Source organism: Heterodontus francisci, unplaced genomic scaffold (assembly GCF_036365525.1).
Source record: "Heterodontus francisci isolate sHetFra1 unplaced genomic scaffold, sHetFra1.hap1 HAP1_SCAFFOLD_124, whole genome shotgun sequence".
Lineage (NCBI taxonomy): Eukaryota > Metazoa > Chordata > Chondrichthyes > Heterodontiformes > Heterodontidae > Heterodontus > Heterodontus francisci.
The window spans coordinates 4,703,323-4,775,411 of record NW_027140322.1 but is presented as its reverse complement, the minus strand read 5'-3'; the positions used below and the strand labels follow the sequence as shown (position 1 = coordinate 4,775,411).

Genomic DNA, 72,089 nt, shown 5'->3' with positions numbered 1-72,089 from the left:
CTTGTCAGCGACCATCTCAAACAAGAGGTAATCTAACCATTTCCCCTTGATGCTCACTGGTATTAGAAAGGTTGATCCCCCACTATAAATACCCAGTGGGTAAACGTTGACCAGAAACTGAACGGGACCAGCCAGGTAAACGCTGTGGCTACAGACACAAGTCAGCTGTTAAGGAATTCTGCCACAAGTAACTCATATCCTGTCTCCCCAGTGCCTGTCCACCATCTGCAAGGCACATGTCAGGAGTATGATGGAATACTCTCCCCTTGCCTGGATGGGTGCTGTTCCAACAACACTCAAGAAGCTCGACACCATCCAGGAAAGCAGTCCGCTTGATTGGCACCCTATTCACAACTTCCAACATTCACTCCCTCCACCACCGACACACAGTGGAAGCAGCGTGTATCAAGAACAAGGTGCACTGCGGCAACACACCAAGCACATACCAAAGCCGCTACCCATATGACCGAGAAGAACAAGGGCAGCAGATGCATATGAACACCACCACCTTAATATTCCCCTCCAAGCCATTCACCATCCTGACTAAGAAAAAGACCGTCGTTCCTTCACTGTCGCTGGATTAAAGTTCTTGCACTCCCTTCCTTACAGCACTGTTGGGTGTACCTACACCCCAAGGACTGCAGCAATTAAAGAAGGCAATTCACACCATCGCAAAGGCAATCGAGTATGGTCAATAAATGCTGGTCTCGCCAGGGACGCCCACTCCCCATGAATGAATAGTCACAACAAAAAATCTCTCCTGCCCTCCATCCTATCATACATCTAAATGTTATTTCTTCTTGCCGCCTTCTTTTCACTTTGTGAAAAAAACAGTTACATTTCTAACCTTTTCCAGTTCTGATGAAAGGTCACAGACCTGAAATGCTAACTCTGTTTCCACAGATGCTGTCAGATCTGCTGAGTATTTCTAGCACTTTCTGATTTGAGATCAGTGTTTATTTGGTTGCCTGCGTGTCACATTATTAACAGGGACCCCAGAAAATGACAGTATTGGCAGAGAGATCCTCAGATCTCGACTTTCATACTGCATTCTCTTAAGTATTTGAAAAAGTCTGAGGAGATCTTGCATGTATAACATAATTTATCTAGGTTCTTTGCTGAGTATCAGTGTTTACTGCAAGTTCCTTGGTTAGTGCTACCATTTCTCAGTATGTTCATGTGTAAGTGCCACTGTTTACAGGATTGATCAGCTCCTCACAGATACAAGAGATTGACCCAAATATCTTCAATCCCCACCATTCTGTGCGTGTGTTTCAAGTTTCTCTGACAACCCTTGGCTCATAATGAAATTGTCAGTCTGTGATTTCTGCAAAACACACCTCAGGGGGACAAGTCCATAATATTGGGAAAGTACCGGACATATCCTCAGAAACAAAAGAGTGTGTGGCAGTGTTATGGGGGATTTACCTTGTTTCAACTCATTTTTGTCTAGATTGACAATGCGGTTTGTGGAATTCCTTTATTAAATGTCCATTTCTGGGGAGTTTTTGTTTCATTCTATGTGAGATCCGGAGGAATTAATCATTTGAACATTTTCTACCTGTGATAACTTTACAGTGGCTGCTCAGCTGTGTTCATTTATTGATCTGTTTTAGTTCTTCAGACTCTTTTCACTACCCAGGTCTACTTTCGCTCCCAGAGAAATCAGGCTGACATTAAATGTTATTTATTGGGGCACAGTGGATAGTTTATTGAAACCACTGTCTACCTTCAGATCCCCTCTTTGAATTGAATCACGGCAAGTTAACTACTGACATTGACACAGGCTGCATTTCCAGTGATCGGACCACAGCGAGTTAACACTTTACATTAACACAGGCTCAATCCTCCTGATTGTATTTGATTGTTAACAGTATTCCTGCTTCATTAACCTATACAGGCAACAGCTTCAACATCTCATGGGTTCTTCTATTTTAAATTAAAACCACAGCGAGAATTGATGCATTGGTGTATCTGACTTTGCTGATTGATTTGGACTCAGAGTGATTTGTCATGGCCCGTTGATATTGTGTGTTATACATTTGGAAATTGTACACAGATTACATATATTCTGTGCTGTGATTCAGTTTTTGTGATGAATTACGTTTATTTGCAGACACTAAGCTGTCAAATATTTCCAATGAATTAATGATATTGCCCAGAAATGCTTCCCCCGATACTTTGGCCTTCTGGATTTTAAACAACGTAATTTCAAATTCCGAGTTTTAATATGCTGCTTCAGTTTCTTGACATTGCAGAGCAGCAGGCAAGAAAAACGGAAGCAGAGAAATCACCACAACGCCAGGTGCTTCCTCTCATTTCAACAGAACAGAAAAACACGCAGTGGCTGTTCTGAGGCTCTGCAGACTGTGAGCTGCTTTTCTCATATTTCGGCAATGGAAAGCCGTTCCTGATTCCAAGTGATAACCTTCCAGAAAACAGATTCCTTTGTTTTAGAGGAAACACATCACATCCCTCCCTGTATAGTTCAACGATGGTGAACATTCACAACTTATGATGACCACTCAGTGTCTCAGTGTGTTCTGCATCTCTCGACAGTCTCAATTAGAGATCACATTTCCTCAAATATTTGGCAGTTTTCCCAATAAAGCTGCACAGTCCTTATATGGAGTGCAGCAGTTTTGAGAGGAATGTCTCAGATACACTCTGCTGTTCCACAGTGGGCAAATACAGCAAAACTGAGCAGAAAAACAGTGATTGCTGTATTGCTGGTAATGGTGGTCATGGCAATCGAGGTGACTACCCTGGGCAACAAGTCAACATTTGACCAAGTGTGTGCCGAAGAAGATTACTTTCCTGATCCCATCATATTCCCATGTGCCACTCTCTCCGAAGTTATTTATCTATTGTGTGTATGTATTTACATTCAATTGCAACCTCACCACATTTTTCGATGACATCAACTTCTTTAAAAAGTCAAAATACTGCAGATGCTGGAAATCTAAATCATGAACTGAAAATGTTGGAAATACTTAGTAGGCGAGGCAGCATTTTGAGAAAGAGAATTTTCTTCAGAACAGGAAAAGTTTGTGCTGGAACAGTGTTTCAGTAAGGACAGAGGCAGGGAAAATGGGAACAGAGGAAGGAGATAAAGAGAGAAACTGTGATGGGGTGGAAGGCAGTAGTGATTAAATGAAGAACAGAATCATTACCAGAACCTGCTGTCAAAAACAAATGGTGGCAGTAGTTCCCACGTGTTTATTTTTGAAGTTGATGCTGAGTCAGAAAAATTGGAACAATGTAGGAGGCTGAGTACAGAGAGGTCAGCTGTGAGTGGGACAGCGAATTATAATGGCATGTGAATGGAAGCTAAGGGACTTAAAGGAAGTACTCAGCAAAGTAATTGCAGAAGGTATGCTTCATCTCCATGGTGTGGAGGACAATTGTTAAGAATTAATACATTGATTAAACAAAGACAAAAATGCAAATAAATCACTGTTTGTGGTCCTGACAGTTGAAGGAGAGAAGGTAAAAGGGCAGGTCATGCATCACCAACACTTGCATGGGAAGGTAACATTGGAAGAGTAGTGGGTGTTTTGAGTGAAGGAACAGTGGGTCAAGCTGTACCTTCAGAATGCTGAAAATGGAGTAGAGGATGTCTGGTGGGAGCATTGTGGTGAAGTTGGCAGAAGTGATGGAGGACATTTCATTGAATGTAGAGTCTGGTGGAGTGAAAGTTGAGGGTAAGGGCAACTTCATTATGGTTAAGGAAGGATGGAAGGAATAATAGTGGAACTGGAATGGAGAGGTTCAAAGGCCCTTTCAGCCACGGTGGCATAGAGCTAAATACACTTCATTCTAAAGCACACTTCTAACTGGAGAAGAGTAAAGGAGAAGGTGGAAAACAAGATCAACAACTTCTTATTTATGAGGTGTCCTTACATAGTTAAAATTTCCAAGTCATATTATCAAACACAATTTGATAGCGAGCAGCGTTAACAGATATTATGTCAGATGACCAAATGCTTCATCAAGGTGGTAAGTTTTAAGCAGCATCTTAAAGGAGGAAAAATATGTAGAGAGGCAGAGGTTTATGGTGGGAATTCCAGAATTTCGGATCTTGGCAGATGAAAATAAGACCACCAGCGGTGGAGCGATTAAATTTGGGAATGCTCAGGTATCCAGAATTGAAGGAGGACAAATATCTTATAGGGCTAAAAGAGATTACAGAGACTGGGAGAGAAGAGCTCATGGGGAGATTATAAAATAACCGTGGGAATTTCAATATTGTTAAGGTGCATGACCAGAAGCTAATGCGATTGCAGAGGTGATGGATGAACGTCTCCTGGCGAGAGTTGTATATAGGCAGCAGAGGTTTGGATGTCCTCAGGATGACTGAGGATGCAAACAGGGAGGTTGGCCAGGAATGCCTTGGAATACTCAAGTCGAGAGGTGAAGATGGGGAATGAAATGCTGCACTCTCTGGATGAAAAATGAATTGTCAGTTAAAGGAAAAGAGAAAGGAGGGATTCATTACAAATTCCAATTCAAGAATATAATCTCAAACCAAATAGAAAGCAGAGTGTACAGGGAGAATTGGAAAAGAATACAAGAAGGACAAAGGGAAAGCATAGAAAAGATTAACAGCTGACAGTAAAGGGGATCAGAAATCTTGTAAAACATATACAAGTAAAAATAAAGGAATGGTGCAGCCGATTATGGAGAAGCAAATAAATATTCCTGTCGAGGCAGAGCTCGTGACTGAGGTACAGAATGAGTAATTTGCAACTGGCTTCAAAAAAGAAGAGGCTGAAATTAATGTCCCAATCGAGGAGAGGGATGTAGATATCCTGCATAGGATAAAATAGATGGGAACGTGTTGCTAAAACAGTTTGTCACTAAATGTCGACAACACCCCTGGTCCAGATGGGAAGCATTCTGGGAGATAAAGGAAGCTGGGTAGAGATAAGATCAGGTCTGACCACAATGTTTCAATCCTCCTTGTATATCGCATTGGGGCCAAAGGACTGGAATTTGGCAAACGTTAGACTCCTTTTCAAAACGAGAGGAGAGGGTAAACCATGTGACTACACGCTAATCTGTCTAACCACAGTGAAAGTTGAGAGATCATTTTCCCGGCGGAGAAGCAGGAGAAGGTAGCGACTCTTCGGTGGGTAAGTGAAGGCAACAGGAGCTGTGTTTTAAAAGTTGTTTTAAAAGTTGTACTTACTGTTTTCCTTGTGTTCAAGTTACTTTTGGCGCGGGAGGAACCGGAAGCTGGACGGCAGCAAGGACTCCTGGGTAGGTATTTTCTTTAAAGGTGCGGAGCAGAGTTAACCCGAGAAACTACACATGTAGTGTCTCCCAGCCATCCTCCTCCTCTAACCTAATAATAAGACCCTTTTTACCCTCCTCCTCTAGCCAAAAAGGACTGAACAGGTAAGCTATTTCACTGTTTTTGTTAATATCTATATTTGTACTTAATTAAGGGGTAATTGAGTAAAAGAAATGGCAGCCAGGGGAGTGCAGTGCTCCTCCTGCAGTATGTTCGAGGTGAGGGGAACCTCCGGTGACCCTGCCGACTTCACCTGCTGGAAGTGCATCCGTCTCCAGCTCCTATCAGACCGTGTTAGGGAACTGGAGCTGGAGCTGGATGAACTGAGGATCATTCGGGAAGCTGAGGGGGTGATAGATAGAAGCTACAGGGATGTCGTTACTCCACAAAACAAAGGCAGCAGGGTAACAGTTAGAGGTGGGAAGAGGTCAGTGCAGGGATCTCCTGTGGTCGTTCCCCTCAGCAACAAGTATACAGTTTTAGATACTGTTGGGGGGGACGGCCTATCGGGGGCAGGCTGCAGTGAACGGGCCTCTGGCACGGGGTCCTGCACTGTGGCTCAGAAGGGAAGGAGGGAGAATGGGAGAGCACTAGTCATCGGGGACTCGATGGTGAGGAGTACCGACAGGCGGTTCTGTGGGCGCAAGCGAGACGCACGGATGGTTTGTTGCCTACCTGGTGCCAGGGTCCGTGATGTTTGTGATCGCGTCTTCAGGATCCTTAAAGGGGAGGGGGAGCAGCCAGAGGTCGTGGTGCACATTGGCACCAACGACGTAGGAAGGAAGGGTGGCACAGATGTTAGAAGTGAGTTTAGGGAGTTAGGCTGGAAGCTGAAAGCTCGGACGGACAGAGTTGTTATCTCTGGTTTGTTGCCGGCGCCACGTGATAGTGAGGCTAGGAATAGGGAGAGAGCACAGCTGAACACGTGGCTGCAGGAATGGTGTAGAAGAGAGGGCTTCCAGTTCTTGGATAATTGGACTGCATTCTGGGGAAGATGGGACCTGTTCAAACAGGACGGGCTGCATCTGAACCAGAGGGGCACCAATATCCTGGGAGGGAGGTTTGCTAGTACTGTTCGGGAGGGTTTAAACTAGTTTGGGAGGGGGATGGGAACCGGACTTGTAGTCCAGGGGCCAGTGGGTCCACTCAGAAAGACAAAGAGTGTAGTGAGGTATTGGGGAAGGTAGCACTGTCGCAGAGGACAGATGGGCACGGAGAAGGGTTAAAGTGCGTATACTTCAACGCAAGAAGCATCAGGAATAAGGTGAGTGAATTGAAGGCGTGGATGGGCACTTGGGACTACGATGTTGTGGCCATCACTGAAACGTGGATAGGTGAGGGGGAGGAATGGTTCTTGGAGGTACCTGGTTATAGATGTTTTCATAAGATTAGGAATGGTGGTAAAAGAGGTGGGGGGGGTGGCATTGTTAGTTAGAAATAGTGTAACAACTGCTGAAAGAATTTTCGAGGAGGATCTGCCGACTGAGGCACTGTGGGTTGAGGTCAGGAACAGGAAAGGAGCAGTCACCTTGATGGGAGTTTTCTATCGGCCCCCCAATAGCAGCAGGGAGGTGGAAGAGCAGATTGGGAAACAGATTTTGGAAAGGAGCAGAAGTCACAGGGTAGTAATTATGGGGGATTTCAACTTCCCAAATATTGATTGGCAACTCTTTAGATCGAATAGTTTGGATGGGGTAGTGTTTGTGCAGTATGTCCAGGAAGCTTTTCTGACTCAGTATGTAGACTGCCCGACCAGAGGGGAGGCAATATTGGATTTGGTACTAGGTAATGAACCAGGGCAAGTGATAGAGCTGTTGGTGGGCGAGCACTTTGGAGATAGTGATCACAATTCTGTAGCATTCACTGTGGTAATGGAGAGGGATAGGTATGTGCAACAGGGCAAGGTTTACAATTGGGGGAAGGGTAGATATGATGCTGTCAGGCAGGAACTGAGGAGCATAAGTTGGGAGCATATGCTGGCAGGGAAGGGCACGGTCGAAATGTGGAACTTTTTCAAGGAGCAGATAGTAGGGGCCATTGATAAGCATGTCCCTGTCAGACAGGGAAGGGATGGTCATGTGAGGGAACCGTGGTTGACAAGAGAGGTTGAGAGTCTTGTTAGGAAGAAGAAGGATGCGTATATAAGGTTGAGGAAAAAGGGCACAGGCATAGCTCTGGAGGGATACAAGATGGCCAGGAAGGATCTGAAGAAAGGGATTAGGAGAGCGAAGAGAGGGCATGAAAAATGCTTGGCGGGTAGGATAAAAGAAAACCCCAAGGCCTTTTACGCGTATGTCAGAAATATGAGGATGACTAGGGGGACCGTAGGTCCGGTCAAGGACAATAGCGGAAGACTGTGTGTTGAGCCGGAAGAGATAAGTGAGGTTTTGAATGAGTACTTCTCTTCGGTATTTACGAATGAGAAGGGGTGTATTACTGAAGAGGACGGTGTGAAACAGACTGGTAAGCTCGAGGAAGTGCTCGTTAGGAGGGAAGATGTGTTGGGGTTTTTAAATAACTTGAAGATAGACAAGTCTCCCGGGCCTGACGGGGTATATCCAAGGATGTTATGGGAAGCAAGGGATGAAATTGCAGAGCCGCTGGCAATGATCTTTTCATCTTCTCTGTTGACGGGGGTGGTACCAGGTGATTGGAGGGTGGCAAATGTTGTGCCCCTGTTCAAGAAAGGGAATAGGAACAACCCTGGGAATTACAGGCCAGTTAGTCTTACTTCGGTGGTAGGCAAGTTGATGGAAAAGGTGCTGAGGGATAGGATTTCTGAGCATCTGGAAAGACACTGCTTGATTCGGGACAGTCAGCACGGTTTTGTGAGGGGTAGGTCTTGCCTCACAAGCCTGATTGAATTCTTTGAGCAGGTGACCAAGCAAGTGGATGAGGGTAAACCAGTGGATGTGGTGTACATGGATTTTAGTAAGGCATTTGATAAGGTCCCCCATGGTAGACTTATGGAGAAAGTCAGGAGGCATGGGATAGTGGGGAATGTGGCCAGTTGGATTAAGAATTGGCTAACTGATAGAAGGCAGAGAGTGGTCTTAGATGGTAAATACTCAGCCTGGAGCCCAGTTACCAGTGGCGTGCCACAGGGATCAGTTCTGGGTCCTCTCCTGTTTGTGATTTTTATTAACGACTTGGATGAGGAAGTCGAAGGGTGGGTCAGTAAATTTGCAGATGATACAAAGGTTGGTGGAGTTGTGGATACCGAGGAGGGCTATTGTCGTCTGCAAAGGGACTTGGATAGGTTGCAGTGCTGGGCTGAAAAGTGGCAGATGGAGTTTAACCCTGAAAAGTGTGAGGTCGTCCATTTTGGAAGGACAAACAAGAATGCAAAATACTGGGTTAACGGTAGGGTTCTTGGGCATGTGGAGGAGCAGAGAGACCTTGGGGTCTATGTGCATAGATCGTTGAAAGTTGCAACTCAAGTGGATAGGGCTGTGAAGAAGGCATATGGGGTGTTAGCGTTCATTAGCAGAGGGATTGAATTTAAGAGCCGTGAGGTGATGATGCAGCTGTACAGGACCTTGGTAAGGCCTCATTTGGAGTACTGTGTGCAGTTCTGGTCGCCTCATTTTAGGAAGGATGTGGAAGCCTTGGAGAGGGTGCAGAGGAGATTTACCAGGATGTTGCCTGGAATGGAGAATAAGTCTTACGAGGAAAGGCTGAACATTCTAGGCCTCTTCTCATTAGAACGGAGAAGGATGAGGGGTGACATGATAGAGGTTTATAAGATGATCAGGGGAATAGATAGGGTAGACAGTCAGAAACTTTTTCCCCGGGTGGAGCAAAGCGTTACAAGGGGTCATAAATTTAAAGTGAAGGGTGGGAGATATAAGGGGGATGTCAGGGGAAGGTTCTTTACCCAGAGAGTGGTCGGGGCATGGAATGCCTTGCCTGGGGAAGTTGTTGAGTCAGAAACTTTAGGGACTTTCAAACGGCTTTTAGATAGGTATATGGATAAAGGAGAATGATGGGGTATAGATTAAATTGTCCTTGACAGAGGACAAAGGATCGGCACAGCATCGTGGGCCGAAGGGCCTGTTCTGTGCTGTATTTTTCTATGTTCTATGTTCTACTAGAGGCCTTCATCAAGGACAAAATTAATTCTCACTTGCAGAAGCATGAGGTAAGATGAGAAAAACATCTCGGATTTATAAAAGGCCAATCGTGTGTAACTTAACTGATTGAGTTCTTTAATCAAGTAAGAGACTGAAGTAGGCCTTGTGTATTTGGGCATCCAATGCTGACGAAGTACCTCATAACAGACTTATTCAGAAAATGAGAATGCATATTATTAAAGGGACGATGTCAGCTCGAGCAGTCGATTGGGTAAGAGATAGGAGGTAGAGAACAGTGGTGAATGGATGTTCTTCTGACAGGCGAGAGTGGCTGTTGCCCGGGGGTTGGTTTTAAGACTACTGTTTTTTCCTTCGACATGCAAATTACATAGACTTGGGTTTAGAATGTATAATTTTTACATTTGTGGATGGTGAAAAACATGGCTCTGCATTAAATCGTGAATATTATAATAGCAGACTTCAGGGTAGACAGTCTGCTGAAAATGGCAAATCAACGGTAGATGCAACTTATTGTGGTCAAGTCAGAAGTGATGTTCATTGTGAAAACATCATGTCAATATAACATAAATAGTACCATTTTCAGGAGGTGCAAGAACAGAGGGACAGGGGAATGCATGTTCATGAATCTTTAAGGATTACAGGGCAAGTAGAGAAGCTGATTGAGAAAATGTACGAGATATTTGCTTTGAAAATGGGGTTATTGGATTCAAACATAACGGGCATCAAGCTACTACTTGATTGATCAATTGTTATGACTCAGCTGGCGTCCTATGTACAATTCCGGGCATGAATACCTTGGAAGAATTTCAAGGCCCTGCAAAACGTACAAATGAGGATTATCAAGAAGGCACCACGGGTGAGGGAATTCATTTACATGGAGAGAATTCAGGAGCTTGGATTTTTCATATTGGAGCAGGGAAGGTTCAGTGGGATAGAAACATAGAAAATAGGAGCAGGAGTAGGCCAATTGGCCCTTCGAACCTGCTCCGCCATTCATTATGATCATGGATGATCATCCAACTCTGTAACCTGTTCCCGCTTTCGCCCCATACCCTTTGAACCCTTTAGACCCAAGAGCTGTATCTCACTCCTTCTTGAAAATCATACAATGTTTTGGCCTCAACTGCTTTCAGTGGTAACGAGTTCCACAGGCTCACCACTCTCTGGGTGAAGAAATTTCTCCTTAACTCTGTCCTGAAAGGCTTACCTGTATCCTTAGACTGTGACCCCTGGTTCTGGACTCCCCCAACATCGGGAACATCCTTCTTGCATCTACCCTGTCAAGTCCTGTTAGAATTTTGTACGCTTCAATGAGATCCCTCCTCACTCTTCTGAACTCCAGCAAATATAATCCTAACCGACTCAATCTCTCCTCATACGTCAGTCCCGCCATCTCAGATCTAACAGAGTTCAAAATAATGAGGGGTTATGGTAGAGTAAGAATGAGGAAATTATTTCCTCTCATGAATACGTTTGTCATCAGAGATCATGGCCATGATTTTACTGGCCCCCAGAGGCGTGATTGGAAGCGGGGAGGGGTGGAGAGGGGGCACGGAGAAATGTGGTATGTGACAAGGGATTTGGCAGGATGGAGATCCCATCGCCTCACCGTCTTCCAGTGATCCTGGAGGCAGGATAGGCCTACAACAGCCTTCTCCCCCAATGGCAGATTGAGGATCTTCAGTGGCCAATTAAGGGACAATTATGGGATCATTCCACCCCCGCTGGGATCTTACCAGCAGCGATGTCCTCCACCATATGGAGAGGACACCTTGTACAACTAAGCATTCTCCCTGTGGCCTTGTGGGTGGGGTGGGGCGTTGCCTCCTTCATGGCCAATGTGTGACGCACAGAGCACCCCCACCAGGAACCAGTTCATTCCCCGGGTCCGCCCTCCTCCTGCACCACAAGAAAACCACCCAGGCCCTCTCACCGGGGCCTTGCGTACTTGCTCTGGTGACCCTGCCTCAGCTACCTCTTCTCTGCAGTTCCAGAGATGGGCAAGGGTCCGACACCTTCTGTAGAACCGGCAGAATAACTAGAAAGGCAGTGAAGAGACATTTCTTCACACTGAGGCTTGTTTAGATCTGGAAAGCAAGACCCGAAAGAGTGATGAATTCAGATTCCAGAGGAATTTATGAAGGCAATTAAACAAGTGCTTGCAATGGAATAATTTGCAGGGTTACGAGAAAAAGCTACATTTGTGACAACAAATTAGATAGCTGTTTCAAAGGGACGACTCTGACTAAAGTAGCCGAATGGCCTTTCCTGTGCATCTATGAATCTATGATCTGGACGCCAGATCAGTGATTCATTTACTTTTCACACTGTCACACGTCATTATCCTCGCAGGATAGGCTGGTAGTTGGAACCTGGGTTCATTTTATCCATTAATGGTCACATTTCGTCTCATTGGTGTATTTTACCAGCTTGTAATTCACGGTTCATACAAGTCAAAATCTATTGGTTATTTGGAAGGAAACATTGGTTTCTGCAGAAACTTCTCTCAAAGAATTAATTTCCACAACAGCCAAAGTTTCAGAAGCTGCTGTAAGGAGCTCTTCGTGTCTGAGAACTGCGTTCGGGTAATGTTCTGTTCTCATCGCTGTAGCCAGCGCCAGAACCATGATGCAAACCTTCCTGACCCTGTCTCTACTGCAGCTTTTGAACTGTAAGTTACAGATTTTTGAATGCATTATGTTATTTACTGATACACTGATTATTATTACAAGATGTATATTATTAATCTAATTATCATCTTTAATACAGAACCCATTCAGGAGATGTGGAAAGTAAATAATGCTTTATACATTTTAATTTTCTTGTGTAGAGTTTAATGAAATATTGGCACTTGTTTATTGCCTTCTACCAGCCGCTCGTACAGAGCAGACTGGCGTTGAAAATCTCATGGGTCGATTTAAGCAGGGTCTGTTGGAAAAAGAGACACTTCGCTGTTAGAATAGAATATGTCAGTGTCTGAGATCAATTTACGTAAAACGGATCTATTTTATTTTCAGTTGTCATTCATTGGGATGGTATGAAATGGATACTGTGCAATATAATTTGTAGTAGTTTCATTTACTACAAATTTTGGATTGAATGTTTCAATTTTAAGTTCTTTCAACTACAAATAGGAATAAACCTCCATTTATATAAAAATGCCTTGCGCTCATATAGCGCATTTTACGACGTCAGGACGTCCCAAAGGGCTTTGCTGTCAATTCGATATTGTTTTGTAGTGTTGTCCATACTGTAATATAGGAAACGTGGCTGCTAATTTACACACAGCAAGCGCCGACAAACAGCAATGTGATAATGACCAGAATACTTTTTTTGTGTGTGTGATGTTGATTGAGGGATCAACATTCGCCAGAGCACTAGGGATAATTCCCCTGCCCTTCCTCCAAATAGTGTACCTGAAAGGGCTGACGGAGCCTCGGTTTAACTTCTCCTCCGATGGAAAGCACTTGGGCAGTGCAGCACACCCTCAGTATTGCATTGGAGTGGCAGCCCAGATTTTGTGCTCAAGTCTCTGGAATTAGACTTGAACCCACCATCTCCTTACTCAGAGGCCAGAGTGCTGGCAATTGAGCTACTGCTGACAGTAATATTGTTTTGGTTACATGAAACGAGTTTGGAATATTTTACATCGAATTAACGGGTATTTTGAATTCCCAGTTGAATTTGTATCGAACACAAAGACTGCGGGAGTTTGTTTTATATTTCCCCCTGTGTTTCTTATACTGACACAGCCAGCTGGAATAGAAATTCTAATCTGAGTATTTAAAGCGCGTCTGATAGAAGTAGAGCGCCGTCTTTGTTTGAATAGAGTGTTTCGAGGTCTGTGTGTAAGTTATTTCACTGAGTGTTGAACATCAGTCAAAACTACATCAACTGCCCACATGAACTGCCACACACATTCCTGTCACAGATATTTCTCAATACAAGTGCTGTCTGCTGTCCTAGTGATACAGTTCATGAAACTAAATGTTTTAAAGTAATTTGTTCAGTGTTGAAGTGTTATATTCATTCTATAATAACCACTCAACTGGAGATGGAACCAATATTTTTCAATTCGTTTTTATTGTTAGTATAATTTTCACGAGCATTCTGCAAAAAATGATGTTACTGAAAGTTCCTAAATCGTTGGGGAATTTGCTCTGTATTATTGACCAGTTAGTGATGATCTTCAAGATCAATATCTTTTATATTAAATTAATTCTACTATTTCCTCATTTTTGTACAGTGCCTAAAGATAGTTCAATTTTCCCAATCACATATTTTTACACAGTGCCATGTAGTGTGTAATGAGTTAGCGATATTGTTCTTTATTATTGTTCCAACGGCTCGATGTTTGTTGTGTTATTCCATTGATGATTCCATCCTGTTTCTCACTATTTCCCGTGTGTGTTTGGTTCCATTTATTAATCTCTGTCTATAAAAATACTTTATTGGTTTACTGACAGGACAACGTAGTCCCAGTGTTATCAGATACTTTCTGTATTTAACGAATTATATTTCCATGAATATGCAATAATTGGAGAGTAAAATCCTGTTTTGTGGATTATTTAAAGAAAACTTTATTCAAACCACAGAAACTATAAACATTTAAGCAAGTATGAATCCCTGTAGCCTTTTCCCCAATCGTTAGTTGCTCAGAATCATTTTTAAAAGCAGGCATGCTTTATGACAAAAAACAATGTTATTCTTTGCTATCATATGAAGAGAATATTGAAATAGTTTATCACATTTGTAGAATTCACATTGAATACGGAGCTTGAGCTGATGGTTTGATTTTACATTCCGTCAGTCTTAAATAGGGAACAATTATTCATTCTTTTGCTATCAGAAAACATTGTTTTTATAATAGCTTGCATCTGATTAACACGTCGTCTAAATCCCCAGGAGGGACATATGTAAAACTTTGATTTAAATCCAAAATTGAAAACAAATACCGTGGCAATTTGTTTTATTTGGTCCTCTGATGCTCTTGTACCGACACAACTGACTGGTGTTGAAATTCTCAGCAGATGATTTAAACACAGCAATCTAGCAGTAGAACGTGATCACTGAGAGAGTAGAAGGTCTCGCGGTTTGGGGTGTGGGGTTCGATGGTAATGCAGGGATTATAGAACAGCAGTCAAAGCTAAATCTACTGCCGAATGAACCCACATGGGCATTTCTGTCCCAGGTATTTCACAGTAGAAGTGTTGTCTGACCCTGTGCGACATACTGAATGGAACTGAAATAATTTAAATAGTTTGTTCCACGTTAGAGTGTTGTACATGATCTTATCATATTGCATAATATTAACTGGAGGCAGAACCAATATTGTTTCAATTAGCATTAGTTATTACTGTAATTGTGACGTGCCTCTCCAAAAGATAATGTTACTGAACATTCCAAAATCTCCGGAGGATTTTCCATTTATTATTGTTTTCTTAATGATGACCTTGCAACTGTAGAACTTTGCATTGTAAATTCTCAACTTATTTCACATATTCATATGTACAGTGTCAAGTAATAATAATTGTGGCAAAGTATCCTTCCACATGCTCCTTTTATGTAAAACACCGCGAATTGTTTAATGAGATATCTTGAATAGTCTCCTTCCACCTGCTCGATATTTTTGCAGAGTTTTTCAGTGGATGATTCGATTCAGTTTCTCATTGTTTCCAGTGCGGGTTTGGTTACATTTGTCAATGTCTATCGACAACAAATGCTGGTTCACGACAGGAAAACTCTCCCTAAATGTTATTGCATACCTCCATGATGAATTGTCTTTTGTTTTTGTAAAATGGATTGTATTCTAAAATCCTGAATTTGAAGGTCATTTAAGAGTATTTTCTGCAAGCCAAAGAACAAAGAGAAAGTATGAAATCTATCTGACTCCCTGAATCTTTTTTTTTTAGCAATTGGCCCCAGATCAAAATCAATTTATACGAAATGTGCATATTTATTTTAATTTGTCATTTATTGAGATCGTATAAAGTGAATATTGAAACAGTTTCCTTAATTTATAAATTTGTCATTAAATACATTTTGTCCTGTTTGATTTTAAGTTCATCAAATTCAAATAGGCAACTGTTATCCACTTTTGTCGCTGACAGCAAAAGCGGATCTAATATTTGTCATCTGATTAACATTTAATTGTATTTCCAGAGGAGAATTGAGTTAAATTCAGTTTTAGTACCAAAATTGAACATAAATGCCGCAAGAGTTGGTTTTATATTGTTTCCTATGGCTGTCGTACAGACGCTGAAGACTGGAGTTAAGATTCTAATGAGGCGTTTAAAACGAGAGTCCTGGAAGTAGAAATTGCTCAGTGTTAAAATCGAGTGTATGGGAGTCAGAACGGCAGTATACTGCGATCTGCATCTAGCCGGCTCATCCCACATTGAGATATCTGTCCCCAGAATTTCTCAGTGAAGTGCCGTGTGATACAGAGAATTAGATTAAATAGTTCTTACAGAATTTGGAACGTTCAGAAAGGACAATGAATATTGTATAATATATTAACAGGAGGTGCAATCAATATTGCTACATTTGTACTGATTATTATTAGAGTTATCAATTACACCCTCCAGAAATGATGCTACTGTTTTCAGGGGATTTGACGTATGAACAGTTTTATTTAGTCACCGACAATCTTCAAAACAAAGCCTTTTCACATTAAATCATGCTTTCTATTTCATACATTTAGGTGCACGGTGTTGTGTAATAATTAGTGTTTCTCAGTCTCTTTCTATATGATTCATACATTTGATGTAATATTTAATATCCAGACGCGTTTCTGAATCTCTTTCCACATGCCCCATACTTTTTATATGGTGCGATGCAGTGTTTAATGAAAGATCTGGAGTTGTTTCCCAGTCTCTGGGTAAAGGTGGGAAAGTAGATCTGGGGCAGGAGATCAGCCATGATTTTACTGAATGACGGAGTAGGCTGCATAGGCAGTCTGGCCTAATCCTACTCCTATTAAATTCTTTAATGTCCTTCCACATGTCCCATACTCTGATCACCTGTGGAAGAAACCCTGAATTCGTTTGCATATTTCAATTCAATAGACAGGGCCCAGAACAAATTGTCTCGGTACTGTAAATTTTTGATGCGTGTTTGGTTATTTCTAACCGTGGCAACGTTTCTTCAGACACTAGCTGATGTGTTATGGATAGTGATTGCTAAAACGTACAGATAATGCTATTGACGCACAGATTCCGGATTGTTTGATATGAGTTTCTTCTGTCCAGTGCTTTGCTTGTGAGTGTAAGCTACAATAACTGTAATTCTATCAATTAATTTGCTTCTGAAATCTACAAGAGCTCACCTAATTGTGGAAGTAGTTCAAATTGGAACTAAAATAGTTTGATTAAATATAATTATTTTGATTCTTGACCCACCTAATAATCTGCCGTGACAAGCATGTACTTATAAACTCTTTGTACTGACTGTATTTTGTAATCCCTAAACCACTCCATCCCTGGTTTTGTGACACATTCAAGAGTTTAAATTCTGGTCTTTGTATATCCCACGTTTATCCCGTTTCAGTTCACCTCCTTTGAGTTGATTGTTATTTATAATTAATATTTCCATGTTACTGTTTGTAGTAATACGGTACAATAGCAAGTTGACATAAGTATAAAATGTTAAAATAACTTAACAGTTTTGCACCAAACCCATTAGTCTAAACATCAGGAAGGTAATGGTGCGACCGCCGAAATCTGAGGTGTGGGAATCGGGAGTTACCACTTGTCGGTGAGAGCTGGGGAAACGGGTGAGCGGGACTGTCCGAGCCAGGATAACAGCAGCAGAGTTTTAGATCAGTTGAAGTTTACCTCGGGATGGAGACCGACCAGAAGAGTTTGGGAATAATGGGTATATTCCCTGTATGTGGAGGTGATTTGGAAAACGGTACACAAAGAAATGCATTCAAACATTTTCAAGAAAAATAATGAGAGCGGTTACAAATTGTGAGGAAGGATAAGAGAGCCAAATGGTGGAGTCAGCAGATATGAGTAGTGCAGATAAATGGAAATATAGTAATGATTGAGAAAGGGGAACGACTGAACATTTATCTGAGATGGTAAGAAATAAACTGGTCGAATAGACAAATATGGGAATCTCGGTTATAGATTGTTTAGATTCATTTTCGGGATATGAGCTCGCTGGCTAGCCAGAATTTCCAGAACAACCCTACTTAGCCAGATGGGATGGCGGGTTGTTTTCTTGAAGCACTATCGTCATGTTGGCGATATTGTTCTGCACCCATGTGTTGTCTATCCCTAGTTTCCCTAAGAAGGTACTCGTGGGTTTTCTCCTTGAACCACTGGATTATCTGGGAAAAAAAGTCCAGTGTTACATGGGTGGTTACAGGCTGAAATGATAAATGCATGAAGAGTAGGTGAAATGACTGAATGGATTGAAGAAGATTCACAGACTCTACAGAAACACTGAGATTGGAACCGTTTATCAGTAAATACTGAAAGATTATTCCCCCTCGTCTGTCATTGGGTCACTGGAAAAGGGGATGTATGGGAACTGACTATTATCACGGAAAGTTGGTAGGAATGCTAAGGTTCCTACTGGGAGGAAGTCACACACTATTTACATAATCGAATTAGGAGCATAAAGAGACCAATGAGATAATAGTTGGGAAAATGTAACACATTCAAGATTCCTCAGAAGGCACAGCTGAGGACAGGAATTGGTGTCCCGTTGGCAATAATATATCACCAGAGTATACAAAGAGACAACAAAACATGGGAGATATATTTTCACCAGGGAGTTGGGGAGCAGGTCAACACACTGTCTGCAGTATATAACGTTGTGAATAGAAAAACACCCGGAGAGCTGTGAGACAAATTGTGATCAGGGGGATTGGTACAGATGAACACACCGTCTATAGTAGATAATGTTGAGAATCGTAAAAACACCTGGAGATCTGTGAGACACATTGTGATCAGGGGGATTGGGAGCAGGTCAACACACCCTCTATAGTATGTAATGTTGAGAATTAAAAAAAGACCGAGAGATCTGTGAGACACATTGCGATCAGCGAGATGGGGAGCAGCTCAATACACCCTCCATCGTATATAATGTGTTAATAGAAAAACACCTGGAGATCTGTGAGACAAATTGTCATCAGGGGGATTGGGAGAGTCAACCGACAGACTGCATTTTTAAAAAGCATGAACACTTAACCAGTAAACGGGAGGACCATTGATCGAACATCATTAACGGGTAAAAGAATATGGCACGTCGGCGAGGCAGGTGACAAGAGAATCGGAACAGCAGCAACTTAGTAAGACACAGTCAGCAGGCAGTTAGGAGACTGACAGATCCTTCATCTTGTTTTGTTTTGTTTGAGGAAGCTATATATTTTATTGAACAGCAGAAATGCCCAATTAAACCTTTATAGAAACTTTGAAAGTTACAGGTGGAAGACTTTGCAGTAAATTAAAAGGCATCGGAATCTACCACAGGATCGGAAAATCTTTAATAGAATTTAAATGTTCCCATTCCTTCTCGAACTTTAGATCAGAATACTGAATTCACTGAGCGTGCCATCACCAGTGAGTTGAAAAGCAGATCCATCACCACTCTCTTCTCAGGGCACCTACACAGGTCATCAATGGTCAGAGCACCATCAGCACACATTTACAGGGCGATGGGGAAAGGGAGTGGGACTAATTAGACTGCACTGACAAAGAGACAACATAGGCACCAAGGGCCGAATGGCATCCCTCTGTGCTGTTTCATTGTAAAATTCTATAAGGGAGAGGATCATCACCACCTCCTTCTCAGGCACCTTCACACTGGTAATACATAAGGTCCACCCACCGCCACAAGGGAAGAGTGTATCCGGGTGTCAGTGTGTGTATATGTGAAAACAATTCTGGATACATTTAGGCCCATTACCAATATTAATTTGATGCAGAAACTGTATTTTCTGTTTTAAGGAATGAAATCACATATCCCTTATAATTTCTTCCGCAAAGTGTTGGGAATAATGACCCTGCAGTTAGTTGCATTTGTGTCTTTTCTTTCTGACAGTTTCATTCATTTCTTTTCCCAGTGAACTCTAATTGTTAACTTCTCATTTCAGGCAGACCTGGGAACAGTAAGGCTGGCCCGTCAGGTAATCGCCTTTTTTTTCACACTATCTGCTATCTCTCTGCTCCAACCCATCCCATTAAATATTAAGCTTGGGCGACAGTCTCAGCACCTTTTTGATCATGTTGCCCTGTTGCTACTCAGAAAGGGAGTGTGTCGCTCATTGTGATAGTAAAGATCTTTAATTCTAGCTGACAGATGGCTGCTGCCTTCATGTGGAGAGACAGTAACTGAGGGTCTCTGCAGAGCAGAGTGAGAATAATCAGCTCCACTCACACTGTTACCTAGCTAAGAGATGACTGCTGTCTTCATGTGGTGGGACAATAATTAAGGGTCTCTGAAGAGCAGAGTGTGAAGAATCACCTCCACTGACATTGTTGCCGGTCCAAAGGTCCACCTCACCAATCTGTGCTGACATCCTGATCACATCATCATCCAGCCCTATCTTTATTGGCTGTGTTGGGTGAGGGGGCAATTTCCCCTGCTCTTTCGTGGTGCTGGGATCTCACTGTGTTCGCCCAATCAGTACTGAGCACTTAAATATGAGATCATTACAGCCACGCCCATCTCCCCACTTCTGCCGGTTCAATCGACTCTGAGCCTGTCGCCACCTCGTTCCCATTGGAGCAGTTGTGTTGGTGGGAATATCCGGCTGTCTCCTGGTTCCCTGCTCGTTTGCACCGTTTATTAGTATTTCAGTTTCCTTTTTCTTTTATGTGTAATATTTACTTCGGGTTTTATTAGGGTTCTGAGTGCAGACTGATGTTCCTATCTATTCATGCCTGGCGAATGGGGAGGGTTCGTACGCTGGGAACCTGTGGGTTTAACACACTCTAACCGCCTGCTGATATTTTTGATATTTTACAGAGATGGTGAAGCTGAGACTGGTGAATGGGGGCAGTCGGTGCGCTGGGAACTTGTGGGTTTAACACACTATAAGCGCTTGATGATATTTCTGATGTTTTACAGAGATGGTGAAGCTGAGACTGGCGAATGGGGGCAGTCGGTGCGCTGGGAGAGTGGAGATACACTACAGGGGACAGTGGGGGACTGTGTATGGCTCGTACTGGGACCTGCAGGACGCCGCTGTTGTGTGTCGGGAGCTGGGCTGTGGAACTGCGGTCTCTGCACCAAGCTTGGCTCACTTTGGGGAAGGGTCCGGACCCATTGTGACGTTGAGTGTAAAGTGCAGCGGGACCGAGGCCGCTCTGCGGGACTGTGAGTCAGCTCAATGGGATCACTATTCCTACTCACACTCCTATGATGCCGGTGCCATCTGCTCAGGTAAAAATCTTTCTCAGTCTCCCGTCTCCCACCGCGGCTGATAGAATCTGGGAAGAAGCAAAAGTAAAACAATCCGGGATGGTCGGTACCTGGAAAGTCAGATGTTAATAATTCCAGTAATCTCCGGTTAGAATTAATGTTAATGTTCGGATCACTGTTTAAAATTATATCATTAGCACCATATTAAATAAAGATTCTCCACCGGCAGCAGCAAATACCTGATACTCAGCACATTTACAATACAGACAGTGCAGTTTCCATTGAGATTTTCCCTTGATCCGCAGTGAATTATCTGAACGGCTGGAAATGTCACAACCTCAATCCAACTCTCCATTCATCAACCCAGCAGCCGCTACCTGGCATGCACTGTCAGACCGGCTGTCCGCCTGCAATCATCGCTTGGCCTCAGATCTGATGTATTACACAGATTGTGAAGCTGAGACTGGGGAGCAGGGGAGGGAGGGAGGCAGGTTTCTCAGCCTCGGGGAGCTGAAGTAATGGGTCCGCAGTTATTGTGGGTATCACAAGAGGAAAGTGCGCATTAAGATCCCACCGCTGCCTGCGCATTGCCTTTTAAATTATAGGAAATATTGAGAAAGTAAAATGCACAGAATATTAAACAAAGGAGCTAAGATAGTTCAGGAAGTAGCTGCAACGATTAAACTCAACACAGTTGAACTAATGGAAGAAAAGAGGCGAGTTTGCCTGAAAACATGGCCAGTAAGGAGGATAGCAATAGTCTTCAAGAGGATAAAGCGAGGCTGGTGAAATGGGCGGACAGGTTGCAGATGTAATTTGATGCAGAGAAGTGTGAACTGATACATTCTGGTTGGAACACGGAGGAGAGGCAATATCACAGAATCACTGAACTGTTAAAGTGCAGAAGGAGACTATTCGGCCCATCATGACTGCATGGGCTCTCTGAAAGAGAAATTCACTCAGTTCCATTTCCCTGCCTTCACTCCATAACTCTGCACATTCTTCCTTTTCATATAACTGTCTAGTTCCATTTTTAATGCTGCAATGGAACCAGCTTGCACCACGTTCTCAGACAAACATTCCAGATCTTTAACACTCGCTGCATGAAAAACTTTTTCCGCATGTCACTTTAGCTTATTTGACCAAATGCATTAAATCGGTGCCATTTCCTTCTCGATCCTTTCACCAGTGGAAACAATTTCTCTCTCCCTACTCTGTGCAGAATCCTCATTATTTTGAATATCGCTGTCTATTCACCTCTCAGCCTTCTCTTCTCCAAGGAAAACAATCCAAACTTCTCCAATTTATCTTCATAACTGAAATTCCTCATCCCTGGAACCATTCTCATGAAACGTCTCTGTATTCTCACCAATGCCCTCACATCTTTCCTCACGTGCGGCGCCCAGAACTGGATGCAATGCTCCAGCTGAGGACGAACTAGTGTCTCATACAAGTTCAGCATAACTTCCTTGCTCTTGCACTCTATGCACCTATTAATAAAGCCCAGGGCCGTGTATGCTGTATTTAACGCTCTCTCAACCTCGCCTGCCACCGTCAATGAATTATGCACTATTAAACCAAGGTCCCTCTGCTCCTGTATCCCCTTTAGAACTGAACTGTTCATTTTATATTTTATCTTCATGTCAGTCCGACCAAAATGAATCACTTCACATTTCCCTGCATTGAACTTCATCTGCCAACTGCCTGCCCAGTCCACCAACTTGCCAATGTCCGTTTGAAGATCTGCACTATCCTCCTCACAGTTCACAATACTTCCAAGTTTTGTATCATCTGCAAACTTTGAAATTGTGCCCTGTACACCAAAGTTTAGTTCATTTATATATATAGACAGGGACCTGAAGATTGAAGGATACATGGAATTTAGGAAGGGCAAGAAGCTAGGAATAGGTGGAGGGGTAGCTCTGTTAATTAATGATGGTATGAGCGCAATGGTGAGGGATGACCTAAGTTCAGGAGACCAGGATGTAGAAGCTGTTCGGGTCGAGATGAAAAATCATTAAGGCAAGAATTTGCTTGTCAGAAGTGGTGTACAGACCACCTGACATTAACCACACTGTGGGCAGGTTATAAATGAATAAAAAATGGCAGCCTGTCAGAAAGGTACAGTGATAATTAGGGGCGGATTTTCGCCTAAATTTAGACTGGAAAAGTCAGATGGGCAGAGATAGCCTCGATGAGGACTGCATAGAATATTCTCGGGATAATTTCTTGGAACAATACCTTGTGGAGCCAACCGGAAAGTAGGATATACTAGACCTGGTATTGTGCAAAGAGGTAGGAATAATTAATGACCTCACAGTTAAGGCACCCCTAGGTAGCAGCGATCATGATATGATTGAATTTTACATTCAGTTTGAGGGAGAGTAGAGTGGGTCCAAGACTAATATTTTAAACTTAAATAAGGGCAATTATGAGGACATGAATGCAGAGCTAGCTAAAGTAAATTGGCAAATCAGGTTACGGGATAGGTCAATCGAGTTTCAGTGGCAGACATTTAAGGGAATATTTCAGAATACACAATTTCTCACATTTGAACGAGAAAGAAACATTCCAAGAGTGGGTCCCACCATCCGTGGTTAAGGAAAACAGCCAAAGGTCGTATCAAACTTAAAGAAAAAGCCTGTAATTGCGCAAAGATGGGAGGCAGGTCAAAAGATTGGACAGAATATTTTTTAAAAAACAAAGGATGACTAAAAGATTGATAAGGCACGTAACATTAGAGGACGAGATAAGGCTAGATAGATATATAAGGACAGATAGTAAGAGTTTACATATATACATATATTTTTAAAAATAAAGAAAAGAGGTAATAAAGTGAGCGTTGAACTTATAAAATGTGAGTCTGGGGAGTTAATAATGGAAAATAAGGAGATGACAGATGAATTGAACAGATATTTGGCATGGGTCTTCACTATTGAGTACAAAAGTAACATCCCAGTTTTAGCTGCAAGTCGGGAAATGGAAGGGACGGAGGAACTCTGGAAAATTGCATACACCAGGGAAAAGGTACTGAGCAAATAGGTGGAGCTGCAGGCTGACAAGTCCCCGGGACCCGATGGACTTCATCCTCGGGTGTTAAAAGAAGTGGCAAGTGAGGTAGTTGATGCGTTAATTTTAATTTTCCAACATTCCCTAAATTCGGGGAAGGTTAATTTAGATTGGAAAATAGCGAATGCAACTCCTTTAGACAGAAAGGGAGGGAAACAGCAAGCAAGAAACTATAGGCCAATTAGTTTAACACCTGCCTTAGGGAAAATGTTACAAGCTATTATTAAAGATGTTATCGCAGGGAATTTAGAAACATTCAAGGTAATCAGGCATAGTCAACATGGATTTGTGAAAGGCAGGTCATGTGTAACCAATTGATTGGAGTTCTTTGAGGGAGTTACATGTGCTGTTGGTAAAGGGGAACTGGTCGATGTATTGTACTTAGATTTCCAGAAGGCATTTGAGAAGGTGCCACATCAAAGGCTATTGCATAAAATAAAAGTTCATGGTGTAGGGGGTAACGTATTAACATGGATGGAAGATTGGTTCGTTCACAGGAAACAGAGAGTAGGCATAAATGGGTCATTTTTTTGGTTGACAAGAAGTAATGAGTGGTGTGCCATAGGGATCTGTGCTGGGGCCTCAACGTTTCACAATTTATAGAAATGACTTAGATGCAGGGACCGACGGTATGCTTGCTAAATTTGCTAATGACACAAAGATAGGTAAGAATGTAACTTGAGAAGAGGACATAAGGAGTCTGCAAAGGGATATAGATAGGTTAAGTGAGTGGGCAAAGACCTGGCAAATGGATTATAATGTAGGAAACTGGGAAATTGTCCACTTTGGGAGTATGAATAGAAGGGAAGCATATTATCTAAATGGTGAGAGGTTGCAGAGCTCTGAGATACAGAGAGATATGGGCGTCTTAGTGTATGAAACGCAAAACGTTAGTATGCAGGTACAACAAGTAATTAAAAAAGCTAGGAAAATGTCATCATTTATCGCGAGTGGAATTGAATACAAAAGTAGGGAGGCTATGCTTCAGAGACACAGTGTATTGGTGAGACCACATCTGGAATATTGTGTACTATACTTGTCTCCTTATTTAAGGACTGATGTAAATGCGTTGGAGGCAGTACAGAGAAGGTTTACTCGACTAATATCTGGAATGGGTGACCTGCTATGCGAGGAAAGATTTGACAGGCTCGGCTTGCTTCCGCTGGAATTTACAAGAGGAAGAGGCGACATGATTGTAGCATATAATATCCTGAAAGGTCTTGACAGGGTGGTTGTGGAAAATATGTTTCCCCTTGTGGGAGAAGCTAGAACTAGGAGTCACTGTTTAAAAATAAGGGTCGCCCATTTAAGACAGAGATGAGGAGAATTTTTTTCTCAGTGGGTTGTGACTCTTTGGAATTCTCTTCCTCAAAAGGCAGTGGAAGCAGAGTGTTTGAATTTTTTTAAGGCAGAGGTAGGTAGATTCTTGATAACCAAGAGGGTGGAAGGTTATCGGGGATCAGTGGAAATGTGGAGTAATCAGTTCAGCCATGAACGTATTGAATGGTGTAGCAGGCTCGACGAGTCGAGTGTCCACCTCCTGCTCCTAATTTGTATGTTCATACGTATGTTCTTATTAACAGGGTATATCTGATACATCCTCTTTATTAATTTAAACCCCTCCAGTATCTGAATTACCTCCTCTGTAACCATTGCCCGGGGTGCATCTTCTTCCTTGGCAAAGACAGGCGCAGAGAATTTAGATAATACCTGAACTATACCCGCTACCTCCATATGTAAATCCTCTTTCTGATCCCTCATCGACCCCACTCCTCCTTTTACCACCCCTTTACTATTTCTCTGTCTATAGAGTACTTTGGGATTTCTTTTAATGCTTGCTGCCAGTCTCTTTTCAAGGGTACAATTAGAAAGTGGCTGCAGCCAACAGTCACCTGGGAGTATTTTTGATCAAATCGTTGAAGGTAGCAGGGCAGGTTGAGAAATTGGTTAATATTCAATGGGATGTTGGCCTTTTTAAGTGGCGGTATAGTGTAAAAAAGTAAGGAAGTTATTATGAACTTTTGTGGAACACTTGCTTCACCTCAACTGGCGTATTGTGTACAATTCAGGGCACGGGACATTAGAAGAATGTGAATGCTATAGAATGGGTGCAGAAAGGATTTACAAGGAAGGTTCAAGGGATGAAAGACTTCAGTTACAATGATAGTTTGGAGAAACTGTGGTCGCTCTCCTGAGAACAGAGAAGGCTGCGTGGAAATTTGATAGAGGTGTTCAAAATCATGAGGGGAATAGACAGAGTAGATAGAGAGAAAGTGTTCCTCTTGGCAGAAAGGTCAATAACCAGAGAACACTGTTATAAGGTGGATGGGATAAGAACCAACCGTGACATGAGGAATAAGTTATTTACACAGCGAGTGGTTAGGATCTTCTGGAATGTTCTACCTGCGAGTCTGATGGAGACAGATTCAATTGTGGCTTTCAATATGGAATTGGACAAGCACCTGAAGAGAAAATCTTTGCATGGCTATGGGGAAAGAGCAGAAGCATAGGACCAGCTGAGGAGCTCTTGCTGATAACCAGCATGGACACAACGGGCTGAATGTCCTCCTTCTGTGTTGTAAACATTCTATGATTATATGCTGACTGTTGCATCTTGCTGGTCAGAAGCTGTCTGTCCAGTTTTTAAACCTAAAACTGTGAATGTGGTTTCAAGGTAATTAATTGCATACTTTGAAGGGTGATCATGACAGACTGTAGAAAACTGGCTGCAAAACAGTCAACAAAGTGTGGGTTAAAGGTAGTTATTCAGACTGGCAAAAGGTGAGAAGTAGTGCGTGACAATCCATGCCAATGAGCTACTGCTGTGCAAATGCTTTCTATTTCTCGGTCCATTCCTAAATTTACAGTGCACAACATTAAGAAGCGGCTGAGCACACTGCACATAACAAAGATTCGGGGCCCGATAACACTCCAGCTGCAGTGCTGAAGATCAGTGCTCTAAAACTAGCAACAACTGGAGCCTAGCTGATCCAGTACAGTTACAGCACTGGGATCCAACTGATACGGTGGAAAATTGCCCTGTTGCATACTTCCTCGAAAATCAGGGAAACAGTGACCAGTTCGCACCCAATCAACCGACTCCCATCAACAGCAAATCTTTCCTTGTGCTGGGTATGACTCCCCTTTCAACGTATCTCTCTGAAAATAATCCTCAATGTTTTTGTATTTTCTGTAGCTTTGTTAACCCGTATTGCTGTTGTATTCATTTTTCTATCTGTACCCCTGAATCCCATTGCTCCTCGACACAATTTAGATTATCATTGTCCAAGGAAAATGTGTTCTCATTCTTCCTACCCTAATCTGTAAGTGTACATTTATCTGCATTAGAATTCATTTACAATTTCGTTAACGTCATGTATTTTATCACAATTTGACTTAGTATTAACCATTGTCCCAAGTACATGTCATTAATGAATATTGTAATTGTATGTCCCTTTCCTGAGTCGAAATCATTTATGCAAAATATGATCAATAGTACTCCCAGCATCAGTTCTTGTCGCACAATACTTCTTGCACAGTTCTAACTGCCCAAAATACTTTTTGTTTGCACACAGCTGAACACTACTGTAGATGTGACCTGACCAGGATTTTTTTTTCGCTTTCGCATCATTTCTAGCCCCTTGTATTCCGTTCCTCCAGATATAAAGCCCAGCATTCCATTTGCTGTTTTTTTTTCTGTCCTTGCCCTTGATCCTGAAGTCTATTTTCCGTTTTTTCACCATTTCGAAAATACTGGAACATTTTAAATTCCAAATTGGACACCTCACACTTGCCAATATTGTAATAGTTTTACGCAGTCACTTAATCTACTTTTTTTCTTGTTGCAAATTTATGCTTAAAATATGCATGATTACAATATCGTTGATTTTTTTCAATGGCAATATTGAGTATGTCAATTATATGTGGCTTTCTATTCAGCCATCTAAATCATTAATAAATAGTAGAGGTTCCTGTGGGACGGCGCCATCACATCCTGCCCGTTAGATGATCTGCCCATTATCCCTGCTGTCTGTCTCCTGCCACTTAGCTCACGTCCTAAGTAGTCAATAATTTGCTCTAAATCCTATGAGCTGCAACTTTAGCCAACAATCAGTTATGAGGGATTTTGTTGTTTGCTTTCTGGAAGTCCATCTGATTAACATCCATTGCGCTTCCCCTGCCCTCTACTTTAGTTACCTCCACAAAACAATTGATCAGGTTCATCAGGCATGATCTACCTTTTACAAATGCATGTTGCCTATCTCTGATTAGCTGCAACTTTTCAAGGTGATCAGACACTCCATCTTTAAATGTACACTCTAGTAATTCCCTGACAACAGCTGTTAGGCGAACCAATCTATAATTCCCTCGATTCCCTCGCTAACATACTTTAAATAGCCGTGTAACAATTGCAATTTTCTAATTACTGTCCCAGCAGTTTGCTCTCAATCATTAACAAAGTGATGGAAGGTGTTGTTTACAGCGCTATCAAGCAGTACTTACCAATAAACTACTCACTGATGCTCAGTTTGGGTTTGTCGGACCACTCAGCTTCAGGCCTCATTACACCCTTTGTCCAAAAATGGAAAAAAGAGCTGAATTCCAGAAGTGAGATGAAAGTGACTGTCCTCGACGTCAAGGCAGCTTTTGGTCAACTGTGGCAACAAGGAACCTTAAGAAAAGTGACGTCCATGTCCATACTGATGCAAAGTAATTATGTATAATTCCCGCCATTTCCTTATTTTCATTTATAATATCACCATTGTCATTTTAATGAGGCCACATTGGTCTTACTTACAAACTTTTTTCGAAATTATTGTAAAAGTATTGTAGCTCTTGCGATCTATTTTGTCACCCTTTGCTATTCTTTGTATATCTGCCATTCACGAGAATCTGGGCTCTTTTCCCTATTTTTCCATGTTTTTGTTTTCTTTTATACTTATGATGTTACTGTGTCTTGCATGCCAGTCCATGATAGATGAGGTGAGTTTGGAATTGGACCATTCAAAGCTGTGGTCATTGCGTTGAGTTTACTTGACGATGGCAGGCTTGTCCCATTCACTGCATCAGGGAAGGTATGGAGATCTATAAACACCACAACGTCCCCCTAACAGTGGCCTGCTCCTCAGTGGATATCTGGTTGTCTCTCCTCAAGAGACACACCATCCCCTGCTCTGCAGCCAACATACCACGACCAGAACAATAGTATGGATTGACCTGCCACGATACACTGTAGCTGACCAAACAGCAGCAAGCACAATGGCATGTACCGACCTTTCACGGAATATAATTAACAGACCAATAGCAGCTAGAACAAGCACCTGTAATAACCTAAGATCCTGTCCATATTCCCATTCTCCACTACATATAAACCGATCGCTTCCACCAGTTCCAGTTGTTTCTCCAGACAATGGACAGAGTACACTGCCCAAAACGTCGAGGTCTGCCAGTATTTCTAGCAACTGTTTTGTCAAGAAAGCAACAGCTGTTTTCACCGCAGATTCAAGTGTTGTAAAGCTGTAAAATTGTCTTACTCAAATATTGCATGTTTTAGTTTTTCCTCTCCCGGTATTGCCTATTTACGTTAGATTTCCAACTTTGCTCTACCCCCTCAGCCAGCCCCCACCAGCTTCCCTTCATCCACTTACAAGTTTAAGATTCCTGTAACAACCTTATTTATCCTTTATTCTAGGACCCTGATCCCAACCCGGTTCAGGTGAAGCGCATTCCAACAGAACAATTATTTAATATCCCAGTACAAGTGGTGGGTACCATAAAAAGTAACACCTCTTTCCAACATCAACACCTTCAACCACGTGTTGACCTCCCTATTCCCCCACCCCCCACTCCCAATTCAAATGTGCAAGCGGCTTGTATAATAATCCAGAGATTACAATCCTTGAGATCTTCTTTTATAGTTCAGCACCAGGTACTCTCTGAAAAGAAACTCTTGCCTTTTCTTTCCTATGCTGTTGGTCCTTGCATGGTCCAAAACGACTGGATATTTCCCCTGCATTCTTGCAATCTGATTTGATATATCCCTCACTTCGCACAAGTTGGGCAAATACTGTTTGTGACTCCTAATACCCTAATGACTGAACTACTTAAAAGTATCAAATTATGCTCCACTCCTCCACCTTTTGCACAGCTTCCTGTTCCAACGTATCACGGTCAACATTCTGGCTGTCCTTCTGACAGTCTTCATCCTTATCCTCACAAATAGCCAGTACATTGTTCCTGTTGGAAAGATTCATTTTCTGCATATCCTCGTTCACCAACAAATCTGGATTTCCATTACTGTGGACTAGAAGCTGCAACAACCTCATTCTGACCCCGCACCTCTCTACAAGATGTGACTGAAATCTGCAGCAAACTGTCCAATACTCCTCTTGCTGCTGTCTGTGTTGGGGTATCTCCAATTCCCACTCCAGCTTTATGGCCCAGAGCCAGAGAGTTTGCAGGTGGATACATCTACTACGGTCATTTTCCCTCGGGATAATTGCGTCATCCACAAAATCCTATATCCTGAAAAAAATAACTGCTCTGCCATAACTTAGTCTGTCTTTATTTTAGAGTTAAAATTATTTGTAGATGCATTTTAGGTTTAAAGCTATTTTACTGGTCTGCTAATGCCGAAACACTGAGCACTCACCAATTAACTTAATACTTATTTGAAACTTATCCACGTCCCCTCATACTCTGACTTGACAATTGCTTCCCCTCTATTTGTCTGGTGTCTGCTTCTCCCAATAGGCTCTGCTGCTGCTGGCTGTGGTGCTGTGTTAAATCAGTGACTCCACACACTTTCTCAAGCTGAACAGACAAAACAAAGCACTTCGTTATAAACCCACGCCATCTGCCACTCAGAAGGACAAGCACAGCAGATGGATGGTAACAGCGCCATTTGCAAGTTCCCCTCCAAGCCGCACACCATCCTGATTTGGAACTATATCAACGTTTCTTCACCGTCGCTGGGTCAAATCCTGGAACTCCCTGCCGAACAGCACTGTGGGTGTACTGAGAGCGCATGCGCTGCAGCAGTACAAGAAGGCGGCTCACCACCATCTTTGCAAGGGCAATTCGGGTTTGGTAATAAATGCTGGCCGAGCCAAAAACCTCCACTCCCTGTGAAAGAATAAAAAAAAACAACCTCCTTTTCCCCCTCTGCACCGAATACTTTCTCTGAGCAAACTCTAACTTCCCACTATGTTCATAATGTATTCAGTTAACATTGCAATCTGTGGTTACACTCTGCCTTACTAGAAGACTAAAAATGGAAACATAGAAAATAGGAGTAGGAATAGGCTAGTCGGCCCTTCGGGCCTGCCAAGCAATTAAAAAAAAACATGTTTGATCATCAAATTCAGGACCCTCTTCCGTTTCGTCCCCATACCCCTTGATCCCTTTGGCATTAAGAAAGATATCCATCTCCTTCTTGAAAATATGTAATTGTTTGGCCTCCCCTGCCTTCTGCGGTAGAGAATTCCGCAGGTTCACCACCCACTGAGTGAAGACATTTCTCCTCATCTCGGTTCTAAATAGCATACCCCATATCCTGAGACTGTGACACCTGGTTCTGGACTCTCCAGCCATCGGGAACATCTTCCCTGCATCGAGCCTGCCTCGTCCTGTTCGAATTTTATAGGTTTCTATGTGGCTCTATCTCGTTCTTCTAAACTCTAGTGAATATAGGCCCAGTGGACCCAATCTCTCCTCATACGTAAATCCTGCCATCCTAGAAACCAGCCTAGTAAATCTTCTTTGCACTCTGTCCATGGCAAGGGCATCCTTTCTCAGATGAGGAGACCAAAACTGCACACAGTACTCCAGATGTGGTCTCACCAAGGCCCTGAAGTAAGACATCCCTGTTCCTGCACTCAAACCCACTTGCAATGAAGTCTAATGTGTTATGCCTTTGCAGGCTCATTCAAGTTGCAACAGTTTAGACCGTTTCCAGCTGACAGTAATTACCCCAGATCGGACAAACACAGCTGATTGACTGCTGACTGCGAACTTGACTTGCACGATTAACTACCAACATGAACTGCCTTGCAGCTTTTTTATATTGCAAGTTAAATTCTAAATGTTAAGGCTGGATTTCAGTCTTTCACACTAATTACCAAATTCTACACTTCCCACTCTGTTTATAACACATGCAGCTAAAGGTACACACTATGCCTAAAACCTTTGACTTAACTCGACCGACCTCAGAACTTGCAGAAGAACATTGCCCAGGCAATCAATTTCAGTTCAAGAAGAAGGTTCTGACAACGGTTTCAATGGCAAATAAAGTTGAGCAATAACTGCCAGAGATGTCCACATCCCTCATGAAGACAAGCAGCTCCTAAATGGCCTTGTTTTGTATTTGTTCTCCTGATCTTCTCTAGCGCATCTATCAAACCCCTTAAACATTTTAAACACGTCAACTCGATAAGGTCTAATCATTCTAAACGCAATCTACTGTAAACAAAGTTTATGCAACTTGTCTTCATAATGTAATGCTTTGAGCATTGTTGTCATTCCAGTGACTCTGTCCAGCACCACCTCCAAAGCCAATGGTTTACGAAGTGCGGTGCCCAAAAGCGACAACAGATACAACAGAAACATCACATCCTTCTGAGTTTTATATTCCAAGACCCAAGAGATAAAGTCCAACAATCGATTAACGTTTGACAGAAGAGCTGTTAACTTTTGAGTATTCAGCCAACTTCTTAAAGAGGTCCTGTAGTAATTATTGTGAGGGAAGGACACAGACCTGAAACCCTTGTTCTCTCCACAGATGCTGCTAGCCCTGCTCAGTATTTCCAGCATTTTCTGTTTCATTTCAGATCTTCAACAGCCTCAGAATGTTACTTTTGTGTTGCTGTAGTAATTCTAATTGTTTTTTGATAGATAATTTGTGTAAGGTATGGCTGGATAATCGTGCAGATAAAATTTTACTTTTTTTTTTACCCATTTTCTATTTTGCTGTTTCTATGCAGAGGATGATTTAGCAATTATTTGGATTTGTATTTGTTTCCAATACAGGGAAACCTGAACCTCGATTGGTTGGTGGGATGAACAGATGCTCCGGCCGGGTGGAGGTGCTACATGGAGACCAATGGGGGACGCTGTGTGACCTTTACTTTGATGTGGAAGACGCCAACGTGGTCTGTGAGCACCTACAGTGTGGGACAGTAAACTCAATCCCGGGAGGAGCTCACTTTGGGAAGGGAACTGGTCCAGTGTGGAAGGAAAATTACAGGTGTCTGGGGAACGAGACGCGATTGTGGGATTGTCCTGTTTCATCCTGGGAACAGTTTAGCTTCTCACATGAAAACGATGCAAGTGTCATCTGTGCGGGTGAGTCATCTCAGTCAATTCTGCTTTCAAGCATCATTGACTATTTCCACAAGTCTCTGATTCACTAGATGTGTTTGTGGGTTTATTGGTCTGAATTAAATTACAAATGAATCAAAGCTTCACTCCAGTAAACATTTAATACATACAATGACTAGTTGGTAGTACTTCGCGTCATATAATATCTATTTCTGGGTAAATCTGGGGCATTATTCAAGGGCTATAGAATCAGCAAGATGCTCCCAGGACCACTGCCATGGAATGGAAATGTTGCTCGAGCATTGAAACTGTTATCAATGTCGGCAGTTCAAATATGAATGAACATGGAATTCTCTGCAAAGATCAGCTGTTCAATAGAAAACACTGTGAGCTTGTTGCAAGATACATAGTGTGAGATATATTTTAAGTTCCACCACACCGATTGCAATAAAATGATATTGAATGACGTAATTCGTTATTTCACCAATGTGCTATGTCTTTGAAAATTTCACAAACATGATGTAAATTTAAATTCGCCCAGTTTCCGGGATTACATTTATCTCTCAGCCAGCACCCTCATATAACAGAATATCTGCTCAGTTATCTGATCACTGTATGTGGGACATTGCTCAATGCAAAAGTGCTCCCACGTTTCACAACTTAAAATATAGGTAATAAAAACAGTAAGTGCTGGAAATACTCAGCCGTTCCGGCAGCATCTATGGTGAGAGAAAGAGTATCAACCTTTCAGTTTGTGGATCTTTCATCAGGACTTCGAAATTTAGCAGTTTTTTTAAAGAAAGGGGGAAACAAGGAAAGAATGAAAGGAACGCTCCGTGATGTGGTGAAAGACAGGAGAGATGAAATGGTAAAACGGACAATGCAGAACAAAAATATGTTGGAATGGGCCAAGTAAAAAGCACATTTCTAGAGGAGGTGCAAATTGGAAGGCAAATATCGTCCAATAAAGAAAAAAGGGGGAGGGAATCTAATCTAAAATTGCTGAACTCAGTGTTCATTCTAAAATGCTGCAAAGAGTCTAGTGGAAAGAGGAAGTGCTGTTTCTCAAACTTATGTTATCCTGCATTGGAACTGTGTAGGAGAAAGAGGAGAGAGAGGTCAGAGTGGGAGTGTGGTACACAATGAAAATGACAGGGAACTGGAAGCTAAAGGTAAAGCTTGCAGACTGAACAAAGGTGTTCTGCAAAGTAATCACTCCACTGTGTTTGGTCTGCCAATGTAAAGGAGACGCATCATGATCCGTCAACACAGTAAATACAGTATACGAAAGAGTAAGCAGTACAAGTAAATCGTTGTTTCACTTGGAAGCAGTGTTTTGGGGCTTGGATGGTGAGAAAGGTGGAGGTAACAGGGCAGTGGTTGGAACTCCTGCGCTTTCATGGGAAGTTCCTGTGGGAAGGGATGTTGAGAATGATTGAAGAGAGTATCAGGGTACATTTTCTATACTTAATAAAGAAATAGGAGGCTTATTAAAGCAGGAATATTCTGAAGAGATCATACATTTGGAGTATTTGTTTGATGGTTAGCATTGCTGTAACCCTCTCAAGTCGTTTTTGTTGCGAATGCAGTATATTACATTGAAAGAAGTACAAGCAAATCGCAGTGGGGGGGGAGACACATCAGAAACGCTGTCATGGAAGGCAGCATCATCAGAGCAGATGCGACGGAGACGGAGAAACTGGGAGAATGGAATGGAGTCCTTATAGGAGGTCCTTACAACCACTGTGGCTTTCAGGGCCCTCAACCGTGTCTAGCCCGTTTCCTGCACCTCTACATTCTCCCCTTCCCCTCCCTCCCCGAACCGTGACAGGGATCCCTTGTCCTCACTTTTCACCCCATCAGCCACCATATCCAAAGGATCATCTTCCGCCATTTCTGCCACCTCCAGCGTGATGCCACTATCAAATGCATCTTCCCCTCCCTTCCCCTGTCAGCATTCTGAAGGGATCATTCCCTCCGTGACACCCTGGTCCACTCCTCCGCTACCCCACCACCTCATCCCCTTCCCACGGCACCTGCCCCTGCAATCGCAGGAGGTGTAATGCCTGCCCATTTACCTCCTCTCTCCTCACTATTCCAGGCCCCAAACACCCCTTACAGATGAAACAGCGATTTACTTGTACTTCTTTCAATGTACTATAATGTATTCGCTGCTCACAATGTGGTTTCCTCGACACTGGGGAGACCAAACGCAGACTGCGTGACTGATTTGTGAACACCTCCAACAGTCCTCAAGCAGGACCCTGAGCTTCTGGTTGCTTGCCATTTCATCACTCCCCCTGCTCTCATGCTCACATCTCTGTCCTGGGATTACTGCAATGTTCCAGTGAACATCAACGCAAGCTCGAGGAACAGCATCTCATTTACCGATCAGGCACTCCACAGCCTGCTGGACTGAACATTGAGTTCAATAATTTCAGAGCATGACGGGCCCTCCATTTTACTTTTATTTTTAGTTATTTTTTCTTTTCCCTTTTTAATTTTTTTTTGTTTTTATATTATTTCATCTTAGTTTGTTCAGTTGGTTTACCCACTGGTTTTTTATGTTTGTACTTGTGGCTGTTCAATTTTCAGTCCGTTAAAACCCTTTCTGTACTAATGCTTTGTCTTTCAACACACCATTAACACATCTTTGCTCCATGTCATTCTGGTCAGCTATTCTGTAACCTCATCCTATCTACACCTTCTCCTTTGTTATCTCTTACCCCACCCCCACTTAACTTGCTTATAACCTTTTACGTTTCTAATATTTGTCAGTTGTGAAGGCGGGTCACTGATCTGAAACATTAACTCTGCTTCTCTCTCCACAGATGCTGCCAGACCTGCTGAGTATTTCCAGCATTTCTTGTTTTTATTTCAGATTTCCAGCATCTGCAGTATTTTGCTTTTAATTTGCTATTTCTCAAACTTATGTTAGCCTTCATTGGAACTGTGTAGGAGAAAAAGGAGGGAGAGGTCAGAGTGGGAGTGGAGTATACAATGAAAATGACAGGCAACTGGAAGATAAAGGTAAAGCTTGCAGACTAAACAAAGGTGTTCTGCAAAGTAATCACTCAACTGTGTTTGCTGTGCCAATGTAAAGGAGAAGCATCATAATCAGTCAATACAGTAAATACAGTATGCAAAAGAGAAAGCAGTACGAGCAAATCGTTGTTTCACTTGGAAGCAGTGTTTGTCGGCTTGGACGGTGAGAAAGGTGGAGGTAACAAGGCAGTGGTTGCATCTTCTGCGCTTGCCTGGGAAGTTCCTGTGGGAAGGGTTGCTGAGAATGATTGAAGAGTGCGAAGAGTGCATCAGGGTGTCACAGAGGGAATGGTCCCTTTAGAATGTAAAAAGTGGAGGGAAGGGGAAGATGTGCTTGGTAGTGCTATCACATTAATGGTGGTGTAAATGGTGGAAGATCATCTGTTGAATATGGAAGCTGATGGAGTGGAAGATGAGGAGAAGCAGAATCCTATCATGGTTCTGCGAGGGGGGAAAGGGTTAAAGCAGAAGTATGGGAAATGGAATGGACGTGATGGGGCACTGTCAACCATGGTGGGTGGATGAGGAGGTGAGGAGAGTCCTCGGATGTGGAAAAAGGAAGACATATCTGGAAGCACTGGTATGATCGGTTGCATCACCAGACAGATACAATGCAGGTGGAGAAAGTGGAAGAATGTGATAGAATCATTCTAGTATTCGTGGTGTGAGGAATCATAGACAAGATAACTGTGAGAGTCCCCAGAATCAGAGACACAGATGTTGAGGAAGGGAATGGAAGAGTTGAAGATGGACTATGTGAAAATGAGGGGGTGAAATTGGAAGAAACGTTGATGATGCTTCAAGTACAGGGCGAGAGCAGGACATAACAGTACATGTGGACAGGAGGACAACCTTCAGTCCCTCAGGTCAGTCACCTGTCAGCATTAGTGACTACAAATCAAAAGTGCTTCATTGCCTGTGAGGCGACTTCAGATGTCATCGGAAGCATTGTGGCAACGTAAACTGGTCTGTTTCTCTCCATATGGGATGAAAGGAACTGTCATCTGTCAGGAGCCATTTAAAGCCCCTGCCCCACCCTTCGGTCTCATCACTTATCAATTGCCGGTATGTGCCGCGCTCACCTCCAGTTCATTTTACCCTTGGCCCCCAGTTTAAACAGCGGAAGCTACTCGGTATGTCTCCAAAAGGTATTTACTGAGAAAAGATGATGGTGAACAACATCTGCCGACACGCCTTCTGAACAATGATGACAGAAATAGTAACCATCAAAATTAATAATTTTTCTGGTGGCAGTGAATTATGCTTCAATTTCACCATAGTGTTTCATATTGTAGATGAAAATTGGTCACTAAGGCTGACTAACGGGGGAAGCTGGTGTGATGGGCGAGTGGAGATTTACTACACCGGCAGCTGGAGGAGATTGCAGGACAGACTCTGGACCCTGAATGATGCCAACGTGGTCTGTACACAGCTGGGCTGCGGTGAAGCGACAGCCGCTTATAATTATTCAAAGGACGGAAAGAGTGAAGGACCCATCTGGGTGAATGATGTCCAATGTGGAGGAAATGAATTGCAGCTCCAGAACTGCAGTTTGTTCACATTGAATTCGTCTCTCACTGACAGTATGGATGTTGGGGTCCTGTGTTCAGGTAAACAAATTCTTCACTGCTTTTACAAGAACAAAGAAGTGAAATGTCTAATCTGCTGAGAAAAGTGATAATACAGGTTACTTGTACCTGGGTGTCTCAAATCAGTAATTTCATTTGGGGGTAGGGGATGAGCAGGGTGGGCGGTGGGGGAGCTGGGGATGGATGGGGTGGTGTTCAGGGAGAGAGAACACAGACACAATTAAACAACAAGAACTTTTTTCTCACAGAACTTTCAATAAACACATACATCACAAAGAGTTTATCAGGAATGTAATCGGACAGAAAACTGACACAGAGCCAGTCAAAGAGATGTTAGAGTGGGTGACTAAATTTTTAGTCAGATGGTTGGATTTGAAGAGGCGGAGACACAGAGATGTTTGGGGTGGAAATTCTCATCTGGGTGGTTAGATGGTTAAAGGCTAGACTGAAAGTTGTGGGGGATGGAAGTGGGAGATGTACAAGAAGCTGGATTCAGATAAATGCAGAGCTCTCGAAATGATTCAGGCTGGAGGAGGTTATACTGATGGCAGGGGGAGAGCATGAAGGTGTCTGAACATGAAGATCATAATTGAAAACTCGATGCATTGGCAGCAGGGATACCAGTGAGTGCAGTGGCGTTCCTGAGAGGGGCTTAATGGAGGGCAGGCGACAAAGCTTTGGATGAGCTGATGTTTCTGGAGGATGCAGGATGGGTTATCACCCGGGAGAACATTGAAATATGCTGTTCCACAGACAACAAAGCATGGGTGAGCATTTCAGCAGCAGATGGGCTGCGGCAGGAAGGGAGGTGAATGATGATAGACGTGAAAGATCTCTATTTTGTGATAAATAGAATACAGAATTGGACTCTCAGCTGTGGTATCAAATCCGGCGTCGAGCGTGCAATCAGTTCCATTGTACAGTATATAAGAGCAGGTAGCTGTGTGGGAGTTGTTCTGGTGTAAGTTTCATTAGGCTGTGTATAAAAGTAGACAGATGTTTTGGACCAGATGCTTGAAAGTTCCATTGTGCAGCATGTTAATGCAGGCATATGTTCTGGGGAAGTTGGATTGTGCAGAATGAAAGCCTCGACCGATGTTTGTTTTTTAGAATTAGAATCAGAATATTTCAGCGCAGTACAGGCCCTTCGGCCCTCGATGTTGCGCCGACCTGTGAAACCATCTGACCTACACTATTCCATTTTCATCCATATGTCTATCCAATGACCACTTAAATGCCCTTAAAGTTGGCGAGTCTACTACTGCTGCAGGCAGAGCGTTCCACGCCCATACTACTCTCTGAGTAAAGAAACTACCTCTGGCATCTGTCCTATATCTATCACCCCTCAACTTAAAGCTATGTCCCCTCGTGTTTGCCATCACCATCTGAGGAAAAAGACTCTCACTATCCACCCTATCTAACCCTCTGATTATCTTATATGTCTCTATTAAGTCACCTCTCCTCCTCCTTCTCTCCAACCAAAACAACCTCAAGTCCCTCAGCCTTTCCTCGGAAGACCTTCCCTCCATACCAGGCAACATCCTAGTAAATCTCCTCTGCACACTTTCCAAAGCTTCGACATCCTTCCCATAATGCTGTGACCAGAACTGCACGCAATACTCCAGGTGCGGTCTCACCAGAGTTTTGTACAGCTGCAGCATGACCTCGTGGCTCCGAAACTCGATCCCCCTACTAATGAAAGCTAACACACCATATGCCTTCTTAACAGCCCTATTAACCTGGGTAGCAACCTTCAGGGATTTATGTACCTGGACACCAAGATCTCTCTGTTCATCTACACTACCAAGAATCTTCCCATTAGCCCAGTACTCTGCATTCCTGTTACTCCTTCCAAAGTGAATCACCTCACACTTTTCCGCATTAAACTCCATTTGCCATCTCTCAGCCCAGCTCTGCAGCCTATCGATGTCCCTCTGTACCCGACAACATCCTTCGGCACTATCCACAACTCCACCGACCTTCGTGTCATCCGGAAATTTACTAACCCACCCTTCTGCACCCTCTTCCAGGTCATTTATAAAAATGACAAACAACAGTGGCACCAAAACAGATCCTTGCGGTACACCACGAGTAACTAAACTCCAGGATGAACATTTGCCATCAACCACCACCCTCTGTCTTCTTTCAGCTAGCCAATTTCTGATCGAAAGCTCTAAATCACCTTCAACCCCATAATTCCGTATTTTCTGCAATAGCCTACCGTGGGGAACCTTATCAAACGCCTTACTGAAATCCATATACACCACATCCACTGCTTTACCCTCATCCACCTGTTTGGTCACCTTCTAGAAAAACTCAATAAGGTTTGTGAGGTACGACCTACCCTTCACAAAACCGTGCTGATATTTCGCTAATGATAGTTTGGGGTTGTTCCAACGAACATTTATTTAAATATGACAGAGTGGAACTTACAACATATGAGATAGTTAATGATTCAGATTTAATACCGATTGGTTACAGTAAGTATTTTTTTCGGACACAGCGGCATTCAATACATTCCATCGTTTCACGTCAGAAGTTTACAGTGCCGAATGGTTATTACACACTCAGTCACTGGACAGAGTAGAGTATGTCATCTTGTTCTTTAGTTAGGTAGATGTTCAGCTCCACCCAACATTTATGTCCGCCTACAGAAGCCATGTGTCTTCTCCGTGTCTTCTACTTCTCCATCTGATGGGTCACATCCTGATTCTTATTCCCCAAAGTGCCTGACGCAATTAGTCCAATCATTTTTGTCTCGTCCAGATTAAATACTGGTTTCCTGCTCAGCCAGGAGGTCTACACATCTGGAGTTCAATTGTCCAATGACACTTCCTGATCCTGTCCAACATTTTGCAGAGAGATCCTGTTTTCTGCCCTCTTTGTTCACTCCAACAGTCATATATTGATATAATTGTTAGTTTAGATCATTGATATTTTACAGACAATAGCAATTGATAATATGCCTCACAAGTTTCGTCTGCTCATTGAACATAATAGCAGCAGCCTGTCTGGACAGAGAGGTCTGCATATTCCCTGTTCAGACGTATGGTTTATCTCTAAAATTACTCAAATGTCTTCATTGTCAAAGACAGAGTCCCATCCTTACAAAAGTAAGTGATTCTGTTATGCAATTAATATTACATCGATTTATGATAATGTTATAATCAACACGACCCTGGAACATAGTTCTACACGAAGATACTGCATATTGCAAGACTGATGTTCAAGGGTAGAACTTGTGGACGTTACATTCTCCGGTATGAATTGGAAGTAATATATAGGGTGGATAAAAGAAATTCTGGCCTTGCCAGTAACACCCACACCCCATGAAAGAATTTAAAAAAAAACAGAAAGGCTGGGTGACATCTGGCCAACTATCTGGTAATATAATCCTGAATGGATCAATCACATAAAGCATCATCGGGTCCTGCTCTTCTTTGCTAAAACCACCCGTTAGACAATGATCATCCAGGAAGGCAAAGGAAACGCGCAGCATATCTTCTCCATCATAAATCTTCCCCCTGAACCACTCCCCTGCCTCGTCCACCCTGAACTCCAAAAATAAATGAGAGGACTCCTAGACTTTTTGTCACAAAGTTCAAAAATATCTGTTCAGTCGCCTCCACAACTTACCTTTCTTCCCCAATCCACCGGGCCTAACTTCCTATCAGTTGTTCAACCCCACCCCGCACCATCACCCTGAATTCGCTTTTCTTGTTTCTCTCCTAGAGTCCTTCACGCTCTCTCTGAACCTATGCTGTTGATGAAATCCACGTCTTGCTGTGTGCGCCTTATTTCTACTAAGATACTGAACAGAGACATTCCCTTCCTGGGTCCCATGACAGCTGACAATATTAACGATTCTCTCTCTCTCTTCATGTTCAGCCCCCTCTCCTTCAAATCAGCAGTCATCATGCCTCTCCTCAGAAAGAAACCATTGACCACCTGTCCATGCAAATTATTGCCCCAGCTCCAACTGTTCGTTGCTCGCCAACGTCCTTGAATGTGTTGTCGCCTCCCAAATCCATGCTCATCTTTTATGGACTGCATGTTCCAATTCCTCAAATCCGATTTCTATCCACACCACAAGACCAGAATAACTCTTATCAAAGTCACAAATGTCATCCTAAGTGATTGTAACAAATCTAAACGTTTCCTCCTCCTATTTCTTGACTTGTCTACAAATGTTGATATGATTGATCATGAAATTCCTCTCCAACCCCTCTCCATTATCCCCTGGCTGGGTGGGACTGCACTCAGCTGGTTCTAGTCTTATCTGTGCAGTCATAGTCAGAAAGTTACCGGCAATGTCTTCTCTTCCCGCTCCTGCAAAGTCACCTACCGTGTCACCAAAGGATCTATCCATTGATACCTCATTTCTCATTTACATGCGGCCTTTCAGTGATATCCACAAACTGAGCCTCAGTTTCCACATGTATCTCACTGTATCCAACTCTACCTCACATTCAGCTCTCTTGAGCCCTCCAGAGCCTGTACACTGTCAGAATTCCAGTCTGACATTCAGTACTGCATCAGCATAAAATTCCTCCAACTCAGTATTGAAAAGATAGAAACCATCAGTCCCCATCGCATGTTTCCTTGCTGCCAACTCCATTTCTCGCCACACCAACTGTCTGTGACTCAGGCAGACTGCTTGTAATCTTGGTGTTACATTTGATCCCGGGGTGAGCCTCCTACCAAATCTCCATATCTTCATTAACACTGTCTATTTTCACCTCCATGACATCACCCGAATTTGCCGTGATCTATTCTTGTCGATTGCCCTTTTCCCTCCAGACTCGATAATTCTAATGTACTCCTGGCTGGCTTCCTTAGTTCCAACCTCTGCAAATTCTGCTGTCTCGACCAATTGCCACTCAGGCATCTGCCCTCTGCTCACTGACCTACTTTTCCCAGCAATGCGCGGTTTTAAATTTCTCATCCTTGTTTTCAAATCCCTTCCTGGCCTCGCAGCTCCTCTCTTTGCAATCGGCTCCAGACTGGCAGCTCCCAGTTCTGGCTTCTTGAGCATTCCTGATTTCAATTGCGCACCATGGCGGCCGTGCCTTTAGCTGCAAAGGTCACACGCTCCAGAATTGCTTCCTTAAATCTCTCTGCCTGTCAACCTCTCTTCCCTGCTTCAAGATACTCCATAACAAACAAACTCTTTGACTTAGCTTTTGGTCATGTGACCTAATATATTCTTAGGTGCTCTGTGTTAAATTTTCTTTGATATCACTCCTGTACTGCGCCTTGGGATGTTGCATTACGTTAATGGCGCTAGATAAATGCAAGTCACTTGCAATTCAAGATAAAGGCAATAGGAGATGACAGTAAATGTCTGACCAAGATAACAGATAAGGGTAACATACATGGACAACGAACATATACAGTAATATAACATGGGTATAAATTAATTGTTAATCGTGTGAGTGATCGCCTGTACAACAACGTACACAGCGTTCAAAACATAAAATGGGAACTGGAGAACATAACATGTCAAAGCCAGATGTAGTAGGATATCTGAAACATTTCTGTTCATTACATTCTGTGTAAGAAGCATGTGTAAACAGATATTCTGTTTGATAGATTTATTTACCTGTCGCAGGCGCATTTAACATGTCTTGTTTTAAAGCTGGTGATGGTGCAACGAGTTGCATTGAGTGATGAGGTGAATGTCTATTGAAAGTATAATCCTCCTGTACTGTTGTCCAACAGACCACGTGCAGGTAAGGCTGTCTGACGGTGGAAGCCCATGTACTGGCCGAGTGGAGATTTATTACAATGGGATATGGGGTTCAGTCTGTGATGATTCCTGGGATCTGGCGGACGCTGACGTGGTTTGCAAACAGCTGGGTTGTGGAAAGGCCTTGGACCTGGCACTTCCGGCATCTTGTGAACGAGGCTCAGGGCCAGTTTGGTTGGATGAACTGAAGTGTTTCGGTAACGAATCATTTCTCTGGGAATGTCCCTCAGCATCGTGGGGTAACCACGACTGTTCTCATAAAGAAGATGTGAGGATCTTGTGTTCAGGTAAGGGTGCTTCCATGTGCCCATTTTCCGTAGTGTTGTGCACATGGCTTCACAGGGAAGATATGACATCGAATTACATACAATGGACAGCACAGAATCTGGCCATTCGGCCTTACTGGTCAATGTGGTGTTTATGCTGCCCACGAGTATCGCCCCATATCACTGCATCTAACCCTCTTTGCATATCCGCCTACTTCTTTCTTCTTCATGTACCTATACAGCTTTACCTTGAAGGCATCGACGCTCATCACTTCAACAATTGCATGTGTTCGGAATTCAAAATTCAAACCACTCCGAGCTAAAAAAAAAATTCTCCTGAATTTCTTATTAGATTTGTTCATGATCATCCTATATTTATGATCACTAGCTTCGGTCTCTGTCACTTTATAAGTGATTAGTGCCCCTGTATCCCGAGGTCTCTTTGCTGTTATACATCATTTTAATCCTTATTTTACAAGAAGTACGTTGCCTCTTTATTCTTCCTATCAACACTGACCATCTTAGACTTATCTGTATTCAACTCATTTGGCAATTGTTTGCCCATTCGGCTCTTTTACTAACGTCTTCCGTATTTCGTATTTGTTGTTCTTAGTGTTAACTAGATCCCCAAATTGCTGTCATCTGAAATTTTGAAAACATGTCTCCCTTGTCTAAGTCAAAATCGTTTATGTAAATATTGAGCAGCAGTGACCCCAGACCTGTGGAACACGACTTCCCACCTTCCGCCATTCTGGGTTACCACATTTAAACCCGACAGTGTGCTTTGTAACTCGTCTTATACTATTCTTCCACTGATCTCTTGACTTCACATGCTCTGACCCCAGTCATGATCTCACGATGTGGTTCCTTGTCGGATGCCTTCTGAAAAAAACGTGCATGTTGCATCGACTGCATTATCCCCGTTATCTTTCTGTAACGTCTGAAAACAATTCAGTAACGTTGTTTGTCTTTCTGTTGTTCAATCCGTGTTGATTATTCTTTAATACATTATGGGCTGCCGGTGTTTTTCTCTCGCTTTTCTTGAATAATTACCGGAAATCAGTGAACACAACTGGTGCAGCATGTGTTGAGCTGTGCAGTATGAACATACAACGAGTTATCAATCCAAACACCTGGATATCAATTGTGTCATTGACAGAGCACAAAGAGCTGCGGCTGGTGAATGGGAAGCATCGCTGTGAGGGGAGAGTGGAAGTGTTCTACAATGGCACCTGGGGAACAGTGTGCTCGGATAGACTTGATGGACCTGATGCAGAAGTGATCTGTAAACAGTTACAGTGCGGTCCCCTCAGTTCTATCGATTATTACACTCTGTCATTCGGAGAAGGATCTGGACCCATTTGGCTCGATGGGATGGAGTGTATTTCACACGAATCGTTCCTTTGGCAGTGTCAAACAGAACCGTGGGGGAAACACAACTGTGAACACAGGGAGGATGCTGGTGTTATTTGTTCAGGTAACACAACAAACGTCTCAATCTGTGAGTGTCATTTCAAACATTGGTGGCTGATACAATCAGCATGTTTCTCTTCTCAACAGAAGCAAAAGTAACTGAGGAGCAGCTCCATCGATCAGAGGACTGCATTCGAGAATATGATTGTAAACATGTACTTTCACCAGGTGCTACTTCCTCTTTATTATGCCAACTATCTGACTTGTACTCCTGTCTCATACTACATCAATAATAATAATTGATTCTCTTTGCCAGATTCTGGACATTGGTTGCGCCTGTTTGGAGGTAACACCAACTGCTCTGGGAGAGTGGAGATATTGTGCAATAACAGCTGGGGCACGGTTTGTGACGACTCCTGGGATTTGTCCGATGCCAATGTTGTCTGCAGACAGCTGGGTTGTGGTCACGCTCTATTGGCCCCCGGAGGAGCTACTTTTTCTCAGGGTGACGGTGTTATCTGGCTGGATGAGGTGAAGTGCACTGGAAGCGAATCTTCTCTGGCCGACTGTCCTTCCTCATCGCCGGCTCAATCTGACTGTGATCACAAGGAAGATGCCAGTGTGATTTGTTCCGGTGAGGGTGGCAGGGTTTGGAGAGTGGGGTTAGGGTACCTTGTTTTGTTAAATTGACTCATTAGTTCGGGAAATTAAGAACAGTATTTATCGTTTAAATGGAAAGTGCTGAAATTTCATCCTCCTGAACTTTTTGTACAATATATTCCATAGGGTTCGATGTGCCTCCAATTGCTTTCCCATCCACATCTGCAGGTACTTACCATTATTAATAGTCCAGCTAGCATTAGAGTTTGTATTAGTTGAATTGGTATTGTTGTCATTTTCTGAAGATGCTATTTGCACGTTTTCATTGACTGGAACATTTTGTTGCCTCACCGCATATTTCAAATGGTCCAGTTTAAATTCCGTTAATCCCAGTTTCTGGCTGTACCTGAACTGTCCTGCACTGATCAGAAACATGGGGGCACTGTCTCTGTAATTTAGATTGTTTCACACTTTCCTCTGGTGCAATGTGCACCACATAATGGGGAATGTTCAGCCCAACTCATTGCCTGGAAGCAGTGGATATAATTATTAAATACTTCTTGCAAATATTTTATCACACAAGATGGACTGTGTCTGTGCTAAACCTTTCTTTATTTTTGTCATTAAGAACAGGGATATAAAACTACTTCCATCCTAGTTGCAGTCTGCTTCGGAGTCCTGCTAATCTGTGTGTTGGTCTCACTGATGGTGGTTATACAGAAAAAGTCAATCAGAAGAGGTGAGGCTCATATCTTACCGTGGAACAAACAGAAAATCGCAGATTTCATGTCATATACTTGCAAGACTTTCGGTCAATGCAGCTTTCTATGGACTGTCAGGTGACCTTGTTAGAAATACATTGCAGTCGTTTTTGCTGGTTTTCTCCATTCAAGGTGCTCCAGAATGAATAAAATGTGACATTCAAAACGGATAGTGATTTGAAGTGTTCACATTCACTGTGAGAGTTCATCACATAATACATGAAACTCTGGAAGAATTTACTTATTGTAACAATGGATCAGGAAGATAATTTGATTTTTTGGGCTGTGCATTCAGCTATTTATTTCACTGTTCATCTTTCTTCATCCATTGGGTATCAATTCCTGCCCTTCAGATTCGGGCTCTGGGCATCCAATCGCGAGTTGTCTAACCGGGCCTGTCGGTTATTTTGACAAGTGATACTTGTATAGGACCTCCTGTATTCACCAGCGGTGATTCGACATTCCAAAACAACGCTTGCACTCATATTTCACCCATCTAACCCACTCCTGATTTATTATAAGAAATGGACCTCTTAATAAAAAGCACTTTTCATAATAATATAGAGTTCTTATAGAAAAATCTCTCTTTCTCTCTCTGAATAAGAAAAAGTCCATAGCTAGGACAGCATAGACCTGTTATCTCTGCCAAGGACCCGGCCAGAACAGCCTCTGTAACAAGACAATCATAAAGCTGAAAAGATCGAGCCTTGTAACTTGACTAGACTGGAAGTAGTTTGCAAACGATCACAAGCACGAGATCAGGTCATGGAGTCATAGAGTTATGCAGCAGAGAAACACTCCCTTCGGCCCAACGTGTCTGTGCCAGCCATCAAGCACCTATCTATTCTAATCCCGTTACCCAGCACTTGGCCCTTAGCTTTGCATGCTATCCCATTTCAAATGCTCTTCTAAATACCTTAAATTTTGTGAGGGGTACTGCCTCTACCACCCCTTCTGGCAGTGTGTTCCAGTCTCCAATCATCCTCTTTGTGAATAGTTTCTTCCTCAATACCCCTCTCAAACACCTGCCCCTTACATGAAATCTATCCCCCCTGGTTACTGACCCCGCCGCTAAGGGAGCATGTTTCTTCCTATCTATCATATCAATGCCCTTCACAATTTTGTATACCTCAATCAGGTCCCACCTCAGCCTTCTCTGCTCTAAAGAAAACAACTCTAGCCAATCCAGTCACTCTTCATTGCTGAAATGCTCCAGCCCAGGCAACATCCTGGTGAATCGCCTCTGCACTCTCTCCAGTGCAATCACATCCTTCCTTTGGAGTGGTGACCAGAACTGTACACAGTACTCCAGCTGTGGCTTAACTATAATTTTATACAGCTCCATCATAACCTCCCCGCTCTTATATTATATGACTCGGCTAATACATACAAGTATCCCATATGCCTTCCTAACCAACTTATCTCCCTGTGCTGCTGCCTTAAGTGATCTATGGACAAGTACGCCAAGGTCCCTCTGACCCTTTGTACTTCCTAGGGTCCTACCATCCATTGTATACTCCCTTGCCTTGTTAGTCCTCCCAAAGTGTATCACCTCACACTTCTTTGGATTAAAGTCCATTTGCTACTCCCTCGCCCATCTTACCAGCCCATCTATATCGTCCTGCAATCTAAGGCTTTCCTCCTCACTGTTTATGACACCAGTAGTGTTCGTGTCATCTGCGGTCTTACTGACATACCTCCTATATCCACGTCTAAATCATTAATGTACATTACAAACAGTAATGGCCCCAGCACCGATCCCTGCAGTACACCACTGGTCCCTGGCTTCCAATCGCAAAAATAACCCTTGACCGTCACCCTCTGCCTCCGGCACTAAGCCAACTTTGGATCCAATTTTCCAAATTGCCCTGGATCCCATGGGCTCTTACCTTCAAAAAGGAAATAGGAGAGATCAGGGCCAACATATTCCCGTAAAGTTGAAGGGTAGGAGCAACAAGTCCAAGGGAACCCTGGATGTCAAGGGTTATGGGGGATTAGATAAGGAATAAAAAGGAGGTTTATGACAGATTCAGAGCGCTGAAAATAGCGCAAGCCCTAAAAAAGTATAGAAAGCACAGGCCGTACTTAAAAAATGACTTTGGAGAGCGAAGAGGGGGCATGCAAAAACACTTGTGAGCAAGATAAAGGACAATACCAAGGAGTTTTTAAAGTATATTCATGGAAAGAGGATAACCAGGGAAAGAGTAGGGCCGATTAGGGACCAAAGTAGCCATCTGTGTGGAGCCGGATGACATAGATTAGGTTTTAAATTATTACTTTTCATCTGTGTTCACCATGGAGATGGATGATGCTGGTGTAGAGATCAGGGAAGGGAATTGTGATATACTTGAATAAATTAACATTGAAAGGTAGGAAGTATTAGATGTTTTAGTGGGCTTAAAATGGATAAATCCTCAGGCCCAGATGAGATAGCTTAGTTTAGAAATACAGCACTGAAACAGGCCCTTCGGCCCACCAAGTCTGTGCCGACCATCAACCACCCATTTATACTAATCCTACACTAATTTCATATTCCTACCACATACCCACCTGTCCCTATATTTCCCAGCCACCTACCTAAACTAGGAGCAATTTACAATGGCCAATTTACCTGTCAACCTGAAATTCTTTGGCATGTGGGAGGAAACCGGAGCACCCAGAGGAATCACACGCTGACACAGGGAGCACTTGCAAACTCCACGCAGGCAGTACGCAGAATTGAACCCGGGTTGCTGCGGTGCTAACCACTGCGCCACAGTACTGCCCTGGGAGGATGTGCCACATACTGTTACGTGAGACAAGGGAAGAGATAGCAGGGGCTTTGACACAGATTTTCAAATCCTATCTGATCACAGGAGATGTACCAGAGGACTGAGGACAGTGAATGTGGTACCATTATTCAAGAGGGGTAGCAGGGATAAACCAGATAATTACTGGTTGGTGAATCTAACATCAGTGGTACGGAAACTATTGGAAAAAATCCTGAGGAACAAGATTAATCTCCACTTGGACAGGCAGGCATTAATCGGGGAACTCAGCATGGCTTTGTCAGGGGGAGATCGTTTCTAACAAACTTGATTGAATTTGTCCCCAGTCTGCTGCAGGTAAATATATGAGAATGCAAAAAAAATAGATACATAGACTTATCCGAAAATATGCACAACAAAACTACTCTGCATTCACAATACCTGGCTTTGTCTCTTTACTATCGGCATCTCTGTGATTTGGATGTGTTCGCAGATAATTTACTGTTAAACGCTCGTGGTTTGCAACTAAACTTTAATCTCCCTACTCTTCATCTGACAGGTTCTGTCACTGGTGGCAAGGGTTCACCGGCTGGTTTATACCAAGCAATTTATGAAGAGATTGAGAATATTCCACCTGGCAAGGATTCCTATCAGATCCATCGTTCAGGTCTGTGTTTTATATTTCATACCGAATTTTGTCTAGACAAATGTCACTTCCACTTAAATACCCCATTTTAATGGTCAGTTTACTGACTGAACACTGTCAGAAATCCGTTCACTATCACCCTGTGAAGGTGGCCTATCACAGTGCGAGTGTGTCTATATCAGTGTGTATAGTAAGATGAGCAATGGGTTTGGGAAGATTCCCACCCATCGCGAATGGTTAAAGAACGTTATTTCAGTTTGTTTGTAACTTTCATGTAATTTTATTCCATTTAAACAAGACCATAAATAATCACTGCTCTCAGGAGGAGACAGTCACATTGACTCAGATTTTATTTCTCGAGGTGACTGGATTTCTGGATCAGAAACACGTTCCCATCAGGAACTCCTTACCTGAAATCAGTGGTTTCTACAAAAAAACTTATTCTGACACTTTGTATTCTGATGCTTAACATAATATCTACAAATTCCACTTCATGATACTGGGGCAACAACACTAGAAAATCGATGAAAGCTTTGTCCTGTGATATATTTAGGGAGCGATTTAACCATTGAGATAAATTTCTGAGGTTACAACAAAACACACAAAGACGATTTCCCTGGTAGATAAATGAGAATCCTAAACGATTCAATAAGTATATTAAGAGTAAATGGGTAGCTAGGGAGAGAGTAGGTCCCCTTAAGGATCAGTGTGGTAATCGATGTGTGGAGCCACGGGAAATGGGGTAGGTCGTAAATGAATACTTTTCGTCTGTATTTACCGTGCAGAACGTCACGGAAGCTAATGCGTTCAAGGGAGGGACCAGCGATATCCTGGAGCATATCAACATTACAAGGGAGGAGGTGTTGGAGGTTTTGAAGCACATTCAGTTGGATAAATCTCCGGGGCCTGACCAGGTGTATCCTAGGAGGCTATGGGAAGAGATTGCTGGGACCTGGCAGAGAGTTTTGTATCATCATTAGCAATGGGTGAGGTACCGGAAGACTGGAGGAGAGCTAATGTTGTGCCTTTATTTAAGAAGGGTAGCAGGAATAAGCCAGGGAACTACAGGCCGGTGAGCATTACATCAGTGGTGAGAAATTTATTGGAAGGGATTCTGAGAGACAGAATTTATATGCATTTGGAAAGGCAAGGTCTGATTAGGGATAGTCAGCATGGCTTTCTGCGTGGGAAAACATATCTTACGAATTTGATTGAGTTTTTTGAGGAGGTGACCAAGAGGATTGACGAGGGCAGGGCGGTGGACGTTGTCTACATGGACCTTAGCAAGGCTTTTGACAAGGTCCTGCATGGTAGGTTGTTCCGGAAGGTTCGAACACATGGGATCCAGGGTGTGGTAGCACATTGGATACAAAATTGGCTTAGTGATAGGAGGCAGAGGGTGGTAGTGGATTGTTGTTCTTCAGATTGGAGGCCTGTGACCAGTGGTGCGCCGCAGGGATCGGTGCTGGGCCTTCTGTTGTCTGTCATACATATTGGTGACTTGGATGAGAATGCAGGGGGCATGATTAGTAAGTTTGCAGATGATACCAAAATTGGTGGTATAGTGGACAGTGAAGAAGGTTATCTAAAGCTACAACAGGATATAGATCAACTGGAAAAGTGAGCAAGGGATTGGCAAATGGTATATTTAACGCAGGCAAGTGCGAAATGATGCATTTTGGAAAGTTGAACCAGGGAAGGAGATAAACAGTGAATGGCAGGGCCCTGGGAGTGTTGTTGAGCAGAGAGACCTTGGGGTGCATGTACATAGTTCTCTGAAAGTAGCAATACAGTTAGACAGGGTGGTGAAGAAGGCGAATGGCATGCTTGCCTTCATCGGCCGAGGCATTGAGTACAAAAGTTGGGACGTCATGTTACAGTTGCACATAACGTTGGTTAGGCTGCACTAGGAGTACTGTGTGCAGTTCTGGTCGCTGCACTACAGGGAAGATGTGATTAAGCTAGAGAGGGTTCAGAAAAGATTCACAAAGCTGTTGCCTGGCTTGGAGCGCTTGATTAATAAAGAGAGATTGGATAGGCTGGGTCTGTTTTCCCTGGACCGAAGGACACTGAGAGGGGACATGATAGAGGTATATAAAATGATGAGAGGCATAGATAGGTTAACTGGCCAGAGTCTGCTTCCCATGTTAAGGGTGACTAAAACTATAGGGCATTGATTTAAGGTGAGAGGGAGGAGGTTTAAAGGGGATAAAATTTTTCACACAAGGAATAGTGTTTATCTGGAATGAGCTGCCAGAGGAGGTGGTGGAGAGTGTAACAGTAGTAACATTTAAGAGGCATCTGGACAGGTACTTGAATGAGCAAGGCATAGAGGGATGTGGAATTAATGCAGGCAGGGGGAATAGTATAGATAGGCATTATGGTGGGCATGGACGCTGTGGGCCGAAGGGCCTGTTTCTATGCTGTGCGACTCTATGACTCGAATTTCAAATCCGTTATTGCCCTCCTTGCACACTTTTCTACCCCATTATCCGGGGTGGGGCTCGGTTTTGGAGCCCCACCACCTGCCGTTTGAGACTCTGAAAGGGAAAGAGACAGGGTGGAGGGATTTTGGATTAAGAAACTGTGCTCACTGACTATGTTTTACACTATTGTCTCTGCTCTGATGTCTGAAATCTGACCGACCGGCTGTACTGCGTATTGTTTTAACGGCTCGCTGTATGAGCCAACATTTAAGGTCCAACCCTAGTTGCTCTTGAACCACTGCAGTCCCTGTGATGAATTTTCCACAATCACGTCAGATACAAAGTCCCAGGACGTTGTCACCAGATGATGACGGTATTATGTTATTTATTCGAACGTGCCAATCAATCTCTCCAATAACCATCCATGTTTGTGTTTAACAGTTACTGATTCCATTGAGTCCCTCAATCAGATTGAATATTACACCAGTTACAGTTTGGGTGACACGGATCCTGGATCAGAATATCCTGAAGGGAACATCTCTCGAATTCGGGGTGGGTACATTTTTACTTGTTACCATCACGTTTTTTAATCCATCACTCTGTCTGATATCTAAAATCAACAATTAAATCAATCAGAACTCACTCGCCCGAAAATGATGCTGCTGAAGACATGGAGATTTGCTGAGTGAGTTTAGTTTTAAAAAATTGAGAAATAATTTGGATTTCTACAAAATCATCCCGATTGTATCCAGTAGTATAATGGAATGAAACTTTCAGTTCATGATGTTTTCTGACACTGTTGTCTTGGCGGTGCAATGTGAAATTTGCGTGTATGTTGGATGGGTGATTCAATGGGATACACGTGACTTTTAAATGGAGGGCAGAATTTTGTTGCACAGTGACCACAGTCTGGGAGTGAAAATGCCGCTGGATAGCGGTGCAAAGGAAACCTGACGTCCTTACACGGTTAGGTGATATTCCCCGAGTCGACCGATCTCGTGGGTGGAGGCTCCACTTTAAGACACTGGGCAGATAACGGAGCAAAGAAAACAGGAAATTCATGGCAATTTTCCAAACTATTCACAATTTAGTGAAAGGCGGGCGAGACTAACAGTTTCAGAGACTCGCCATCGATAACCAAGGGGAAGTTCAGAGGAAGGTCAGTTTTGGCTGTGAAAAGCATTGTGGCACTGGAGGGAGGGGGAGAGATATTGAATCACGGTATTGGCAATCTGGAGGCTGACCGATCTTGGCGATCACAACAGAGGTATTCAGAATGAGCATCCTCTCTGACTTATAAGATAGGTATAAAAAATGAAAACAATGAAGGGTTTGAGAAGTGAGTGCAGCAATTTACAATAGGTGTCATCCACTCCTGTTTTGAGATCTCCCATTGTGGAGGAGCATCAGAGATGGAGAGAACAGCAGTCCCCAGGGTTGGTCTGCTGCACCCAGCGAGGGACAGGAATCGTGAGGCTGGAACAGAGTGTGGATTAGCAGGGCAGCACAGTAGCACGCAAGCAGCTTCTTGAGTGCAGATGATGCTACCCACGAGTGGGTTTACCATCAGAGGCTCTGCTTCCTGCAAATGTCAGAGCAGCAGTGTCACTGAAGATTGTGCCATATCAGGGAGGTGGTCACTGAGCTGGAGGAGGATCTGATGGAGGAGGATCTGAACCAATGAGTGGGGGCACCCTTCCTCCAATTTCATTTTCATATTGTGTGACATTTAAGGCTGTCAGCTTAATGTAAGGCACTGCACTCACCTTGCCATACTACATCAGGGCATTGATCCTGTTCCTGCACTGAAGCCTCTTACATGGGACTACCTCACGTCTGCTCAACTCCTCCTCAATCTCCTGCCAGGCCCTGCCTGCCAGCCTAGCCGGCCTCCTCCACCCGTTCCGATGGGAAAAGCGCTTCCCTCCTGCCATTGCCGCTTGGAGGAACACGTACAGGGAGACATGAGAAAACATGGGCTCCACCCTTGCTCTGACTGCTGCCATCTTACAAACAGATCAGTTGTCAGTCCTCCCACCCAATGTCCCACAGTGCTCCTGTCTTTCAATCGATTGCTGGCTGCCGTTTAAAATATATGACGGGCCTATGATGACTCAACTGCCGCGGCACGACATGGTCCTACCATTCGTCAGCCTCAAATCTCATTCCAGCTGAAGATCACAGTCAAACCTGGCAAGCCTGAGTAGATTGGCGTCTAACAATATCATTCTAAATATTCAGTGTTACCATGTGATTTTTGTGAAAATCATTATTTCCTCTCAGGTCTGGTCCCCGGTGATTATGATGATGTTCAGACTGGAGCCATTGACACTCAGGATGGTCACTTGTTGCTGGACAGTGTTCCTGATGATCTCTTCACACTGACAAGTGCCGGCGGTGATCTCTCCACTATCTGTGAGTTAAACTCCCACAGTCACCATCTCTCTGTTTCTACTTTGAATTTCATTCCAATCGGCGATCTCACAGACTGCTGATTGATTTAAATTCATGTTGTGATTAAAGCAAATTAGTCTCCTCAATGGGGCGGCACAGTGGTGCAGTGGTTAGCACCGCAGCCACAGCTCCAACAACCCGGGTTCAATTCTGGGTACTGTCTGTGTGGCGTTTGCAAGTTTTCCTTGTGTCTGCGTGGGTTTTCTCCGGGTGCTCCGGTTTCCTCCCACAGCCAAAAGACTTGCAGGCTGGTCGGTAAATTGGCCATTATAAATTGCTCCGAGTATGGGTAGGTGGTAGGGAAATATAGGGACAAGTGGGGATGTGGTAGAAATATGGGATTAGTGTAGGATTACTCGAAAATGGGTGGTTGATGGTGGGCCAAAGGGCTTGTTTCAGTGCTGTATCTCTGAACAAAAGTAAATGCTGGACTTATTTTAGAAAATACATCCTGACGTTATCTCTGTTATGAACACATTCACTGGAAATCCTTCAGGTGCTCAATCTAAACACCCTGATTCGGGCTCAGCAGATCCACTTCATCTGCTATCACCCAGCGGGAAAATAACAACACGGTGAATGGAGCTGGAAACCATTCAAATTCCAGTCCCCATCACCTCATTGACACTTATACAGATGACCCGCACTGAACTCACTTTTAGTTCAATAATTAATCCATCATCTTTCTCTCCATAGTATGCAACTCCCAGACCCGCACTGAAACAGCTTTGCTGGTTCCCTCCAATCCTGAAAACAATGAGGATGTTCACTGTGACACGTTCACAGCAGCAGACATTCCACCAATGACGGGCAGTGACTGTGCGGTTCAACATCTTACATCTGCATAAACCCGGTAAGACCAATGCTGTATTATTTGTTCCATTTATTTGTGCTGACAGTGTACAGTCCCGGCTGGTTCTTATATTAATATGATAATGAATGGTGTTTTCAGCAGTCAGTGATTCTAAAGTATCGCAGAGAACATTCTGTGTACTTACTATTGAAATAGGAGGATTATTGAAACAGAAATATTCTGAGTAGAGAACATATACTGTATTTGATGTGTTTATTTGATGGTTGGCATTGCTGTAACCCTCTCAAGTCGTTTCTGTTATCCTTTCAGCTGAAAAGTCAGCCTCAAATCCAGCAAATGATGTCTAAAGGTGTATCACAGACTGGTGGAAAATATTCTGTGTTAAATCTGAAACAATGGCATGAACATTTCCAACAGTGTGAACATGCTGAATGTGCTTTACTTCACGATATAAGCATCACTTTGCGTTCATCAGTCACCAGATTACTTGGTGTTGGAATAACAAGATTTGGCTTTTCTCCATATTTTCTCTGAAAGTGTGTGTAATCTGTTTAATTAAAATACCAAACAGAATTGATTTCGGATCATTTCTCTGTCTGTACAAATACTGAGATACATTCCTCCACATGTAATTACCAACACTGACACAGAGATTAAATCCATTGCTTATCAATAAAGAGTTGGTATGCAATTCGTTCTGTAACCGTTTCACATGTTCATATCCTATTAAGGAATGTTTAGAATACGTCTGTCGAAGAATAAATGGTCTGTCTCTTTTATCTGCATTTATTGTATCGGCTTGCTCCACCGCCATCTACTCGATGTGGACAAATTACTGCAGTTTATAATGTAAGTGTTGATGTACAATGGAAATAATGCAAAATTAATAAAAACATTGATTCCATGTTTTAGCTGTAATGTGTGTCTTTGTCAATATTAATTCCAATATTATGATTCAAGTTCTAAATATACACCAATTCCTAGATACAATACAATGTTGTTTTACTGTGCTGCACTATCCCGGAGTATGGCGGTAGAGCAGGAGAATCTGATCAGAAATTAATGTGTTTTTGCAATTTAATTCTAAGTATTTTAGTTCGTCATCAGTGGTGTGCAATTGTTACTCAGTCGGGAGAACGACTACATCGTGCTGACTCTCCAGCTGATGGTGATTTTTGTTTTTGGTCGGCTGACTGAAACACCTGTAACCACCAGCAGAAGGCGAGCATTATCAGACTTGAAATCAGATAATGCTGGAAACACTGAGCAGGTCTGGTATCATCTGTGGAGAGAGAAAGAGCACCAGCTTTGCACGTTAATGCGATTTCTTCAGAACCATGTAATGCTTGAGATTATTACTTTTAGCAAAGACAGAACCAGGGAAAAGCGGCATAGTGGCGCAGTGGTGAGCACCGCAGCCTCACAGCTCCAGGGACCCGGGTTCGATTACGGGTACTGCCTGAGCGGAGTTTGCAAGTTCTCCCTGTGTCTGCGTGGGTTTCCTCCGGGTGCTCCGGTTTCCTCCCACAAGCCAAAAGACTTGCAGGTTGATAGGTAAATTGGCCATTATAAATTGTCACTAGGACAGGTAGGTGGTAGGGAAATGTCGGGACAGGTGGGGATGGTTGGTAGGAATATGCGATTAGTGTAGGATTAGTATAAATAGGTCGTTGATGTTCGGCACAGACTCGGTGGGCCGAAGGGCCTGTTTCAGTGCTGCGTCTCTAATCTAAATCTAATCTAAGGAGGCATGGAGGGAATAAAATAGTTAAGGTTTATGTTAATATGGAGGCAGGTATGATTAAATGAATCCCGTCGCCTTTACTCTCTCTGATCGATGTCCGTGTGATCTGCAACACTTCATTCTCTCAACCATGACATTGTCATTAAACCTGCTGACAATGGAATCTCTGTTGTTGTTTTCTGAAAAGAACCTTGGGGCGCCTAAGCTCTAACTCTCTGGCGTATCTTCCCAATTTCCCTGGACCATGATCACACCAGCGAACATCAAGTCATCCTTTCGTATGCTATCACTGCACATGGAGAGTGGACCTGCATGAGAAGGGCAGCGGCGGCATGAGATAAAAAGCTGTGGCAGAGAATCCCTTCTATCTCTCTCCACCTGTCAGAGCTGAGGTGTGTCATCTCAGAAAAACAGGTAGGTGATTGGTGGATATCTCATCCGTGCCTGTTTTGATTAGCCAAGTGGTTTAAATGATGAGACGTGATTACAGATGATGAGTACAGATAAGAAATTCACATTTAAAGTATTTAACATCCAAATTAATTAATTAGAATAGAGATAGCTGGGGAGGCGATGTGTTGTAGCTGTATTATGTGGGAGCTGGTGGACACTAGTGCGATCCACGGTGACCACATCTGTAACAAGTGTTGGCTGCTCGAGGACATTCGGCTCAGAGTTGATGAGCTGGAGTCCGAGTTGCGGACAATGTGACACAGCACGGAGGGTTAGAGTTACCTGGACACTGTGCTTCCGGAGACAGTCGCGCCCCTTATATTAATTACATCAACTTTGGACTGCAGTTAGGGACAGGAGGGTGTGATTGCGAATGAGGCAAGTATGGGGATCTAGAATTTAGCTTTGGAGGAGACATATCCAATAGTTATGAGGCTCCTGCTCCCAGTGTGGACGAAGGCACAGGCTGAAGGGAGGATGAGCGAACTGACCACAGCACCATGGTTCAGAGCGCCATTCAAGTGGGTAAGAAAAGACAAATGTACAAATAGGGGTTAGGATAGTTAGGGGAATAGGTACTGTTCTCTGCAGCAAAGATAGAGAGTCCTGAAGGCTGCGTTGCCTACCTGGTGCCAAGGTTGAGGAGACCTCTTCTTGGCTTCAGACGAACTTGGAATGGAAGGGGAAGGATCCAGTTATTGTAGCCCATGTAGGTACCAACGACAGAGGAAGGATTCGGAAAGAGGTTCCGCTGAGGGACTATGAGCAGCTCGTGCTAAATTAAAAAGCAGAACCACAAAGTCAATAATCTCCGCAATACTACCTGAGCAACGTGGAAAATAGCGCAGGGTAAATAAGATTACAGAGGTAAATGCATGGCTCAAAGATTGGTGTGGAAGAAATGGGTTCCGATTCATGGTGCTCTGGTACCAGTTCTAGGGAAGGAGAGAGTTGTTCCGTTGGGACGGGGTTCATTTGAACAATGCTGGGACCAGTGTCCTGCCCATATGCCCATACGTATAACTAGGGTTGTAGATTCGATTTCAAACTAATTAGTGCGGGGGACGGGGGTGGGGGGGTTTCAATTCAAGGGAAGTTTTAAAAACAATCAAAAGGAAATGAGAGATCAGAGATGCAGGGTAGTGAAGAGGTGAACAGTAATCAAAGTGTGACAGGAAGGAGCAGAAAATATAAGCAAAATATTGCAGCAGAAATTAGAAACAAAATGAGTAGTAATGGGAAAAAAGTCTAAGCTTAAGGCTCTTTATCTGAATGGACGCAGCATCTACAACAAGATAGATGATTTGCCAGCACAAATAGAAATAAATGAATGTGATTTGAGAGAAATCACAGAGAGATGGTTGCAGACTGACCAAGACTTGGAATTCAAAATTCAAGGATATCTGACATTCGGGGAAAAAAGGCAAAATTGGAACTTTGTTAATAAAGGAAGGTATCAGTGCGATATCCTGGGCTTGTTGATGCTTATTCACACTGAACCAGCTCGGCATGGTGATCAGTATTCTGGGCTGGTTGACCCATTTCCACACTGTACCAGCTCAGCATGGTGATCAGTATTCTGGGATGGTTGACCAATATTCACACTGTACCAGCTCGGCATAGCGATCAGAATGCTGGGCTGTTTGACCCATATCCACACTGCACTAGCTCGACATGGTGCTCAATATCCTGGGATGGCTGACCCATATTCATATTGTACCAGCTCGGCATGTGATCAGTATCCTGGGCTGGTTGACCAACATTCACACTGTACCAGCTCGGCATAGTGATCAGTATCCTGGGCTGGTTGACCCATATTCACACTGTACCAGCTCGGCATAGTGATCAGTATCCTGGGTATGGTTGACCCATATTCACATTGTACCAGCTCTGCATGTGATCAGTATCCTGGGCTGGTTGACCCATGTTAACACTGTACCAGCTCAGCATGGTGATCAGGATCCAATACTGGTTGACCCATATACACACTGTACTAGCGCAGCATGGTGATCAGTATCCTGGGCTGGTTGACCCATATACACACTGTACCAGCTCAGCATGGTGATCAGTATGCTGGGATGGTTGAGCCATATTCACACTGCACCAGCTTGACATGGTGATCAGTATCCTGGGCTGGGTGACCCATATAAACACTGTACCAGCTCAGCATGGTGTTCAGTATGCTGGGATGGTTCACCAATATTCACACTGTACCAGGTCGGCATAGTGATCAGTATGCTGGGCTGGTTGACCCATATTCACACTGCACCAGCTCGACATGGTGATCAGTATCCTGGGCTGGTTGACCCATATGCACACTGTACCAGCTCAGCATGGTGATCAGTATGCTGGGATGGTTGACCAATATTCACACTGTACCAGCTCGGCATAGTGATCAATATCCTGGGCTGGTTGACCCATATTCACACTGCACCAGCTCGACATGGTGAACAGTATCCTGGCTTGGTTGACCCATATTCACACTGCCCCAGCTTGACTGGGCGATCAGCATCCTGAGCTCGTTCAAGCATATTCACATTGTACCAGCTCGGCATGGTGATCATCTCCAGTCAGTCCATAAGAATGACCCCGAGCTTCCGGTTGCTGGTCATTTCAGTACATCACCCCTGCCCTCATGCTCACATCTCTGTCCTGGGATTGCTGCAGTGTTCCAGCGAACATCAACACAAGAACATCGTGGAACAACATCTCATTTACCTATTCGGCACACTACAGCCTGACGGCTTGAACACGGAGTTAAATCATTTCAGAGCATGACGCCCCCCTTTGTATTTTTGGTTATATTTTCTTTTGTTTTCTTTTTCCTTTTTTATTTGTTTACTTTATTTTAGGTTTTTCAGTTTGTTTCTACTATGCTTACCTACTGTTTTTTTAATGTGAGTGACTGGAGTGCGTTCTGCTCAACAGTCAATTCTCACCCTCTTTGTCCTCACGCTTTGTATGTCAGCACACCATTAGCACATTATTTGCCTTTGTTCCATGACAATATGGTCAATTAGTCTCTGACCCTGTCCTATCAACATCTTCTCCTTTGTTATCTCTTGCCCACCCCGTTTTAGTTGCTTAAAACCTTTTACATTTCTAATATCTGTCAGTTCTGAAAATCGGTCACTGACCTGAAACAATAACGCTGCTTCTCACTGCTGCCAGGCCCACTGAGTATTTCCAGAATTTCTTGCTTTTATTTCAGATTTCCAGCATCTGATGCATTTTGCTTTTATCTTAGTGTTTAATTCACTGCCAGTTCTCTTCCAGTAATTACATTGAAGAAGTTCTGCTCTTCTCTCCGACGGGATTTTCGTTTGCCTCTTTTACCTTGTTCACTTTCATTGCTTTCTATTTCCGTCGTGCTGCTTGCTGAAGTGTCTACCAAAACATGTTTTCACATTAACATTTCCTTCCTCAGTGACTGTCTCCAACTCCGACTTATTCCACGTGGATTCCAACTGAATTTGCATCCTTTTTTTTAATCCAGCAGGATTACAGGCATCTCTACGAAATACAACGTTCGTCGGACAGCTGTTCTTGCCGCATCCTGAGATCTACTCTGGATTTCTGCATGTGCCCTCCGCATGTACACACTGGACCTCTCTCTCCACCAAGAAGCACCACCTCACGTTATCTCAAAGCTGTTCTATTCCTCAGTTTCATTTCATCCTTCGTCTTATCCTACGCATTAATATTAGTCTTTTTTCTTCCTTTCATGTGCTATGGAATGCAAGTTCCAACAGCTGATGGGAACTAATGCCCCTGCAGATCCTCCTTCCGTTTCTCTTCCCTCTGACCCAACCCCTTCTGATCTGACCCCTTTCCATGTATTCACTATACCCTCTGACCTTCCCCTCTCTGGTGCTGAACTTTTGGTACTCAGCAAAGGATTCAGTTTAATCACCTTACACCCCCACATCAATGAATTCCGTGCTTGGCACGACATTAACTTCTTCTTCCATTGCCTTGACGTCCATGCTCACTTCTTTGCACAGGAGTCCTTCCCCGGCCAGAAGACCCATTCACCCGCCTCCAGCATGCACCCTCTACCTGGACCCTTCCCTCTGGCCTCTTAACAGCTCTTTATCTTTTCATTAAAAACTGTCAGCGCGTCATCATAATTTCTCTGCCTCCCACACTCACTCTAAACTATCCCTGCTCTGAACATGCCGGTCTCAGTTCTAACCCCGACATTGTCATCAAACCTGCAGATAAGGGTGGTGCTGTTATTGTCCGGTGTACCGACCTCCACCTTGCAGACGCTCAGTGCCAACACTCAGACACTTCTTCCGATTCCCCCGGGACTGTCACTGACCTCATCTCCTCTGGAGATCTTCCGTCTGCAGCTTCCAACAGAGACTTGATTAATATAGAGTATAAAACATGCCAGCAAATTGTTAAACAACATGAACTCACCATTACACAGCTTATAGTCTGGTTAATTCTCAAATGGGAAAGACAACTAATATAGAGCATAAATCGTTCCAGTTAATTGTTAGATTAAATGCCATCACTAATACACAGGCTATAATATTCTGATTAAGTGTTAAATTATGCATGATATCTAATTTAGAGAGTACAACGTCGCAGCTAATTGTTAAATTAGATGTCATCCCTAATACAGAGGGTGAATATCCTAGTTAGTTGTAAAAGGAGGAATGTTAACTAATATAGGACATGAATTGTTCCTGTTAATTGTTAGATAGGACACCATCCCTAATACACAGGGTAGAATGTTCCTGTTAACTGTTAAATTAGGCATCATAACAAATATAAAGTGTAAAATGTTCCAGCTAATTGTCAAATTTGATATCATCCCTAATTCACAAGTTGTAATATTCTGGTTTATGGTTAAATTACACAGGATAACTAGTGTAGAGTGCTTAAAATTCTAATATATTGTCAAATTTAATGTCATCCCTAAGACACAGGTGATGATATTCTTGTTCCTTGTTAAATTAGACATTACAACTAATAGAGTGTGTAAAATGTTCCAGTTAATTGTTAAATTTGATGTCATGTCTAATACACAGTGTAAAATATTCTGATTAATTGTTAACTTCGACAAGCTAACTAATACAGAGTGTAAAACTTTCCAGTTAATTTTTAAATTAGATATCATCTCTAATACACAGGGGATAATCTGGTTAATTGTTACATTAGTTTAGTTTAGTTTCGAGATGCCGACCATCAACCACCCATTTATACTAATCCTACACTAATCCCATATTCCTACCACATCTCCACCTGTCCCTATATTTCCCTACCACCTACCTATACTAGGGGCAATTTATAATGGCCAATTTACCTACCATCCTTCAAGTCTTTTGGCTTGTGGGAGGAAACCGGAGCACCCGGAGAAAACCCACACAGACACAGGGGAAACTTGCAAACTCCACACAGTGGCGCAGTGGTTAGCACTGCAGCCTCACAGCTCCAGCGACCCGGGTTCAATTTTGGGTACTGCCTGTGTGGAGTTTGTAAGTTCTCCCTGTGTCTGCGTGGGTTTCCTCCGGGTGCTCCGGTTTCCTCCCACAGCCAAAAGTCTTGCAGGTTGATAGGTAAAGTGGCCATTATAAATTGCCTCTAGTATAGGTAGGTGGTAGGGGAATATCGGGACAGGTGAGGATGTGGTAGGAATATGGGATTAGTGTATGATTAGTATAAATGGGTGGTTAATGGTCTGCACAGACTCGGTGGGCCGAATGGTCTGTTTCAATGCTGTATCTCTAAATCAAATCAAAATAACCGATAGAGAGTGCAAATGTTCCAATTAATAGCTAAATTAAATGTCATCCATAATACACAGGGGATAATATTCTGGTTAATTATTAAAATGGACATGATAACTAATATAGAGCGTAAAACGTTCCAGGCATTTGTTATATTCGATGCCATCCATAACACACAGGGGATAATATTAAGGTTAATTGTTTGAATGGACATACAAAATAATATAGAGACGAAAACGTTCCGGGCATTGTTCAATCAGATGTCATTCATATTAAGTAGTGGATAATATTTTGGTTAATTGTTAAATTAGACATCATATCTAATACAGAGTGCAAAATGTTCCCATTAGGTGTTGAATTAGATGTCATCCCGAATACAAAGGGTATAAAATTCTGGTTAATTGCGAAATGGGGCATGATGATTAATACGGAGTATAGAACGTCCAGGCATTTGTTACATTAGTTGTCATCGCGAATACACAGGGTGTAATATTCTGGTTAATTGTTAAATTGGGCATGATGATAAATGTAGAGTGTAAAATGTTTCAGTGAATTGTTAAATTAGCTGTCATCCTGAATACACAGGGTATAATATTCTGGGTAATTGTTAAATGGGTCATGGTAATTAATAAGAGTGTATAAAATTCCAATATATTGTCAAGTCAGAAGCCATCCCTAATACAAAAGGAATGATATTCTGGTTAATTGTTAAATGGGTCATGGTAATTAATAAGAGTGTATAAAATTTCAATATATTGTCAAATTAGATGCCATCCCAAATACAAAAGGAATGATCTTCTGGTTAATGGTTAAATTAGACAGTATAACTAATAAAGAGCGTAAATCGTTCCACTTGTTAAATCAGATGCCATCAGGAAAACACAGGGTATAATAGTCTTGCTAATTGTTAAATTAGACAAACTAACTAATATAGTTTGTAAAATGTTCCAGTTAATTGTTAAATTAGATGTCATCCCTAACACACAAGTTATAATATTCTAGTTAATTGTTAAATTATACATGATAACTAGTATAGCGTGCTTCAAATTCTAATAAATTATCAAGTTAAATGTCATCTCTAATGCACAGGGAATAATATACTGGTTAATTGCTTTTTTAGACATGGTATCTAATACGGAGTGTAAAACGCTCCAGTTGGTTGTTAAATTAGATGTCACCAATAATACACAAGGCATAATATTCCGGTTAGTTGTTAAATTAGGCATGATATCTAATACATAACATGAATTGTTCCAGTTAATTGTTAAATAAGATCTCATCCCTAATGCACAGGGTATAAAATTCTTGGTAATTGTAAAATTAGACTTGATAACTAAAGTAGAGTGTAAAACGTTTCAGTTAATTGCTAACTTAGATGTTATCCCGAATACACAGGGTTTATTGTTCTGGTTAATTGTTAAATTACGCTTGATAACTAATATAGAGCGCTGTAGCACCTGTTTCCTGACAGCCGTCCGAGAAATACTTACATGACTGTTGCGGAGTGGGGCTGCTGTCAATCTGGCAGTAAAGCAGAAAGTACTGCAGAAATCCAGCAGGTCAGGCAGCATCTGTGGAGACAGAAGCAGAGTTAAATTGTCCAAGTTCACAGACCTGAAAGTTAACTCTGCTTCTCTCTCTGCAGATGCTGCCTGACCTGCTTAGTTACTCTAACACATTCCGCTTTGCTGTCACATACTTACCCTGCTGCGTCCCAATGTCCTGTGAAGTTGTGATTCTCCTCTCCCACTTAAGTGTAACATTCCCTCTTGTAGGCGAGCTGCACCTGGGTGAATAATCTTAATTTTGCACATTCCAGTACGTGAGACTTAAATAGACCATTAAATGTATTACAGAGGTTTGCAGAGAACACACTGATACAAATGGGAATACACGTATGTTACAGCAATGTAAACACTCCTTTCACTAAATGTTCCTCACCAACATGTGTGTCCTTTTCTCTGTGGGAATGATATGTGCCAGCATTTAGCGGCAACGTCACATCCTTTTGCACCGTTGGCACTTCAGGAGAGCCAACGTATGCAAAAACACCATTACTATGCCATGATTACTCATGAGCGTCTCCAGGGACTCAGTGACATGGACATTGCATCAGTGTGGCTTGCAGAGTTCATGGTGGTTCCGATGGAGCAGACAGCCTTTGTCTGATATGACAGCTCTGTACGTCTCTCGCTCACTGCTCGCCCTGTGTGCAGAGCCTGGGTGTCATCTGCCCTCCAATGTATCTTTCATGTTGTAGGTCCTCAGCGTCCTCATATTCCGAGGAGGAATCTATTGACGTCTCTCATCATCATGCCAAGCCTGGCCCCTATTGGGTGCATACTTGTGCAGACCAGCAAAGAAAAGAGTTGGCCTTTTCGGCCTGTAGTACAGGGCATTACCCTATCCATACAGCCATTGAAGGCGTTCTTTCAGCATGCCGATCAGCTGCTCAATGGTGGCTCTTGTAGCTCAGTGGCTGGCGTTGTACTTCTACTCTGCAGCAGTGGTGGAGTCTCTCACTGGTGTTGATGGCCATGTCTGCAATGGATAGCCCTTATCTCCAAGAAGCCACCCCTCCCTCTGGGCCAGTTTAGTGAACAGTGGTGGTGGCCGGGACGGGTGCAAGACCCAGGTGTCATGACAGTTTCCTGAGAGATGGTCACACATTCGCTGCAAGCAACTGTGGTGTTCACATACCAGCTTCACCTGGATTGAGTGGGCTCCTTTAATATTGACGTCTGCAGGTGGTAGCCTGGCAGTAGACCTGATGACCACTTGTGTGCAGTCTATGAACATTACAACCTATGGTTCTCCGGCAATGATGCCAGAACCAATGGCCCTCTGGGTCTGGCTATGAGAGTCCGGCCTGAAGTGAACATCCTCACTGGCCATCCGGTGCGGCCATTGGTGACCTCCCTGATGCAGCGGTGCACTTCTAACTGCATGACCCAACAAGGTCTCTGGTGGTCCCCGAACAGGCTTCAGAGGGATCAGCCTCGGGACCGCTGTAATGATGAGAAACAAAGGCATGGGATGTCCACAGGAGCCCATGGGCTGCAGGCCATCCTTGAGCAGGGCACAGAGACATGCCACCACCCTCTCTATAGGCACAATCTCCTCTGACACTGGTGATCTGACATCTGTTGGTATATCATGTGGGGCCTGGTAGATGTACCGCAAACGTAATGGCCAGGTCCCCTTGGTGGCTTCTGATCACGACCAGGGGCCTCTACACGGATCGCAACTGCCTGTTGGTATTGCCTCTAGCATATACGGATCCTCATGTGCAGTGGATCACACAATGGCGGACGAGCCAAATCTGTTGCCATGTGATAAATAAGGTTGCACCATTCATATATTCGAAGGCTGCTAATAGGGCAAGGATTGGCGTTGATAGGCACATCAGCTGCTTTCCTGGATCAACTATGTGGGGTGTCATGGCATTTCCCAACTTCGCCGACACTTGGAGTGGCACAGCATGACAACATCAAGATCCGACCAGCTGAATCGAATGCCAACAGCATCCACATAACCTTAATTCTCCTGCCCTTTCTGGCACCCTCCACTCAAACAGGGTGCAGTGTGTGCCATTGGCCCCTCACAAACACAGAGAGCACACTGTTAACGGAGGGCTGGCACATGATAATTCGCTTCATGTGAGCACAGCTTTCCCTCCAGTAATCCCAGGCCGCATCCCATTCAGAATGCAAAGGAAGATCCCTGTGCATCGTCCTATTCTCCTCCCTTTCAGAATGCAGAGTTAGACCCCTGCATAGAACATAGAAACATTGAATATAGGAGAGGAGTAGGCCATTCGGCCGTTCGAGCATGCTTCACCATTCATTATGATCATGGCTGATCATACAATTCAGTAACCAGTTCGCGCTTTCACCCCACATAATGGTCAACCAACCCAGTTTACAGATCGCCAGTCTGAGCTGGGACAGTGTGAATATGGGTCAACCAGCCCCAGGACACTGATAACCATGCTGAGCTGGTACAATGTAAATGTAGGTCAACCAGCCCAAGATAGTGATCACTATGCTGAACTGTCAATGTGTGAATATGGGTCAACCAGCCCAAGATACTGATCACCATGCCAATCTGGTACAGTGTGAAAATGGGTCAACCAGGCCAGGATACTGTTCACCATGCCAAGCTGTTACAGTGTGAATATGGGTCAACAATCCCAGGATATTAGAACATTACAGCGCAGTACAGGCCCTTCAGCCCTCGATGTTGCGCCGACCTGTGAAACCATCTGACCTACACTATTCCATTTTCATCCATATGTCTATCCAATGACCACTTAAATGCCCTTAAAGTTGGCGAGTCTACTACTGTTGCAGGCAGGGCGTTCCACGCCCCTACTACTCTCTGTGTAAAGAAACTACCTCTGAAATCTGTCCGATATCTATCACCCCTCAACTTAAAGCTATGTCCCCTCGTGTTTGCCATCACCATCCGAGGAAAAAGGCTCTCACTATCCACCCTGTCCAGCCCTCTGATAAGTCACCTCTTCTCCTACTTCTCTCTAACGAAAACAACCCCAAGTCCCTCAGCCTTTCCTCGTAAGACCTTCCCTCCATAACAGGCAACATCCTAGTAAAACTCCTCTGCACCTTTTCCAAAGCTTCCACATCCTTCCTATAATGCGGTGACCAGAACTGCACGCAATACTCCAGGTGCGGCCGCACCAGAGTTCTGTACAGCGACAGCATGACCTCGTGGCTCCTAAACTCGATCCCCCTACTAATAAAAGCGAACACACCATATGCCTTCTTAACAGCTCTATTAACCTGGGTGGCAACTTTCAGGGATTTATGTACATGGACACCAAGATCTCTCTGCTCATCTACACTACCAAGAATCTTCCCATTAGCCCAGTATTCTGCAATCCTGTTACTCCTTCCGAAGTGAATCACCTCACACTTTTCCGCATTAAACTCCATTTGCCATCTCTCAGCCCAGCTCTGCAGCCTATCTATGTCCCTCTGTAACCTACAACATGCTTCGGCACTATCCACAACTCCACCGACCTTCGTGTCATCCGCAAATTTATTAACCCGCCCTTCTACACCCTCAACCAGGTCATTTATAAAAATGTAAAACAGCAGTGGCCCCAAAACAGATCCTTGCGGTACACCACTAGCAACTGTACTCCAGGATGAACATTTACCATCAACCACCACCCGCTGTCTTCTTTCAGCTAGCCAATTTCTGATCCAAAGCACTAATTCACCTTCAATCCCAGACTTCTGTATTTTCTGCAATAGCCTACCGTGGGGAACTTTATCAAACGCCTTACTGAAATCCATATAGACCACATCCACGGCTTTACCCTCAAACACCTGTTTGGTCACCTTGTCAAAAAACTCAATAAGGTTTGTGAGGCACGACCTACCCTTCACAAAACCGTGCTGACTATCTCTAATGAACTTATTCTTTTCAAGATGATTATAAATCCTATCTCTTATAACCTTTTCCAACATTTTACCCACAACCGAAGTAAGGCTCACAGGTCTATAATTACCAGACCTGTCTCTACTCCCCTTCTTGAACAAGGGGACAACATTTGCCATCCTCCAGTCTTCCGGCACTATTCCTGTCGACAATGACGACATAAAGATCAAGGACAAAGGCTCTGCCATCTCCTCCCTGGCTTCCCAGAGAATCCTAGGATAAATCCTATCTGGCCCAGGGGACTTATCTGTTTTCACACTTTCCAAAATTGCTAACACCTCCTCCTTCTGAACCTCAATCCCATCTAGCCTAGTCGTCTGAATCTCAGTATTCTCCTCGACAACATTTTATTTCTACACTGTAAATACTGACGAAAAATATTCATTTAACACTTCCCCTATCTCCTCCGATTCCACACACAACTTTCCACTACTATCCTTGATTGGCCCTAACCTATCTCTAGTCATTATTTTATTCCTGATATACCTATAGAAAGCCTTAGTGTTTTCTTTGATCCTATCCGCCAATGACTTCTCGTGTCCTCTCCTTGCTCTTCTTATCTCTCCCTTTAGATCCTTCCTGGCTAGCTTGTAACTCTCAAGCGCCCAAACTGAGCCTTCACGTCTCATCCCAACATAAGCCTTCTTCTTCCTCTTGACAAGCTCTTCAACTTCTTTAGTAAACCACGGCACCCTCGCTCGACAACTTCCACCCTGCCTGACAGGTACATACTTATCAAGGACACGCAGTAGCTGCTCCTTGAATAAGCTCCACATTTCGATTGTGCCCATCCACTGCAGTTTCCTTCCCCATCCTACGCATCCTAAATCTTGCCTAATCGCATCATAATTTCCTTTCCCCCAGCTATAATTCTTGCCCTGCTGTATATGCCTGTCCCTGCCCATCGCTAAGGTAAACCTAACCGAATTGTGATCACCATCACCAAAGTGCTCACCAACTTCTAAATCTAACACCTGGCCGGGTTCATTACCCAGTACCAAATCCAATGTGGCATCGCCCCTGGTTGGCCTGTCTACATACTGTGTCAGAAAACCCTCCTGCACTCACTGGACAAAAACAGACCCATCTAAAGTACTCGAACTGTCGTATTTCCAGTCAATATTTGGTACACCATGCCAATTTGGTACAGTTTGAGTATGGGTCAACCAGCCCAGGATACTGATCACCATGCCAAGCTGGTACAATGTGAATATGGGTCAACCATCCCAGGATATTGATCAGCATGCCAAGCTGGTTCAGTGTGAATGTGGGTCAACCAACCCAGGATTCTGATCACCATACCAAGCCGGAACAATGTGAATATGGTCAACCAGCCCAGGATACTGATCACCATGCAGGTCTGGTACAGTGTGCATATGGGTCAACCAGCCCAGGATACTGATCACCATGCCAAGCTGGTACAATGTGAATATGGGTCAACCATCCCAGGATACTGAGCACCATGCCAAGCTGGTAGTATGAATATGGATCAACCAACCCAGGATTCTGATCACCATGCCAAGCTGGTACAATGTTAATATGGGTCAACCAGCCCAGGATACTGATCACCATGCCCAAGCTGTTACAGTGTGAATATTGCTCAACCAGCCTAGGATACTGATCATCATGCCGAGCTGGTGCAGTGTGAATATGGGTCAACCAGTATAGGATATTGATCACCATGCTGAGCTGGTACAGTGTGAATATGGGTCAACCAGTTTGTTTATTTCTGTTTTTAATAAAGTTATTTTAAATATATATGTGTGTGTATAAAGGGGGCCTGAAGAATAAAGGCCCCCTCGACATAAAATATATAAAAGGGGCCTGGGGTATGAAGGCCACCTTGGAAAATAAACGGGGGTTAGATACAGAGTAAAGCTCCTAAAAAAAAAAAAAACGGGTGTTAGATACAGAGTAAAGCTCCCTCGACACTGTCCCCCATCAGACACTCCCAGGACGGGCACAGCACGGGGGTTAGATCCAGAGTAAAGCTCCCTCTACACTGTCCCCATCAAACACTCCCCAGGACAGGTACAGCACGGGGGTTAGATACAGAGTAAAGCTCCCTCTTAAAAAAAATAAAAAAATATGGGTCAACCAGCCCAGGATACTGATCACCATGCCAAGTTGGGACAGTGCGAATATTTGTCAACCAGCCCAGGATACTGATCACTATGCCGAGCTGTTACAGTGTGACTATGGCTCAACCAGCCCAGGGTACTGATCACCATGCCGAGCTGTTACAGTGTGACTATGGCTCAACCAGCCCAGGGTACTGATCACCATGCCGAGCTGGTGCAGAGTGAATATTTGTCAACCAGCCCAGGATACTGATCACCATGCCGAGCTGGTACAGTGTGAATATGGGTCAACCAGCCCAGGATACTGATCACCATGCCGAGGCGGTACACTGTGAATATGGGTCAACCAGCCCAGGATACTGATCACCATGCCGTGCTGGCACAGTGAGAAGATTTGTCAACCAGCGCAGGATACTGATCAACATGCCGAGCTAGTACAGTGTGAATATGGGTCAACCGGCCTCGGATACTGATCACCATGCCAAGCTGGTACAGTGTGAATACGGGTCAACCAGCCCAGGATTCTGATCACTATGCCGAACTGTTACAGTGTGAATATGGCTCAACCAGCTCAGGGTACTGATCACCATGCCGAGCTGGTGCAGAGTGAATATTTGCCAACCAGCCCAGGATACTGATCACCATGCCGAGCTGGTACAGTGTGAATATGGGTCAACCAGCCCAGGATACTGATCACCATGTCAAGATGGTACAGTGTGAATATGGGTCAACCAACCCAGGATTCTGATCACCATGCCAAGCTGGTACAATGTGAATATGGGTCAACCAGCCCAGGATACTGATCACCATGCCGAGCTGTTACAGTGTGAATATGGCTCAACCAGCCTAGGATACTGATCACCATGCCGAGCTGGTACAGTGTGAATATGGGTCAACCAGTATAGGATACTGATCACCATGCTAAGCTGGTACAGTGTGAA

The 72,089-nt window shown here is 43.4% G+C and overlaps 2 protein-coding genes across 2 annotated transcripts; both read left to right on the top strand.

Moving 5' to 3' along the window:
• The first annotated feature begins 20,136 nt into the window (after positions 1 to 20,136).
• LOC137359242 (scavenger receptor cysteine-rich domain-containing group B protein-like) lies at positions 20,137 to 33,245 on the top strand. The gene is made up of 3 exons (XM_068025301.1): positions 20,137 to 20,193; positions 20,473 to 20,787; positions 32,863 to 33,245. The coding sequence occupies exons 2-3, from the start codon at positions 20,475 to 20,477 to the stop codon at positions 33,243 to 33,245; spliced, it is 696 nt and encodes a 231-aa protein (XP_067881402.1). The 5' UTR covers positions 20,137 to 20,193; positions 20,473 to 20,474.
• A 4,258-nt stretch (positions 33,246 to 37,503) lies between these two features.
• On the top strand, positions 37,504 to 44,456 carry LOC137359240 (scavenger receptor cysteine-rich type 1 protein M130-like). The gene is made up of 3 exons (XM_068025300.1): positions 37,504 to 37,808; positions 43,509 to 43,817; positions 44,416 to 44,456. Exons 1-3 carry the CDS (start codon positions 37,784 to 37,786, stop codon positions 44,454 to 44,456), a joined length of 375 nt encoding a protein of 124 aa, XP_067881401.1. The 5' UTR covers positions 37,504 to 37,783.
• The last annotated feature ends 27,633 nt before the right edge of the window (positions 44,457 to 72,089 follow it).

Coding starts and splice junctions, on each gene's coding strand:
- LOC137359242 (XM_068025301.1), top strand. CDS start 20,475: ATGGTGAAGCTGAGACTGGCGAATGGGGGCAGTCGGTGCGCTGGGAGA. Junction 20,788..32,862: donor TGCCGGTGCCATCTGCTCAG/GTAAAAATCTTT, acceptor TTTCCAATACAG/GGAAACCTGAACCTCGATTG.
- LOC137359240 (XM_068025300.1), top strand. CDS start 37,784: ATGGATGTTGGGGTCCTGTGTTCAG. Junction 37,809..43,508: donor TGTTGGGGTCCTGTGTTCAG/GTAAACAAATTC, acceptor GTTGTCCAACAG/ACCACGTGCAGGTAAGGCTG. Junction 43,818..44,415: donor AGAAGATGTGAGGATCTTGT/GTTCAGGTAAGG, acceptor TGTTGTTCTTAG/TGTTAACTAGATCCCCAAAT.